Here is a 64,679-nt window from a genome sequence, read left to right as displayed (position 1 = left end):
TATATATATATATATATATATATATATATATATATATATATATATATATATTTATTTATTTTTTATTTTATTATTTTTTTTTTTATATATATATATTTTTTTTTTAATTCCTCCGCATTTTTTTTTCAACAGTTCTTTGCAGAGATTCAGCTTCTCTAAAATGACTTTTTTATACCCATTCCTCTCACTGACCTGTTGCCAGTTAACCTATTTATCTCCAAAATGCTCTTCTAGTCATTTCTTATTTGTACTATTTACTTTCACAGCCTTTAGTTGCCCCCATCCAAACTCTTTTGAGCTGTATTGCTTCCATCAAATTCAAAATTACCTTAGTTTAAACAATTTATATGTTTGCTGTCTCACTGTGAATAAAATATAGGTTTTAAGATTTGCAAATTATTGCATGATGTTTGTACTTCCATTTTACACATCTCTTTTCATGTGATAGACCTTGCACTTGCTGTGGCTCTTCCTTTAAAACGCTTTATGAAGATACTCATAGTCCCTAATGGAATTTATATAGAAGTCAATATCCTCACAATAAAACATCTCTCTCGGCCCTGCTCCACTCTTCAGCGTTTTGGACGGCCATGCGGTTCGAATCGATGAGAAAATAAATTACCAGTGGCACCTTTAATAGAGGGGTGAGGACAGAGGTTAAGTCACAGTTTAACAAATCTTCCCACGAAGCAGACTGAGGAAACAGTGCAGCCATGAGACAGTCTGCCAGACAGAAACAATGTGCCAAAGGTAGGATCTGCCACGAGTTTTGACTCTCTTCTATACAAGACTTTAGTGAGACAGCTTAAGTGTTGGTGATTGGCACCGGGCCCTCTTTGCCTCTTTGCTTCGATTGCACGCCTCTCTCTGAGTCAGCCGAGCGTTTAAAGACGCATCGGCCAAGCGCCTGCTGCCCTTTGCAGGTGCTCACTGTCAGTCCAGGAGGAGACAAAGCAAATAAAAGTCCATATGACGACAGAGCTCCGACCAGCTGCACTTAGCAGACTGAAGACTTCTTGTTCGTCCTTGGCTCCCCCGTGTGATGTTGCCGAACGTCATCGTCACATGTACGACACGATTAGAAAACAAAAACAGCAGGGAGTTTGTTGCAGCCGATTACATTTTTCATTAAATGCACGCCATGTCTACCTGTGGCATTTGATTTGCGGTCTTTGACAAAGTAAATTGATTTCCTTTAGTCGATAAAATATAATCAGCCTTGATTGAACCTTGTTTACTTGTTTGTTAATAAGATTGAAAGTTTAGCGGCACGCAGGGCTTCAATTACGATGCAACGAGAATACCCTAAAGTGAAAAAAAAAAAAAAAAAAAACATGAGGGATCACAGCAAATAAACAGAAAAACAACCAAAAAAATAATAATTTTGAAAAGTTAAAAAATGCATCAACATTTCATAAAACATGACTGAAGCTAAAAAGGCTCTTTTTTTTGGAGAACAACAACAAAACAGAGAAATCATTAAACTGACAACGAAATAAAATAAAGAAGAACCCTCCTAATTGAAGGCCCAGCATATTACCCACCGTCTTTCAGTTTTAAACCAAGATCATCTCATTGTGAAAAATGAAACGAGTTGTAGCCATTTTGGCCAAACCTTAAAATTAATATCATGTAAAATGTCACGCAATATTGTGAGATTTCACGCTCGGTGTGTGTTGTGAATGACTCTCAGCTACTATCACAGTTTTAGCTGAATATCAGCAAAACTGACTGAGTTGTAGCTATTTTTAAGTCAACTAAAGTCAATTAGCTGTGGAATCCATCTTCAATTGAGTTAACTGCAAAAGTTAATCAGATGGAAATCGATATATAATGGTAAGTTTCTGAATGTTTTATTAAAATCAAACAGTTTATGAGATACTTTGCTAACACATACACACACACAGGCAAAAACATTGTTTCAATAATAACTACAGAAATTGTATTTTTGTGAAATTGCAGAATTTTTGAGTTGTTAAAGCTGAGTGTAGCAAAACACCAGCTAAAAGCAGCGCATGGCTAGCTAAAAGCTAAATCTAGTAAATGGCTAGTTAAAAACTAAACCGAACAAAAGCTCAAAATAGCACAAGGATAGTTAAGAATGAAAATTAGCAAAAGACGAGCTAAAAAAAAAAGTACCATGAGACAGAAATGAGCAATTATAGATCACCCTTTTTTGGGGGTGGTTTGTGGCAGCAAGTCTTGTTTGCCAAATCTCACAGTGAGAAGCCGGTTAGGTGAAAGCTGAGCGAGGCCAAATAACTTCCGTTAAGTGGGGATTCCACTCAGAGCTCATTGTGATCAGTATTCATTTTTAATGAAGTCCCATGCAACTCCCCCCCTCAGTGCAAATTTGCTCTGGCAGTAAAGATGTGGATATCGTTGCCAAGATGAACCTTTAAACACTGTTAATGTCAACGCCTATTGGTCATTTTCCCCAGTCGCAGAGACATAAATACTTTTATCCACAGGTGAAGGCTGCAGGTTAAAACACAACCTTTCAAATAGATTTACCACCTGTTGCTAAAAGGCAGGGCTGGACGATAACGTTTTTACCCGTGTGATTAGGGGTGTGTGTGTGTGTAGAGCGCTTGCCTCATCCATGTCTGTGCCTCCCAGCATACAGATGAGAGAGCGTCTGGTCTGAGAGCCGCTCTGTGATTTCCTCTTAATGAGGTTGTGAAAAGCCCACAGTCCGAGCAGGTTAAGTTAGACTACCTTGACCTTTTTCCACCCCATAACAATCAATCACAAGAGCCTGATGGATTGCAGAGAGCCGACCAAAGTCAGGTCATGCTTTATTAATCGCTGTGAGGAGACTTCAAAGGGCTGATATCGAGTTAAGTCAGCTTCCGTTATCTTTTTAGCTATCGAACCCTTATTATATACTACACTGTGTGGGAACTTGTAAGGCAATTAGAAACTTTAAGAAAGTAATTGTGGGCTTAAAGGTGAAGTACGTCCCTATTTCCATTTTGTTGTGTAAAATGTAGATTAAAAACAGAATGCAATGATTTGCAAATCTCTTGAAGCTCTATTTCCAGGAACTGAGGAGAGGGGATGTTGTCCCATTCCTGTCTGATGTAGGATTCTCGCTGTTCAACATCCCTGGGACGGATCGTTGACAGATTTTTAGGTCATGATGCACCAAATGTTTTGACAGGTGAGAGGTCTGGACTGCAGGCAGACCAGGTCAGCACCTGAACATTTCTACTATGAAACCATTCTGTTGTAATATGCAGCTTAGCATTGTCTTGCTGAAATATGGAAGGCCTTCCCTGAAAAAGACTTCTTGAAATGAGAATGTTATTCTAAAACGTGTATATACTTTTTTTGTATTGACAGAGGCTTTCCAGATGAGTAAGCTGTCCTTGCCATTGACACTAATGCACCCCCATACCATCTTAGAGGCCAGCTTTTGAACTGTGCGCTGATAACAGACCAGATGGTCCCTCTCGTCTTTAGTAGAAGGACATGGCATCTGTGGTTTTCAAAAGATTTTTAAAATTTTGGTTTTTCTCACTACAAAACAGTTGTCTACTTTGCCTCATTGTTTGAAATGCGCTTCGGCCCAGGGAAGACAGCTGTGTTTCTGGATGGTGTTTACATGTGGCTTCTTCTCTGCATAATAAAGCTTTAACCCATATTTGTTGATAGCATGGTGAACTGTGTTCACAGACATGACTTGTGGAAGTGTTCCCGAGCCCATGCAGTGATGTCCAGAACAGAATCAGACTTGTTTTAATGCAATGATGCTCGATGCGCTGAAGATCACAAACATCCAATATTTGACTTTCAGCCTTGTCCCTTGTTCCTTCTATTGAGATTTCTACAAAATTATTTTGATAATATTATGACCTGCAGATGATGAGATCTCAAAGTCTTCCAAACTTTCTGTTTGGGAACATTATCTTACATTTTTTGCCAATATTTTTACAGGACATTTTCACAGACTGGTAAACCTCTGCTCATCTTTACTTCTGAGAGATTCAGCCTCTTTAAAATGTTCTTTTCATACCCAATCCCCAGACTGACCTGTTGCTAACTAACCTATTCTATTGCAAAAAGCTCTTCCAGCTCTTTTTTTATTTGCAACACTTACTTTTACAGCCTTTTGTTGCCCCATGCCCATTTTTTAAGATGTATTGTTGCCATCAAGTTGAAATTTATTTTATTTTTACCCTAAAATTGGTACAATTCCTTAGTTTAAACATGTGATAGGTTTACTCTGTTACATTGTGAATACCATATGGATTTCTGAGGTTTGAAAATAATTGCATTCTGTTTTTATTTTTTTTCATTTTTACACAACTTTTTTGGAATTGGGGTCACAATACGACTGGCACAAAGCAGATTTAAAAATAAATCGAAGGACTCCACGTGTCCCATTTTCACGTTGGCACAACGAGCGCACAATGTGGGAGGAGATGCACAAACAGATGGGGGGGTTCATTCAAAGGAGGCCCCGTACTTTTACTTTGGGATATTTTTAGTTGCAAGAAGTGTCAGTTGTCTGCCAATCTTGGGACGCTTTGAGCTAAAGCCAATCCGAAAGAAATCCATCTCAAGCAATAACATAATTCCTCTTGAATTATTAAAAATACATTTATCGGTTGCTCTTTGTGCAGCTTTTAGATCCTCGGTGTGGATAAAGCTGATGAACTAGGATGCAGTGAAATAATAACAAAGAGTGGTTATAGACGTGGTAACCTCAGGTATTTCACACAGTTTGAAAAGCTTGTGTTTCAGTTAATTACATTTAGCCCTGCCTCTGCGTTCAACAGACTCCAACAGTTAATGCCACGCTTTGAAGCGAAGATGTCACACAATATGTTCTGCTCCACATAAGAAATACGATCCCAGATGAAGAGTAGCTTTATTAGAAACCAAGATCTACTGCTTTGTATTTGTTGCACTTCTGTAGTTATGAAGACATTCCATTTTCAAAAGAAACAACAAACAGGTGAGAAAAAGGCTATTGACACTGTCTTACCCATCGTAGAACCCTCTAGGATGTTTGTTAGCTCATCCGTATTCTAGAAACAAAATTTTTTTCCCCACTATAATGCAGGTTATCGAATATCAAGACAAGTTTTCTGTAAAACTGCTTGCAGATAGAAAACTGATCAAATTGCGAAATCAAGCATGACATGTAAACATAACACTGTTCAGACCATTTCAAGGTCTGTTTATCAAAGTTGGTGACTTTGATTGCAATAAACTATATAAATATACTAAGATGAAATGATTCATTTCTTCTTTACACAGTTTCACAGTGAAAAACGGTATATGTTAGTCCAAAAATGTATTCATAAGCACATTTCAAATATAAGTGTTGACTAAAGAGCTATATGTGTAAAAAAAAAAAAGACAAGTGTAAAACCAATCAAATCCTGGAAAAAAGTAACAATGAGTTCAAAGTTCTTACCTCTGTAAGCTTGGTTTTGAAGTGTCTTTAACGTTACATAGCTGTTCCACTCCTCTGTTTCCTCATTGGTCAGACAGTGGTTCTGTAACAGTGACTTAATTGGGTTAATTGGCTACACCTGTGAAGGTGTGGCCAATCACATTTGGAACAAACATTCTAAGACGAATGAAAGAACGTCGCTGCAGGTTTAGACTTAATGGCCACCTTCTTTCACGTTACAGAAGACTTTTGCTACACGTATATATTTGTGGGCCACGCGTCTGAATGTTGCTTGGAAAATATGCCGTTGGAACATCACGTGCAGCTCGGATCAATAACAACCATCGTGATACGACAGCGCGGTCGGAGGTCACATTCTCTGCCGAACGCTCGATAAGTCATGACCTGCAGCAGGAGCATAGTGTCGCCCGAGGAGGAACACCAACACCGATTATTTCTGCTCGCTTGTCACGCATTGCTGTTTTATCAGAATCCAAGGTCTGAGTGGATACAGCGACAGAGAACTCCTTTGTCAGAGGATCAATGGCCACTTATAGCTCCTGCAGTGGTTTAAGCACCTCTCGGCACATGCTCCAGTCCTAGAGTCAGTATTGATGCTCGCCACGTTACAGACCATTAGATTATTGTAGTCAACGTATTGTCTCACCTTCATGTGAACCTGCAGGATGTCAAATGTGTTCTTGATTACAGGAAATTGTGATTTTTCTGTTGCATTTTTAGGACATAGGACACAGGAGATTTAGGCTATGCTATTAATATCTCTTGCCGCTGAATGAATAGCAGTGTGAAATCTACAAACTGTGTGAATCCTGACACTGTTGTTTCCCACCTTTAATTTTTCTATATGTTATTTGCAGTCTAAATACTTCTGCATACTTTGTTCTATTTTAGCCATTTAAATGTGAAAACCTTTAGCTCATTAAGGACATGGGTGCTATGACTTTTGGATTTTGTAACCTCTATACTTTTGAAAATGTTTACCGTATTTTCCACACAACAGGGCGCACTGGATTATAGGATGCACTCTCAATGAATGGTCCATTGTTGAACTTTTGTCATATATAAAGCGCATCGTACTATAAGGTGCATCATCTTGCACCTCCCAATTTTTGTAACTTCACACGGACCGTGCGCCGCGCTCATTCAAAGAGGACGATTTTGGTGCTCTAGCGAAGCTGGTTCGCCTGTATCAGCATTTATATGATCCCTTTATGAGAGATATAGATAATCAAACAGTTCAAAACTCACAGAAGGATACTGCACCAACGTAAGCGTCAAGTAAACGCCTACAACGCGCGCTGTGCACAGAGCCCTGAGCGACTATAACTGAGCCTTAATCCTGCAAGCGGTGCTGCTTCTAGTTTACCAAAGATGTACTAAAACATTACGACTTCTTACATATATAATCCGGATTATAAGGCACACAGTCGTTTTTTGAGAAAACTGAAGGCTTTTAAGAGCACTTTATAGTTCGGAAAATATGGTAACTTTATTGACCAAAAGATTTCCCCATAGAAACAGATTAGGATCTCTTCAATTCCTACAAAAACATTGCTCTCTTTGAAATACTTCCTCAATTTTCTCTTCTTATGCTACTTTTACCTTTTAGCTATCATTCTGCCACTTTTAGCTTCTAGCTAGCCTTCAGCTACTTTAGCTTTTAACCACCATCCTGCTATTTTTATCTTCTAACTAGCCTTTTGCTACTTTTAGCTGGCGTTTTTGCTACTTCTAGTTTTAGTTAGCATCTTGCGGCTTTTGGCTTTAACTAGCATTTTGCTCCTTTTAGGTTTTTTTTTTTTTAATCTTGCTAACTTTTAGAATCCTTTTAATTCAAGCTAGCCGTCACAGCAAAGTGATCACAGGAAACACAAAAGTGGCTATAACTAAGTCAATTTTACAGGTTTTGAGCTAAAGTTTGGTGTGGTAGTAGCTGAGATTGATCCTCAACGTATACTCTGAGAACTAGCCGATCAAGTGACACATGTGTTTAAAACTTTGCAACTAATTATTAGAGGTAACTCTGTTTGACAACAAAATACCCCATGAACCACTGAACAAAGTTTAATTTGTAAGGTGTAACCAAAACTTCTCTTACTATGAACTTCTCATTGTAAGAGGATCTAAACCTTTGGTGTGAAAGGTGGCGGGTGATATGCATTATCTTAAGGAATGCCAGATGCCAGGACTTTCATCTTTGAAAGGAAAAAAAAGAAACCACAACAAAGACTTCAAACGTGGCATTGTTCTGTCTCGCCCACCATAAACCTGTGATTCTTCAGGATAGCTTCATTATGCAACTTCTGCCATCTGATGCTCTCCGCGAGAAGAGTCAGCCATCTCACAGTGACAAAAAAGAAGCTTCTTCGTTCTAATCCAGCTTTATTTTCCTGCTTTCATGAGCATATTAAAAGATGTCAAGATAAAAATAAAAAAAAATCATTAGTCCTTACAGTCTGACATTTAAATACAGCCAATTCCCTGAGTCGTCTGAGGACGCCGTCTTCCTTTTGTAGAAATGTCAGACTAATAAGGCACAAAGAGCCACACTAATCCAATTCAGTGTTCATCTTCAAGCAAAGGATGCAATCAATGCATTCGTCCCTGCATTGTGCACGTTTATCCTCTAATGCCTCCAAGAGTTTTCTGATCACTCACAGGAGTCGCAGGAAGGGGGGGAAAAGGCTAAAAATAGACCTGCACATTTACAGAACTGACTAATACTGAGTTCAGGTTTGCCCAAAAGTTGTGCCGTTCTACACAATGTTAGTAGGAAAATTACAACATAACAACTCGGTGCTGCTCAGCTGACATGTTAGGGGAAGGAAAAGCTAAAACGGCACCGTTGATTTGCCGAAAAAAATACTCGATTCCTTTGAGGATCACAAGAAAGAAAATTAGCATCAAGTGTTTCGCGCTCATGGCAAGGGCACAGTGGGTCGGCTCAAAAATGGAACGGCAAAAAAGTCAGTCATTTTATGCAAAAAGGCAGCCTCTTGACAGAACTCTTCCAGCGGCAGAACTCAGACGACTTCCGCGGCAAACAAAGGGACGCAGCGGAGAAATGTGAGTAGGTGGGATCTGATGACAGATGAGATGTGGGCGGCGGAGCTGCTGGTGGCAGCTGTGGCCTTAATGGCAGTCTGTATGCGCCCTGTGTGAGCCGGTGTCGTACTCTGGAAGGGATCTTTACGGAGCTGCTGACTGCCCAGATTACAGGATTACCGCTGTCGTGGACTGTTTGACACCTTTAAATCGCGGGGAGCTCCAATCCCATTTCTGGCGACGGAGCTTTATAATGCTGAAATCCTCCCTGTGGCTAAGATATATATATAAGATTAGAAGATATATGTATAATCTCATGGATGTGACACAGGTGGAAATCCTTCTGATGCTTGTAGCTCCAGAGATGTAAATTAGTGCTGATGGCTTAAGATGCCTGCCAGGCAGAGCAGAGGGATTAGGTAACTCAAACGTTTGTTTTTTTTGTCACTTATTTATCTGGACAAATAGGAACAAAATCATAACCCAAGCAGTTCAAGTGTGTCTTAAAAGAGGTTTCGGTGCTATTCATTCTTACTCTCCTGCTTCTATGAACACAGTCTCTTCTGCCCTACGCTGTCACAAAAGTGCCCTCTAGTGACAAGGAGTGATAACAACAACAGAACAGAACACAAATGCATTTACAGTGTGTGTGAGCACTATATGAAAGACACTGGGCTTTATGCATTACTTCAGTAGTATATTATCATCTTTTAATACTCGCAGTCACAAGAAGGAAGTCATGTACGCTCATATAGGACTCCGAGGGGTCAAAGGTGAATGTGCAGCCTGCAGCTAACAATCCATATCTTATATATTCCCATCAGGAGCTGGATATCCATCCCATAAATGAGCTCATAAGCAAGTGACAGAAGGCCTTGGGGTATCGTAGCTGGAAAGCAAGCACATCCATCTGAGTCCTGTAAGATCCAACCTTCCCCTCAGCCGAGGGGAAACTCCGGTTTCGGGAACTAAAAGTATACCGACTCGGTGGAGTCTGAAAAAAAAAGCCAGAAAGGGTCGATCACGAGATGTCTGATCGCATTTAGCATTCCGAACGCTCCCGAGATCTCTGGCTTCAGCCTTGCAGCCGATTGCACCTCGCCTCAGCTGATTTGACACATCAGTAGTGACAAATCTGGCCTGAAGCGAGCCCTAATGACCCACAGAGACGGTGAGCGGCGAGCTCCTCCTGGTCCTGCCGCTGGCTTGCAGCGCCTAAAAGGAATTCAAGTTTTGATCAAGTGGATCTAATGGGATTCATTTGTATGAATATTGAAGGGGGGTGGGAGCAGAAAAAAATCCATTACCATCCCTCTTCAGCTCTTTGAGATGACACGAAATGCCGAGAACATACAAAAAAAAAAATAATAATTTTTTTAAAAAAGAAGAGGGGTAACAGATAACTCAATTCCAGCAGAAAATGATTGGGAGCAATTCCCTGACACGGATACAATTTCCTGACTCCATCTCTGACTTTTTTTTTTTTTTTTTAAAGCAATGAGAAAATGAAGATTTTTGGGTCATCACAGACCACAGATTCATCCGGCTAAAACAAAATTGTCATCACTCTGCTTTGCTGAGCTGGAGTTAAGAAGGAAGCCAGGAGGGGGAAATGGGTTAGCGAAAAAAAAAAGATGGAGAGAGCAGCTGTGTTGTGGTGCGCCGCTCCGTCCCTGATAGGCTGGGCTTATTGGATTGATGTCACTCCTGGAAATTTCAGTGGGCTGGGTTATTGTGTGCAGCTGTTTGTGTTTGTTAGAAACTGAAGACGTGTGGGCATGATGTAGCGGGAGGTTTGCTTGCGCGCGTGCGTGCGTGTGTGTCTGCAGGGCTTGGCGACCTTCCACAGACTCAAGGAAGCTTTCCAGCAGCCCCTCCAAAAGAAGATCAAATTTACCTCCAATTCAGTACACATTTGCGTTTGTGAAAATGTCAGTGTGCTTTTTTTTTTTTTTTTTGGGGTGGATGTGTGTACTTGTACGTGTGTGTGTGTGTGTGAGCAAAAATGCAAGTGTGTCTTTTCAGTCAGCCCCTCCTACATGCTTTTGAATACATGCTGAAAATAGCTCAAAGGGAAGAAGACCGAATCTCTGTTAGTCAGATTTTATTTATTTTTTATTCCCCCCCAAAAAAACCTTCATCACACAGGCTTGACAGTGTCTGAGCGAGACTGCTGATAAAGGGATAGTCTGGTGATTTTTGAAGCGATGTCCTGTCTAATAGTTGTCAGTAGTTAGTACCTTATAAGCCGTGACATCCGTCATAAAGCAGATCATGAAGAAAAGGGACGAAACCTATGAACAGGCTAGGCTAACGGCTCGTTAGCAAACATTAAACCTCGACGTTTTAGCAAGACACAGTTTAGTTTGTTGCCATTTATCAACAGAACAATGTTCGTCTCACTTAGGGTTGCCAACTGTCCCTTAAAATAAAGACACATCTCGTATTTAAAGCTAAAAAACACATTTTGTTCTTTATTTTAAAGAGCCAGTGCAAATCAATTCATAGGTAATAAATCAAACAGGTGAAACTGTGATTTTTGTCCAACCACAGCTAAAGAATCATGATGTTGAACAGAAATATACTTCGGTCATTTGAAGCTACTAAGTGTGTTGCTTAAGCTGCTTTTTGTCTAATAAATTTGACTTTTTAAGTATTTTATTCAAACCAAACTAGAAAAACTTTTTGGTTTCTTTGTGCGAATATTGAGCCCTGAAGTGAATTTTGCTGAAGAAGCCGAAACGGAGTTGAAAAAACCTGGCTATAGCCTATAAGGAACAGAACATAGGCTTAAAGATTAAAAAAAGCAATAACATAATGATAGCTGAAAGCTAAATGTACTAAAATGCCAGTTAAAAGTAGCAAAAGGCTAGCTAAAAGCTAAATGTAGGAAAAAGACAAACTAAAAGGAGCAAATCACAAGCTAAAGGTAGCAAAATGCTAACTAAATGCTAAAAGTAGCCAAACATAAGCTAAAGGTCACAAATCCGACACTGATTCCCATTTCCCCATTTCCCTTGTTGACATCACTCTTAGTAGAAATAAAGTCTCACAACTAAAAATTGGGACAAAAAGTCCTCCGTCCCCCTATCCAGTCAGCATTCAGATTATTTTATTTTTTCAGTTGAGAAAACAGCGACAAACTTAACAACTGGTGTCAAAGTGCAGAGGTCTGATATCAGCTAATGTGGCATTCGTTCACTGCGATATGTCGTTTCTGAGGGAAAAAGACTAAAAATTGCTACACAATGAGCTCTAGTTTGACTTTTGACTCTGTGCTCCATGACTGACTCCACGGCTCATGCCTTACTAACTACTGGTGACTATTTAAATGAACATCTCTTCAAAAAAATAAAAATCACCAGACTATCCCCTTAAAGCTTTGCGGCCACAGTTGAAGACAAAAAAAAGAAAAAATCAATGTGTCCAAAAAAGGAGAAAAAAAGCGGTACCTGGTCTTTGAGAAGGCCCTGCAAAGCTTTTGTGAAATTGCGCATTTAATCCAATTTACACCGAGCAGCGAATTAAAGTGCGAAGGGAGGCGCAACCAAAAAAACAAAAAAAAAAAAGAAAAATCGTCCTCAGATGAAACGGAGGCGCGACGGGATCTCTCTTTGACGACGGAGCCGGCTCTGACGTGGGGAGCATGAAAATGTCTCCTAAATGTGTCACATTCTAATCTGAAAAAGATCAAATACTCAAAGAGCAGAAAGCATAATTGTGTTCTGATCTCCCCACCACCACCCCTTCCCCTCCTCTCCTCTCTCGGATAGCAATTACATTTGAAAGTAAATCTTATGATGCCTCGTCTGTACAGTGCTCTGACTCGGCCGCAGCCATGTCAGGGTTTGGCAGAGTTTTATCGTCTGTCAGACACTACAGACACATTACAACCAAGTAATCGCTGGATGCACTTATTAAGTGATTAGGCCTAGTTCGAGATGGCTGCAGCTGACCTCAGACAGCACAAAATTGGCTATACCTCGGCCACTTTTTACAGAGAATGAGCTAAAACGTGGCGTGGGAGTAGCTGAGAGTCATCCTCAACTTATTATCTGAGCAGCAACACACTTTCACGAGATCCTGCAACGAAACAAATATGGTCTGAGGAGTCAAAATGATCAATTTTGATGCAAAGCTTTTATTCTATTTTATTTTTATCAGTGCGCAAGTCAATGAATGGGATCGTGTGTACTTTTTTTGTGAGGCTACTTGCTTATTGCAGGGCGATCTTTAAGCCTTGACGTAAAAAAAAAAAGATCTTTCTGGCGCAGCTTTGGCTTTAATAAGCGTTCATACGAAGAAGGGAACAGGAGTCGGTATAAATCTACGAGAGCTGCCATAAATCCTGGTAAAGTAATCCAAATTCAATCCAAATCCAATCCAAAATCCAAATCAGCACATCAGGTATCACGTTAAACTTTACTAAGATTTGTTTTTAATAGTCGACAGTTCTGTGATCTGCTGCCCCCTAGAGGTTAAGGAAATGTATGACGCTGTGCAAGTTTTCTACATTCATGGCGTCAGCTAATGTGACATCCTAATAAATATTTTAAAAAAAGATAAAGAAAAAGAAATCATAATATTAGCCAGCGTATTAAATGAGAGGGAGCTGCCTTCCAGCCCCTTCAGCCCCCAACCTAACATCCTTTACCATGTCTGTAGTTTTGCTCTCGCTCCCTCATCCCTTGTAAATACATTTATCAGCGTTCGCTCACGTTTTACAGCCCGGCTCAGTTGCGCGGCGCACAGCGGTGTGGGGTTATGCTTTATCTGTAACGTTCTTCAAACTGGACTCCCAAATGTTTGTTTTGTTTTGGGTTTTTTTTTTTTTTTTAGGTCCAGCCACAGGTGAGCTCCTCCGGGGACCATCAGGCTGTGGGGGCCCTTGGGTTGTCCGTCTTGTTTGTTTTCCTGCCTGTCCTCGTTAGATGCTGAGAGACTTGACGCGGCCATCGCCCCCCCTTTTTTTTCTCCTCAACTCAGATGAACCTCTGCGGCTGGGTGGGAGCAATAATGAATCACCATTAGCCCAGGTCAGATGGGCTGACAACCAATTTGTGAAGTGGGGGGGGCTATGGGGAGGCTGACATCCAGGTGAGTGTGAGAGCGCCCCTGCTTCATCTTCAGCTAACGCAGATGGGTTTTGGGTTTTTTTCTTCAAAGCTCACACTAGAGCTGGAGATCGTTTTCTCTCACCATTTATCCGCTCGCCTCAAACTGCTGGGAGTTCTTCTGCAGGAGTCCTGCCTCAGCCCTGCGGGGCGACAAGTGGGAACATCCTGACACCTAGTGGTCGAAAACAAGCACAAACAGCATAATAATTACAAAATTGAGCATTTGCTTAAAAGGCCAAGTTCCTGTCCAAGTCTAAAAAAAAAGGCAGCTGAAAATATCAAACGTTAAAGCAAAAGTAAATGCTGTGAATGACTCTCAACTACTACCACGCCGAGTTTCAGCTCAACATCTGTAAAATTAAACGAGTTGTAGCTATTTATGTGTTTTCTATAGTTGCTAAGCTGTGGCAGTCATCTTGACTTGGGTTAAATCCAAAAGTTAATCAGCTGTAGATGTGCACCTGATAATTACTTTCTGAGAATTTCATTAAAATCTGTCGAGTGGTTCATGAAATATTTTGCTAACAGACCAACAGGGTTGACTCCAACAGGTAATGGCCATGGTTTAAAGCAAACAGGTCCCATAATTTGTTGTGCTAAAAACACATGTTTGGAACAAGGTTCAGCTACAGCAAGACCAAAGTTTAGCTCAGTAACTGTAAAATTGGCTGTGCAATAGCCATTTTTGGGTTTTCTAAGATCACTTGGCTGTGGCGGCCATCTTGAATTGGGTTGGCCCCAAAAGTTAATCACTACTAGAGGCTCATTCATTGATTACTTTCTGAAAGTTTCATTAAAATCCATCCAGGGGTGCATGAGATATTTTGCTAACAGACAGACTCAGTTGATTGCAATACTTAATGGCAAAGTTTTAAACACAGACCTTGTGTGATCAGGTGATGCTCAGAGTACCCGTTGGGGATGACTCTCAGCTACTACCATGCCAAATTTGAGCTCAGAAACTAAAACTGACTGAGTTGCGAGCATTTCTTCGCTCTATAAGGTGGCTTTGCTGCGGCGTCCATTTTAACTCGAGTCAACGGAAAAAGTTAATCAGCTGTGGGTGGTCAACAAACGATCGCTTTCTGGAAGTTTCATTCATATCCATTCAGTGGTTTGTGAGATATTTTGCTAACAGACAGACAAACGCAGATGTGCGAAAATGGGCAATAACGTCATCGCTTCTCCTTTGACTTTAATCAGTAAAATGTAACCAAAACTGTATTCACTGCACTTGCCAAATGGCTCATAAATAGCCTATAAAAAGATAAAAAATAAAATGCAAAACAGTTCATTTTATAGCACGCACAGACCACAGTTCTTACTCAAATAGACACGTGGTCATGGAACCGGGCTTGTTGTAGTTTTGTGTGTTCGTTTAAATATCAATAAAGTTAAAAGTTTTAGTGGCCAGCTGAAGCAGAGCTCAATCTGTCAGAGAGAAAAACAGCTATATATGGAGGGAACATCTGCTGAAAAAACAAACTCTCCTTCATGATGACAAACAGGCCATCTGTGTGGCTTGTTTCATGTCCAAGAAGCACACATTTCCTGCTCCGACTGAGCCAAAAAATAAATAAAAATAAAAGTTTGTCGAACTTCTGAGAAGTGGACTTTATGAATTCAATTTATCTTGAGCATAAGAAACGATCCATCACAAGAGTCCTTTTAGGGGGGTAAAAAAAAGGCAGGTTTTTAGGTGTAAATCTGCACATCTGGGGCTGAAAATGAAAAAGATTCTGGGTGTTTAAAAAAAAACAACGCACCGCTTAGTAGTTGGTCTAAAATTAACTTAGCTGTTTTTCTGGCAGACAATTAGTCGCCACCTGGAGAGAACGCAAAAAATAAAAAATAAACCTTCTCAATTTGTTCATGTGTTTATGAATATTACTGATTATATTTGCATTCTAAGTTGTAAAACCATTTCATTAAGTATGTTTGTGGTTTTTACAGTAAAAAACTAAGAATTTTCCACTCAGATTTTGTTTTTTGTGTTATTTTAGGTCTGTTGTGTTAATACAGTAGGGTAAAAGTAAAAAAAAAACAAACTTGAAATTCACACTTGGGAGGTTGTGCTGAAAAAAAAATGACTCCAAACATGGCAGGTTAAACCACTTTTAGGGTGAACTATAAAGGAAATTTAAAATAGTCCAAAAACGTCCAGTTTCAGCCTAGACCCCAGAGGGTTAATCCTACATTTGTGTTTAGGGTAATGAAAAACGCCTTCTAAGGGTTGAAATTGGGACACGTTTGCATTTCAAAACGCAATTATTTTCGAGCTTCATCACGCAGGAAAAGAAAAATAAAGGGAGACAGTTTTGTGTACGCAGAAAAAGAAAATATAAAACCCATAGGTTTATTTTAAAAAGCATATTGCTGCTGTTGTTTCCTTTGACTGTGTTTAAGCCATCTCCGGGGGTCAAAGGGTTTAAAAATAACGTTTTGCTTCTTGACTCCGCCCCCTTTTTGTGACGCAGAAAACCCGGAAGCAGGAAGTGCTCGCAGCTCGGCTGTCAGTGGTTTGTTTACTCCGTCTCTGGAACCTAAAATAGCCTGTAAAAGCTTGGCGAGCTGGTGTCGTTTTCCCTGCAGGCGGTTAGCAGACAACAGCCAGTGTGTGTGTGTGTGTGTGTGTTTTCTTGTGTTTGACAAGCCTCTGCCCCCTGGTGCTCCCGCTTTCGCTTTCAGGAGACGAGCAGGAGCGCGGTGCTCGCCATGGCGGGCAGGCTCTCTCTGCCCGAGGAGGACCTCACCTGCCCCATCTGCTGCGCCATCTTCCGGGAGCCCGTGGTCCTCAAGTGCGCCCACAGCTTTTGCGGGCCCTGCCTGCAGCAGTACTGGGCCGGCAAGGGACGCGGACGCGACTGCCCCCTGTGCAGGACCCAGAGCGTGGACGACCCGGTGCCCAGCCTCACCCTGAGGAACCTGTGCGAGTCCTGCGTGCAGGAGGAGGAGGCGCAGGGGGAGGAGGCTGCGGCGGCGGAGCTGTACTGTGACCCGGGGGAGATTTGCCCCCTCCACGGGGAGAAGCTCAAGCTCTTCTGCTTGCCGGACAGGAAGCCGATCTGCGTCGTGTGCCACACCTCCAGGGCGCACAAGCAGCACGACTGTTGTCCCATAAGCGAGGCTCTGCTGGACGTGAAGGTAAACGACGGGATTTTCCAAGTCCTCCCATTTTTCCCAATAAGGAACATGGCTTTACAGACTGGTGGACCTCTGCCCATCCAGTCCCCTCCTGGTCCTCCTGCTGACCTGCTGCCAAATAACCTAATTAGCCACAAAATGGCTCCTCCAGCTGTTATTCGTGCCACTTCCTGGTCTTTATCTATACAAATCCCCTTATTTTTATCCATTTCTCAGTTGAAACATTTGATCTGTTGTTAATAAAGCGTGGGTTCATTGGTTTCGTTTTTCGGAACTGGGGTTGTGTAAGTTTTTTAAAGAAAGTGTTAAGGTAAAATGGATGCCTTCAGAAGTCTTTTTTTAACTGTCCACACAGGAGAAAATCAAGTCTGCTCTGGGCTCGCTGCGAGATAAGAAGGAGACGTTTGAACGAATGAGGAGGACCTACGAGGACACGGTGGAGCACATCCAGGTGACGTTTCCTCCTCTCCTCTCGGAGTCGCTCCAGGTCGCCGTTAAGACTGCGGCGTGCTTAAAGCGGCGGTTTTGTTTTTCTGTGTTGTTTTCAGGTCCAGGCTCAGTTCGTGGAGAGGCGGACCCGCGAGGAGTTCGAAAGGCTCCGCCACTTCCTCCGCGCCGAGGAGGACTCCAGGATGGAGGCGCTGAGGAGGGAGACGGAGCAGAAGACTCAGGAGATGAGGCGCAGGATGGAGGAGGTGGAGGCAAATCTGTCGTCCGTGTCTGAAACCATCGGCGCTTTGGAGGAGGAGATAGCGTCGGAGGACGTCTCCGTGCTCCGCGTATGTTCCATCGTGCTCAGAATGTGGAGAAATAATGTTGCTTTCCAGTTTTTTTTCTAATGATTTTCATCTATTTTGTTTCTTTTCCAGAAAAGCAGCAGTACGCTGGCGAGGTAGGACGATGCAGTTTTTTGTTTATAAGCTTTACTTTTTCTCCTCCTTGTAGCGTTTGGTTTAAAAAGCACCTGTTTCTCATTTCTGCAGAGCCAACAGTCCCATTGAAGATCCGGTCATGGCTTCTGGAGCCCTCATAGATGTGGCCAAATATGTTGGCTCCTTAACGTTCCAGGTGTGGGAGAAGATGCACAAAATTGCCAAATACAGTGAGTTCCTGTTGTTTTAAATCGTAAAAAAATAAGGCTTTAATTCCCCCGCTGAAGCTTCAGATTCACACCACCTTTGAATAAACTTCCTGGTGAAATCCGGCTGACATTTTATTTATTTTTCTGTCGCATCTCGTTCAGCTCCAGTCACCCTGGACCCCAACACGGCGGCCCCCTGGCTCATTCTGTCGGACGACCTGACCGGCGTGCGCGACAGCGACGACAAGCAGAGGCTTCCCGACAACCCGGAGCGGTTCGACCCCGACACGGCCGTCCTGGGCCGCGAGGCCCTGACTTCCGGCCGGCACGCCTGGGAGGTGAACGTGGGCGACAACACGGCCTGGGTCGTCGGCGTGGCCAAGGAGTCCGTCAAGAGGAAGAAGAAGGTCAACTCGGTGCTGAACAACGGCTACCTGTGCGTGTACTTCTACCGCAAGATGTACTTCGCCGGCACCTCGCCGCTGACGCGCCTCAGCCTGAAGCGCAACCCGCAGAGGGTCCGGGTGCTGCTGGATTGCGACAAGGGCAGGCTGTCGTTCTACGACCCGCGCGGCAACACGCACATCTACACCTTCAAGCACCCCGTCACGGAGCCCGTCTTCCCGTACCTCTGGGTGGGCTGTCAGACGTGTCCTTTGACGGTGGAGCCGGTGGAAGTTTCCTTGAAAGTTGCCGAGTTTTCTTAGGAGTCCAGCTTATTCTAACAGCGCAGCTTCCACGTCTGCTGTGGTTCAGTCTAATATCCCCTAAAACACATTCATCAGAACAGCGTTTGAAGCTGTCTGGGTCTGAAATTGTCTTATTTCGGGGGTGGTGCCGGTGCACTTTTATATGGAAAATGAAGCCTAATCATCCGTGCGCTGACTGATTGAAGATGCTACTTGTATTTTACTAACAAATCATGGATTGTGGGTTGACGGTATGAGTGTTTTTATGCAATTCATGTTCGGACGAGAGATCTTTTATTGTATGTGAAAAAAAGAGTACAGCGACACAAACGCTCAGAAGTGGCCTTAGACGCCTGCATTCCCAGAAACAATCACTGCACAGGCTCTCCTGTGTGGAGTTTGCATGCCTTTTTCCGGGGGAACTCTGGCTTTGTCTGCACATTTTATTCGACTTCGTGTGAGCGTGCATGATTTTCGATGAAGTGACCGGGTTAATAAATGTGTTTCGTATATTAGACTCATAGCCTCTTTTAATCAAAGTGCCTTTACTTTTAAGCTGTCTGTGGGATGCTCTTTTTTTGCACGTATTTGTATTCTCTCAGCCACTTAAAAAAAATCCAAATGTCAGTTTTGTCTATGACGAAGAAGTCACGCTGCTTCCCAGTTTCTGAATTATCTAATAAAACAGCCAATAAAGCTCTTTCTCGACAGCGTAGTTCAGTTTTTATGTCATTTGTCTGATCTATAATAACTGATTCCAGCACAAAACAAGTTTTTTTTTTTAACAGGAGGTTCTACTTTCTGTCAGAATCTGCTGGTAAACTCTGAATAAACTGGATAATTTGACGTTTTTTCCCTCTTGTGTGTCATCTTCTTGAGTGGAGAAAAAAAAATCAACAAAACACCTGCATCTCCTCAAAAAAGCCTCCTAGATTCATGTGATCAGTAACTATACGAGCGTATTTTACTTGTTTGTTTTTTTTAGAAAATGTCAGTATATGGTGTGTTTGTAGACATTATGTCATTACAGTCTGTCTTTTTTTATTTTACATGAGACAATTTTAAACCTCTATATATAACTTAACTTCTGAAGAAATAGGGCAAACACTGTTTTCCCATCTAAACACTAAAATGTTAGTTAAATCCAGAAACAAAAAGGTCAAACTGAGATTAAATATATATATATATATTATGCAACAAAACTCTTAAGAATGAATTAAATTTACAAGAATACTAACAGATGCAGGTTACTGTATGTTTTTTAAGAGATATTTTATAGGAGATATAACGTAATTTAAGCCTAATTTAAGGACAAATAGGCTGATTTTCAAGAAGAATCTTAAATAAACTCAACAAATAAAGCTTTGCTGTTTCACTAATGTGTCAATTTCTGCAACACTCTTATGTAAATACGAAATAAAACACTACATTTGGCCTCTTCTTTTTGCTAATTTATATTATTTTTTTATTTATTTCAAGTATCGCCACACCCACAGAGTACATCGGCTCGTTAACTTTTTTGTTCCTTCTCTCCGTCCATCTCTAACCTTTCTTTAGGCGACACGTTAAACATTGTCTTCGTTATTTTATATTATTATTATTTTAACTTTAAAACGAAAAAAGAAGGTGCCGACGGTAAGATTATCTAATTATTAGAACATGTTAATAAAGTGAATTATTTTATAAGCCAGTCGTAGCAGCTAAGCTAATGTAGCTACAAACTGTTAGCTTAACTTCGTCTAATAATTTAAATTTTGTTGTTAGGAGCTCAAAAAAGTACATTCATAGCAATTATTTCCAGACACAAGGCGTCAATGTATATTTTATGCTTTAAAGTGTGAAACAAGAATTAAATTAGCTTAATTTCCTCTTAAAAAAGATGGTTTTATTTCACAGTTGTTAAATTCTGATGTTGCTTCAAATAGGAAGTGAAATATCTAATTGAATCCCTTCAGCTTGGGCTATTTTTTTACTTGTTTGATTAAATTCTGATGCTTAAAAGGCTTTTACACTGGATGTTCAAGATGGCTGGCATTCTGAGCGGCAAGGGAACAAAAAGGAAGTTTGCCACCCAGCCTGTGGCCCCGGAGCTCGAGTCCAGGCCCTCCAGAGTCACCATGCTGAGCTCGTCCCTCCTGCGGTTCGAAATCCCCGCTGACATCAACACCAGCCTCCCGGTGTGGGACGCCGTCAGGTCCCAGAAGGTTGTGGTCGCCTGGACAGTCGACCCCTACAGCATCAGCGTCCACTTGACGCCCGAGGCCCCGAGGCAGAGGAACGCCGCAGCCGCCCGCAAGGGGAAAAGCACACCGGGTGTGGCGCAGACCTCTCGAGCGACTGTCACTCAGCAACATGGCTCCTCGCAGAGCGCCCCCTGTGTACTGCTTACCTTCTCCCAAAGCCCATTTGCTGTCTCCTCCGCTGCTGTGCCGCTGCCTCTCATCATCACTTATCCTCAGCGAGTCCTTCCAGACGTGGCGCCGCCGTCCGCCACCCAGCTGTCAGCGAGTGCGCCCGGCGAGCTGCAGGCCGAGGCGGAGGCGGCCGAGCCTTTGCCGTTCCACACCAGGAGCTCCCCAGACGTCTACATCTGCGACGACTTCCTGCTGGGCGCGTGCGGCGCAGGCGCAGCGTGCGAGCTGCACCACACTCCCTATCCCTTTCACTGGCAGCTGTGGTCCACGAGCGCCCACCGCTGGGAGGACCTGCCGCCTCGCGCCCAGGCGCTGCTGGAGAGGATTTACTGCGACGCGGATCAGGAGAACGTCTACCTCAAGGACGGGTGAGTGAGCGAGCGGCAGCCCGAGGCCGGAAGAAAGCCGGCGACGTGATTTGGCTCCTTGAAAGCAATGAACGCTTTCCGTTCGTCATTTGCTCCAGGCAGGTCTGCTACACTCTCAGCTTCGATTCCATGGAGTTGGACGATCTCTCGAAGTACGACGGGGTGAGACGATTAACCAACTCCGACAGCGCCATCAGGAACCCTCACTTTCCAAGCCAACTGAAACTCTACTGGTGGAACGACAACAACTTTCAAGAGTACAAAACGGTAAATCTTTTTTTTGTCATTCGTTTGCCGCCGATCAAAGCTCTTTTAGGTTGAGCCGAATTGTAAGCGTCCTCTCTTGGAATGTTCACGTTGCAGGATCTGTCCGACTTGCTCCTGCGAAAGATGAGCGAGAAGGAGACGGCGTGCTCCTTCCACATCAACCAACGGGAGTACAGAGTGGACTTCACCACCATGATGCAGACCAATGCCCTCACAGGCTTCCAGAGGGAGGTTCGCTGCAGACCCGCCTACCGCTCCCCGCGGTCCATGCAGCCTCACCTCAAGTTAGTGTTCTGGATTGTTCTTTTTCTTCTTATTCCCATTGTTGTTTTGCTTACAAACGCCAGTTAAAAATGATAAGCTCTCAGAGCTGCGGTGCTTTAGTCGAGTCGGAAATTAGTACGAGGAAAGGGATAGCAGGATCCGATCTGAAAGAAAATATAGGAACCAAGCAGTTTGTTAGGAAGACACAACCCCTATAGTTTTTTGGATGTATGTAGCTTGTATTTTGGATATTTAAAACCCTTTTTTTAACAAATTAAGATGCTTAAACTGAAGAAATATGGTCTCTACGTCCATTTCCTATCAGCGTTTCCACAAAAGCATTTCAAATCAGCTGGAGGCTTTTCAGAGGTTTACTCCAAACTCCATCCTAGAGGGGGGAAAAAAGATAGTTGGACTAGTTTTTCTGCGTCAATAAGTTATTTAGAGGAAAGCAATCTGGCAATCCCTTTCAGGACCGGGATCCAGGTTGGCGTCTCCCAGCCGGACAGCGGTCCTCCAGGGTCCGCCTTCAGCGTCAATCCTCTGGAGGAGTTCACCTCCTGGTACCCTCCCGTCTGGCTCCGGCCCGCAGGGGAGGACTACAGCCTTGTGGACGTCCCGATCGGAACGCGGGCCCATCGGACGGTCGAGGACCTCTTCCACGAGAGCCTGTCCGAGACCAGCATGGAGATCGTCAGCATCCAGCAGGTCCAGAACCTGTTCCACTGGGACAAGTACCAAAGGTTGTGCCGATCAGCTCTTAAATACAAGCTCCCTGGCCCGTTTTTTACTCTGCATATTAATACCTGTATCTGTGTTGGCGTGACAGGCAAAAGGCACACATGCAAAAGCAGCACTCCAAGTCTAAGGAGCCGTTGGAGAAACATCTTTTCCACGGGACGACCAAGGACGCCTCGGAGAGCATCTGCCGCAACAACTTCGACCCCAGAGTAGCCGGGCTCAATGGCACTTCCCTGGGCTACGGTACCTACTTTGCCACCACCGCACGGCAGTCCAACGCCTACACGGGCACGTGGGGGTTGGGCGGGGTGCACCACATGTTCCTGGCCAAGGTGCTGGTGGGAAGGACGTGCCCGGGGAAGCAGCACTACCGCCGCCCGCCGCCGCTCAACTCCAGGACTCAGCAGCACGTGCTTTACAACGCCTGCGTCGACAGCAAGGACCACCCCAGCATGTTTGTGGTCTTCGACAGCTGCCAGACGTACCCGTACTTCCTGATTAAATACAAAGAGTTCTCCCGAGAGGTCAACGTTCGCGACTGAACCCGGGCGCTGGCGGCACGGGAGGAAGTCAACCGTTCGTTCGAGAGTGTTCGTGATGGCGCGATTATGAGCACAAGTTGAGCGTTCATTCAAGGTCGCAGCGAATGTTCAGTTAAAGAAAATTATGTGCAAGTTCCACTTGAGAGTCGGGAAATTAATCAGGCGGCAAAGACGTGTTCCAAACATGGGATTTGTTTTTACTAAAAACAACTTTTATTTTTTGGTTATTTAAAAGAAATGACATCCAACGAAAAATATGTTGTTTCGGCTTTTCTTCTTCTTCCTTCTGCGATGTTCTAAATCAAAACTGGGAAAAAGGTTTCTGAAAAATAATGTTCCCACCGAGTCTATTCATCTTCCATCGGAATAAAATACCAAACAAGCCGGATCATTTGTTCTGCTTTTTATTTGTCGATTTACAGCCGAGCAGCTGACTGCGTGTCTCGAAAAGTTACGACTGGAATATGTTTCACAAAAGCTTTTCACAGTAAAAGGAATATATATATATATATATATTTAAAAATAGTTCTTTCTATAAACCTTCATTCTTCAAAATTAAAATTGCACAACTCGTCAATTTAGCAGAGTACAAAATGACCATTTGGGGGTTTAATAAGCTTTAAACAGCTATTCTTTAATTTATTTAGAACAATATGATGGGAGGTTTACTTTTTAATTGTATAAGATGAAAATGAATTTTAGCTTGTCTGTAGATTTAAAAAAAAAAATTTAGTCCTGATTGATTGTTCTGTCTGTGCTTTAAAAAAACGAAAATGGTTAAAAAAAAAACCTTTAGTGTTTTAATTCTTAACTCAAACATAGACATATTCAAAAATGCCTTGTTTATGGAACGACACTTAACTATTCCAATGAATTTGACAAACAGGAAGTCATTATGTTGTAGTTTAAATGCAATATGTGCATTTGTTGTCTTAAAATGTGCAATTCTGCATGTTTTTTTTGTAATTATAAAACTTCCACAAAACAAAAACGACAAAAAGAAAGAAAGACGTCACAACCACAAACACACACAAACATAACCTCTGTTTAAAAAAAAAAAAAAATGCCTTTGACACAAGGATACATGAGAGAGGACGGCAAAAAAACCTGAAAAGTAGATGTTTAAATTTGATTTAGAGTACAGCCACGTTTAAAGACGTAAACGAGAATAAAACAGACTTCAGTCGTGTCCAATGAAAGGTCAAAGGCTGCTCCTTTCTCTGTTCCTTGTGTCAGGAGAAATGTCTAAACTTTGGCCTGCAGGTGGCGCCAGACAGAAGGCTTTGTTATAGTTACAGCTATAATAAAGTGAGAGAGAAAGAATTAAAAAAAAAAACACTGATTAAAAAGGAAAATATGAAGGCATTACAGGCAACATAAAATCCAAGAATAATTCCACGTGTCACAAACAACATTTTGCACGTGGCGTCTCATTTCTCCGTCGCTGGTGAGGTTTCCCTTTTGACCTGTACGCTCGTGCACAATTACAGATGTACTGCACGCAAGCGGGTAAACTGATCCCCTGCAAAACTGCTTTAGAAAAAAAGAAAAGAACCAAAAAACAAAAAAAAGTAGAGAGATGAGGTTTGCACACAGTGCACCATCTTCTACTCACAGGCCAGCTTGCTATCGAAGCTGGACAGGCCGATGGCGAAGGCTTGGAGAGCGCACATGGGGTAGTTGTAGTCCAGCGTGAAGATATCTTCAGCGATGCGGCCAAACTGCATGACGATGTAGTCGGCTGGGGTTGGGAGGGGAGAAAAGTGTCAGTCCACTGTAAACTCAGCAGTAGTTTTAGAATAAAAACTGGAAAACAAAAAGTAATCGACGGTAAAAGAAAAATGTCCGTACGGTCATTGTCGTGGACTATCTGGAAGTTTTTCACCGAAGCCTGCGTGACGCGGCCGTGGAAGTTCAGCACGTAGGACTGGGTGTCGTCGTTCCACACGGGGGACTTGTTGTGCAGCTCGATCAGGTTGTCCATGGTGCCGCTCTGCCACCGGTTCACCAGGCTCTCCTGCTCCTGCTCGCCACAAACGGACCCCGGGTTCAGAGTTCACCGCGAATTTGGTCACAGGTAAGCAGCCTGAGACGACGTCTTAAAGATTTTAGCGGAGTGGCAAAAAACAGCACGTGCTTTTGACGATACCCGGGGTGCTCGAGGTTCTGTGCGACCCTTCCCGTGACAAACTCACGTTCTGAGGCCTGACGGGAATCCTCTCGTAGCTCATGTTCATGCCGGGGATGATGACGGTCATTTTACGCGGCCCTTTAAATCCCAGCACGTTGGTTTCCTGTACAAAGGTACCAAAAAAAAACAACAAAACAAAACAAATGTGACAACTTCACCTTGAAGAAAAAACAAAAACAAAAGACGACCTAAAAGCCCTGCCGGCTTTCGTCATCCACTCACGTAGCAGATGGCAGCCAGCTCCTGCCGCATGGCGCTTTCTTGCAACAGAGTCCCGGCGTTTTTGCTGGGGTTGCTGCCGTTGTCGTAGACTGTGAATTTGGTCCCCATGAGGTTGGAGCTGATGTTAAAATGAACACACACACACACATTCGATAAAAACCAACCTACAGAAGCTTTATCGTACAGATGCAGGACACCTGAAAGCCCCGTGGAGCGTTAAAAGACCAAAATTAAACAGGATGTCAAAAGCTGCTGCCAGGGGGCTCGTTAGGATCGCCGCGGTAACCACACACCTGTGTTTGCCAGGTTAACAAGAGGCCATCCGTACACGTACCGGGAAGAGTTATGGGAGGAATATCTGTAGAACAATTCAAACTTAAAAGTTTGAATTGACGTAAAGTCCAGCTGTCTGTGACCCATTTACACTTTGGATGATGAAAACACTCCACGGTCCAAAGAGGGCTGAGTTTTCTCATCTGTCATTCATCTCCGTTCATCGTGTGGCTACTAAAAGTGGCAGCACGCTGTTCCTGGTCGAGCTGCACATATTTAAGGACTTTTAGTTCTGCTTTAATCGCAGAGATCATAGCTACTCTCGTCTTTTATTGTGTAATTTAAAGTCAAAGAGTCTTTTAGGGTTAATGTCAGGAATGCCATCAACAAATGGCAGTTTAACAGTGTGTCTGAGGAGTTGGCAGGCGAGTTTACCGGAGTTTGCCGATGAAGCTCTCTCCCCCCCGCGACAGGTCGGTGGCGTCGACTGAAATAAGGTAGTTGGACGTTTTGCTCTTCTTCCTCTTTCTGCCCGCCAGCAAGAATACCTGCGAAGGGAGATGTTGCGACATTAAATGCCTTTAAAGATCGAACAAAGTGTCATACAGGCGTCAACTTTCTTTGCCTTTGCAAACTGACCACATGTGCTACATTACGTGCGATTAATTGCAAAAGCAACTCCTGCTTATGAATTTAAGGCTCGCCTTTTTGTTATCGTCTTGCTCCATGTGCATGAAGTAGGTCGGGTAGAGGCCGCGGTCCATACCCTTCTTGTCCCGGCTGATTCTGCATTTCACCGTGACGCTGCGAGGGGCGGGGCGCAAGACAAACTCCTCCAGGTTGGCTACGTCTGCTAGCAGGCTTTCTGTCGCGGGGGATCCAGGGATGGCAGCCTCCTGGGTAGAATGAACACTGGGGTTTACTCCTTTTTTTTTGTTTGTTTTGGTCGAATCTAGGAAAGCTCGGCGGCTTCCGAATGAACTCACGGGGACGTTCTTGCCGCTGGCGGCCGAGGCGGGCCTGGTCGCATCCGTTTGAGAGGACGGGGCGCGCGTCCGCTCCTCCTCGGCGTTGTCCTCGTGCTCGCTGGCTTCGTCGAAGTTCATGCTCCCGCACAGGCCTGGCAGGAAGAGGCGGGGTGGTGAGAGCATTCTTAATCAAACGGGAAAGCCGTTTTCAACCATTTCATCCTGCCGGCAAGCTTACACACTCAGGACAGAAGAAGGAGAAAGGAAGGGGGGAAAAAAAAGCCCAGAGATCCTAATATTTACAGGGAGGTCTTTAGTTTTGGCACAAAGAAAGAAAAGAAAAAAGTCAACTCGGGTAGATTTTGCTATATCTTTTGGCTCGTGCCACAAACGTTCATAAGACGTGACGCAAATGCAAAAACAAAAGCAGAACAACAGCAAGTTGAATCCTCATCGCTAGCCTACACAATGCCCCCCCCCACCCAAAAACAAGGAAACAGCCTGTGCAGGTTTTCCTACAGCTGATTTCTCCACGCAGATGTTAAAACCATCACAGCAGACTGGAGCCGTCCCGGACTGCTCGACATCTGCCTCTTCGTCGATAATTGGATTCCTCGACTGAGGCTAAAAAAAAAATTAAAAAAAAAAAGTGTAGCTCTTGCTGACAGGAGACGGGAGCGTTCCACGGGGATTAAATCCTCTCAAAAAGTGACAGGTGCGCAGCGCTTTCAGAGGCATTTAAAACAGCAAGTTCTAAACTCACCGCCTTACCAGAATAACCCATATTTACGATGTCGTACTCTTCAACTGAACTGAATTAGCAATGCGTTTTTATTCAAAACTTGGGGTCAGCCGAACGTGCCATTTATACCGGAGCATGTAGAAAAGCTTGATTCAAAGAGTGAGCAGGAACAATCAAGTGTTAGCAACCCTCTGGCAGCGACTCTGGAGCTTCAATTAGATGTTATATGAGCAGTGGATTACAGAGTCAACCGTCTGGACATGAATATCACCAAAAGGTCTATTTAAAGTCAGACACAAATGTAAATTTACTGTAAGTCTTAACTGACGAACAATCCAAATCTAACTGCATTTGCTTAATTGGTGACTGTGACATCATATGAAAAGTTAAAGCCTAAAATAACAGCTGGAAGTCCTGTCGGCGGAATGCTCACCTTGTTTCTGCAGCATCTCTTGGATATCGATCTTGGGCTCGAGCAGGGTGTCCGTGTCTCCGTCTCGCTCCGTCTCGTCAGCAGCCGGGGACTGAGGCTGAGGCTGAGCCTGGGGCTGAGGCTGGGGCTGACGGTGCGCCTGGGGGGACTGGGTCTGGGACTGGCTTACTGACAGAATCTGGATTTTCGTTCCCAGGTCGGGGGCTTCTGAGCCTAGGAAAGCCGCCGGACCGTCGATACCTGCAGGAAAGATTTCTAAGCTTGTCTTTCTTTTACAAACCTCTCGGTCATTTGTAAAATAGTTTTCTGGGTTTATTATTACTTCTTATCTTAATGTACATTTGAAATGTCAACACGATGGTGACCACTACTGAAGTTTCATTACGGATTTGGCTATTTTTGTTATCATTTTTTGCCAACTTTTGCATCATCTTGCATCCACTGCAGCCATTTTCTTGCTTTAACTTCATCAGTGCATCTTTTTTCCTTTTGTCAGCTCCAGCTAAATTAGCAGGCTTACTTTAAAAAAAAAACTGCAGACATAAACATAAACAAGCAACCAGACCTATGAAAATAAGCCTTCTGCCCACTGAGTCACCACTTTTCCCATGACAACAGAAAGGTCAAATTCTCCTTACCGTCTATGATGACATCGTTGGTGCCGCCGAGCTGAGAGTCGACCAGCGGGGCCTGCTCCTCGCCCCGCCGTACCCTGGGCCGGCGGGGCCGAGCCTCCGTGTTGGGCTGGACCATAAGGGGTTCCTGACGTTTCCGCCGCTGCTTCTGCTCCAGCAGCGCCCTCTGTAAGACACACAAGCGTCACGGCACATCAAACTGTGCGCGGCCAGGAAAAAAAACAACAAAAAAAACGATTAAAGATGAAAATATTCCACATAACCGAAGGTGGGAAGCATCACCAAGCTGTGAGTGATTACGCTAGCATGTATGATGAGATGTAACCCGCGCCTTTCGGTAAGTGCTGCAAACAGCTTGCATGGTTCAAAAAAATAAAAATAAAATAAAAACACACAAATTGCACCTGGTATTTGAGTTTGATTAAAACATAGATCAGCTCCGCATGACTTCACGCATTATGCTCCGAAAAAAAAAAAACATAATTCACAGCGTTGAGGTTGGAGCGGCAGATGGATTCTGCAAACACGTTAATTAGGGCGCCAAACGCACAACAACAAGTAGCGTTAGCGAGGCCGTGTAGTGAACTGGAAGAGACCGGGAGGCTCCGTCTCAAATGTGCCAGAAAACGCTCCGAACTCATCGGCCCCGGTGCTAACGGTGGGAAAACCGAAGACATCTGCTTCACAGTTTGTTTGTTTTTTTTTACTCTTAATACGACAGCAACATCTGCTGCTCTGCCTGCGACTGTGTGAAAAACTGGATTCATGTAAGACTTTTGGTACAATGCCACAACTATGCATGCTTTGACAACAATTAGGGGATAGTCACCCAGCTCTAGAACTAACCTGAGCAACTTAGCGCAAACGGATGAGGCAGCACTATCATAACTGCAATACGACAAACTGCAAAAGTCGCTAAAAGGTGTAGCAGTGCGTTTTATCAGCACTGAGCAAAATCGCAGGAGTTTATTTGATCCTCGGGCAGGCTATTTTGATCCGGCCCATTGTAAAGCTCGCTCCTTTTGTTAGGACCGAGAGCGTGGCATTTACAGATCAGGATGTGACTGCATTAAGGCGTTTCACGCTTCTTCCTGTTTAAGCCGAAACGGCAAAAAAACAAAGCATGTGATGCAAAGCAAATATTGGACTTGATTCGTTTTTTGTTTTTTTTAATTCTATATGCAAGTTCTTGTCAAGAACTCCGCTGTGTTGTATGCAAAAAGAAAAAAAGGTGCCACAGGACCTACAGGTTTTCTGTCCCATCACTGGAAGAAACGCCACCAGTCGAAGGAATAACTGCCTCTCGCCTTTATCGTTTCAATATATATGAGAAAAAGAAAATTAAAAAGTACAAACCCGTTCCATTGGGAGCACAAAAACGCTGCTCCTTTAGGGTGAAAAAGTCCTAAATTCCATGTTCATGGAGTGAAACGAGGAACAAACAGACACTCTGAAGATTAGTTTAAAACACTAAAACCCAACTGCCTCCTCTGCATTATGTGGTCCTCTGACAGGACAAGAAAAGAAAAAAATCTCTAAGCCAAAGACCAAGCACCAAAGTGAGTGTGTTTCTGTGTTGCTAACTGAACGAGCGGCGATCGACGCTCGAGCGAGAGGGAGGAAGGGAGATGGGAGGGACGTAACCCCAGAGCTCCTCTCGAATCTTCCGTCGGAAAGGGCATTTGGAACTCTAAAATCTGAGAGAACACAACCAAATCAACCAGTCTAACGTGCGCGGGTTCGTACATTCACGTTGCTTCGAAGCCTGCATCTGGTCCTGTTTGAGCACAAGCGCTCGTGTGTATTTGTTAGATAAGAGCAGGGATAATGAGGTATTTGGGGCTCGGCTGAAATGTGCGGCGCAAAAAGAGAAAGCCACAGTGGGACTGTGGGACTCACTGTATTCTCCTTTCATTTAAGCTCTACCCCCACCTGCTTTCTTCTTGCCTGAAGTGAGCTATCAGAGGACAGATTTCAGCTCGGATCAAAGCTCTGCACCGCAGCTCTGTGGCAAAGTTTGGGATGAAGAGCTGTGCAATGACTCGGAACAAAAAGGTTTAAAAAAAGGCAACTCGTGTGTGACAGAAGAGGTGCGTATTCCTGGCAATTTAATTCCCCCAAAAACATACAATGTTAAAGCGAGTGACGTGGAAACCTTAATTACGCTGATTCTTCAGACGTACATAGAGAGACAAGAATTGCTTCTGTTTCCCACCTGTTTTTCCAGTTTCTGTTGCATAAAATTGACACCATCGCTTTCAAGGCAACTGCGGAAGAAAAGAAAACATAAAACAAGATTTCACTCAGTGTAATTTCATTGTTACGCCAGCAGAGGGCAGCTGTCGCTCTACTACAAGTCAATAAATAACTACAAAAATAAGTATTAGTTTCACTCCAATTGTCGACACTATAGAGTAAGGCATGCAACTATATTCTGGCAAAACTACTTCTACAATTCCCTGACGGAATATTTAATAAATAGGAAACAAAAACGAACATGGTTCCCAAACAATCCAAGAAGCCTCTGTCTTTTTCCGTTCGCCGCCTATCTGAAGGGACTGAGCCCTCGTTGCTAAGCTACAGTGATGAGAGAGAACAACAAGAGTCCGAGTCACTACTGTCGTGTCGGATTCGGAGGCCTTCAGTCGCTCGGCTCCCAAACACACACACGAGTGAGTCACAACTGGCGGGGCATGCGGCGACGTCCAGGTCACCGGCTCTCGTTTCTCTTTTTATCTTTTCCTGTCGGGCAAATCTTGAAACGTCACGCGTTTTGCTGCGCTGACATGACTTTATCCCGTGGAGACGGGTGAGACGAGGCGAGCTCGGCAGGTATCGGACTTTGCTCATCCTCCCTCCTCCAGCCGCTGTCATGAACAGGTGCAGACTGCGGATGATGACGCAGGATATTAAAAGACTCCGAAGGACAAGTTCCTTACCCCAGCAAAAAGCTTTGATGGGCCTCGCTGCTTGTGTAGGAGTACAGCTACAGAGCCATGACTCATTATTGTGCTACCCTTAGTCAAAAAATTTGTCATTTCGCACCAGAGTGTCGTATAATGACTAATAAATCCTTCACTAAGTGCCCCGAACGGTTCCCAAGCAGACGGGTCCCCTGGGAAGCCATTACAGCGCCTGAGAACAGGCGGTGGTGACAGAGAGGACAGCAGGAGGGCGCAGAGCAGCTCTTAATTACATGTGCCAGAATGTCATTTGGGCTGGCTTCAGCTGGGGGGAAGAGATCTGCGAGCGAACCGAGCGGTGAGATTGGCCACTCGCGAAACCGTTTCAACTCCGTCACCTTCCCGTTAATCACTTCTTGGTCGTGAAAGCTGTGGTCTGTGACGGTGTGTGTGTGTGCGCTGTCATGTACCTTGATGCCGAGTTTGAGGAGAAGCTGGCAGAGCTGGATGGTCTTCGGGGCGGGGGCCAGAAGAGCAGGGTGCATGGAAAGATAAAAGCGACAAAATCCGATCAGCAACACGGCAACAAGAAGGAACATTGCAGTGTGTGAGGGACACTTTATCTGCTGTTACAGCTGGAATGATTCACAAAGTGCTGTACAGTGCATGAGGAGAATTATATCAGGAGAAATCCTGTTACTGCAAGTAAAAACACAAACACACAAGCTCCAAAGACGCACAAAAACAGTTACAGAGATGTGAGGGATCAATGTTTCATTAGTTCGTCACAGCTTAGGTGACAAGAGAAGGACACGCCACTTGTCCCTTTCTTTATGTGTTAAACCAAGGTAACCATGGAGATGGTGTCTATGTCAACAGCGCACCTCCGCCATCGTTGATTAAAAATCACGAGTCGCACGTCCCGGGACTCTGCGGTATTTTGAGGCCCCTAGCACTTCGCTGCAAAGATTCCCAGACGGACAGAGAAGACGGCCCGCCAAGACGCGGGGATGTGTTAGAGCGGCTTTTCCAGAATCTGAAAAGGTTTCCTCAGGTCAGCCTCTGCTCAGAGGTCTGACACCAAAAAAAAAAGAAAAAAAGAAAAACAAATGGTTGCAGGAGACTCGTGACTACCTGACAAAAGCACAAAGCTGTTAAAAACTGCTCGCGAACGACAAGATATGGCACTATCAGACCGCCGTCCGCTCTGTCGCACGCCTGTTTTAATTAAAAGCTTTCCACTTTGCCACTTGAAAATGGAATTTATAAGTGGAACGAGAGCAACCTAATTCTAATCTCCCGCTTGGAGGAGAGTTCAGACCTGAACGACGGCTGCTTAGATGCTTAATTCCCCGTGTGTCCACACATGGAAACAACACAAAGAGGAAATCACACTTTTATACGTCCGTCCTCAAACGCTGACCCTTCAGTTCTCTAATATTAATCATGAACCACTCTGTTGCAGCTACATAAAGCAGGTTACGACTACAGAAAGGTGCAGTAACCTAACTCTGAGTGTGCCTCTGGAATGCTCATGGAAAAGGGCATTTTTCTGTGAATTCGGTGCCACGGCATCATCCATCACGACCACACCGAGGTGCTGCTCCGAGAGAGCAAACGTCTCGCCCCATCTTTATCATATGTTAAATAAATCAGCAGCCTGAGAGAGAACACTCTGAAGGAGCAAAAAGGCAACAGAAACACTCCCAACACTCATTGGTGATCAATGAAAACAATCGAGATGCAGCCGGATGTTGTTCATTTCAACGTTTAATATCTTGTCTTTGCACTAGATTCTACAAAACGTCTGCATTTCCAAGGCACTTTTGGGAAACAACCTATAGTAAGTTTTTAATTAATTAAAACAAATACAATGTGTGGTGTATTCTGAAAGCTTTTATTCCGCAGCGAACCAGAGCTACATGAACTCCGATCGGACTTTACAGCTAAGTCGGACTGTCCCTGGGTGTCAGCCGCCGAAAGGAAAAGGCTAAACGCCGCCGAGCACGGACAGAGAAACTACGAAGAGAAAACACTTTCAAAGTCGCAGTCGCCTCAGCTGTGTCGGTCGGCATCCAGTTGGACGAATTCGCTCAGCGTGCTGTTAGTTACATGGATGTTCAACACACACACACAATCACCAACTCTGGTTACAACACACACAGTCACAGCCCGATGCTCTGAATAAGTAACGACATGTTTGGTAGAAACATGAGCAAGACGCACGATTTGACTGCAGGTCAGTTTGTCCACTAGCCACTTGAAGGACTAGGAAAATGCTGGAGGAATATAATAATAATCATGATTTTAGGTACAATTAAAAGAAGAAGAACATGGAAAACCTGGTACTATAACTTCTGCATACATATAAAAAAGACAAAATCAACGTATTTTTCTCAGGGAGGTGTAAAAAAAAGGAAAGAACTAAAGAAAAGAGAGATTTGAAGCCGGTTTGTGCAGCTACCTGTATGACCAGCGGCTGTAGGCAGGCTGGGACCCCTCAGTCTTTACAGTGTCCATGGACGCAAATGCGGGGGGAATGTTAATCCTCGGAACAGTACGCACCCCCGCCCCAAACTCTTCGTTCGCCTTGATGCTTGATGCTTCGGTCCCGCGCAGCCCGACGGACAGAGACCTGCGGGCTCCCGGCTCTCTTGGAAGCGTTAACTGAGGAAGACTAGCGTTACTACGCCCCGCCCACGGGAGTGACAGCAACCCAGCGCCGAGGTAGGTTGAGGTCGGGAGGCTTGTGCCGTTGCCATGACTTCACGCTTCAGACTACGCACAAGAATCCAGCCAGGGGTAGGTGTGGAAGTGTCAGCTGGTGTGTAAAAGATACTAGTCCAAGGAAAAAAAAAATAAATAAAGCTAGGATGGACGATAAATGTCCTCTTGAATCAGGACTGACGTGACTACAGAGGTGAGCCGTCTTGGCCTGCTTTGGTTTTAAATGAGGTCATTCTTCTCCGGTGGCTGGAAATAAGTCTTAAATTATAGCTGCCATCATTGGGGTCCTCCCATTTAACTGCCCATCTACTTCCCAGGAACTTCATGATCAAGTCTAGTCAGGTGTGGCTCCTTTCCTTCAACTCATAAGTGAGCACAGCTTATATCAACCCACACACACACAGCCATGCGACAGTGGAAGGTCAGTGAGCTTCAGAAACAATGTCCGCATCAAGGGATAGCCCCCGAAGTTTTTTTTTTTTTTTCTTTCTTTCCAGATTGTAGACTTTATTTCAAAATATTTCACAAACATAGATGAACAAATACAGTTGGCTAGCAGAGATTAAGTTCCATCGTTATAGTATACATACATTTTTGCCAAAAACCCAACCCAACCCTCCCACCCAGGTATCACTATTAAAATATGCAGCTTACAATGTAGTTACAGGAATAAAGTAATAGTAAAGTAATTAGCTAACAAGCATACATATATGATAAAAATTAAAATTATAGGTAAACAAAGGAAAGTGATAATAAATAAATACAAATAAAATAAATACATACAAAAAACATAATAATAATAAAAATAATAATAATAATAAAATAAATTAGTCGTGTTCAGCATTACTCACGTCAAGAGGTATTTGTAGTTCTTTAAAATAATTCAAAAAAGGGTTCCAGGTCTCTAAGAATTGTTGTGTAGTTTTTTTTAAGGTAAATCTTATCTTTTCAAGTTTCAGAAAGTACACTGTCTCTCTAATCCATCTACTGAAGCTAGGCGGAGATTGCCGTTTCCAAGTAAGCAAGATGCTTCTCCTTGCGATAAGGGTAGTGAAAGCAATAACATCACGTGCATTATTCGATAGAGGGCAGTCGGAGGGAATAATTCCAAATAAAGCACTCATGGGATTAGGACACATTTTTTCCCCAAAGATTTTTGTATATACATCAAAAATGTTTGACCATAAAGTAGAAAGTGCAGGGCACGACCAGAACATATGTATATGATCTGCTGGTTGACCTTTACAGCGTGGGCAGGAAGGGTCTGAGTTGGGATACATGCTTGCCAGTTTTGCATTAGTGAAATGAGCTCTCAAAACCACCTTTAACTGTATCAGACCGTGACGTGCACAGATTGAGGACCCAGGTATACGTCTAAGAGTGGCCTCCCAAGTTTCATCATTAATTGCCAGACCCAAGTCAGTTTCCCACCCCTTTCTGATTTCTTCAAGAGAGGCGGGACGAGCTTCGTTTATTAGTCTGTATAGAGTCGAAATTAATCTCTTCTTTGCAGGTGACAAAGAGAGAATATCGTCTAAGGTATTATTATTTGGTATATTTGGAAAAGAAGTGAAGTTTTTTTGGACAAAACTCCTAATTTGCAAATATCTGAAGAAGTCCGACTTTGGAAGATCAAATGTCTCACTTAGGTCGGTGAATGACAAGAACTGACCCTCTGAGAACAGGTTGAAAATATATTTTAAGCCTTTTGTGTGCCATAAATGATAAGATGCATCCATGGAAGCAGGTGGAAAATTATGGTTACCCCAGATGGGGGCATTTACAGATGTGTTTTTTAGCCCAAAGTGCCTCCTAAACTGTATCCATATCTTAAGAGTTTGAATGACAATTAAGTTTGATTGGACGGTCGAGGGAGCTAATGCAGCACATACCAGTGAACCCAGATGCATATGACTGGTGGTGTGCTCTATGGAAGCCCACGAATCGCATCGATCTTTGTCGAAGTGAACCCAATGAAGAATTTTTTGTATATTGCAAGACCAATAGTAATAAATAAAGTTTGGGAGCGCTAGTCCGGCTTTATTTTTTGGTCTCTGAAGTGCGGATCTTTTTATTCTGTGTGATCCTCCTTTCCAAATAAAGGTGCCTATAAGTTTATCAAGCGAGTTGAAGAAAGACTTTTTAATGAAAATGGGGATGTTTTGAAAAAGATAAGTAAATTTTGGTAGTACAACCATTTTAATTATATTGACCCTTCCAGTAACTGATAACGGAAGATCTTTCCATCGGTCAAAATCTTGTCTACATTTCTCCATAAGAACTGTAAAATTTTTGGTGAAAAGCGCCGACAGATTATGTGTCACTTCTATTCCAAGATATGTAAAAGAGGTTCTGGCAATTTTAAATGGAAATATGTCAAGAGAACATGTAGCGTCTAGATACAGTGGGAATATCAAACTTTTGCTCAAATTAATTTTATAGCCAGAGAGTTCCCCAAATCGGTTAAGCAAGTTGATGATGAAAGGAAGAGAAAATTTGGGATCAGATACATAAAGAAGCAAATCGTCTGCGTACAGAGACAATTTGTGATGTGATCCACCCCGCTCTATGCCTCGGAAGTTGTCTGCTTGCCTGAGGGCAATAGCCAATGGCTCTATTACTAACGCAAAGAGGAGCGGGGACAGCGGACATCCTTGGCGTGTACCTCTACCGAGAGTAAAGAATTGAGATTGCTGTCCATTGGTTATAACTGTTGCAACTGGGTTCAAGTAGAGTAACTTTATCCATGAAATGAAACCATTTCCAAAGCCAAATTTCTTAAGCGTAACAAATAAGAATTCCCAGTCCACCCGGTCAAAAGCTTTTTCTGCATCAAGAGATAAAATAACTTCATTGCATTGACCGGGTGGAGTGTGTACTATGTTGAGTAATCTTCTTACATTGGCAGTGGAACTTCTTCCTTTAATAAAGCCTGTCTGGTCAGATGAGACTATCTGTGGCAGAACTTTCTCCAATCTACCGGCCAAAATTTTTGCTAAAATTTTGTAGTCCACATTGAGCAGCGAGATTGGACGATATGAACTACACTGCAGTGGATTTTTATCTTTTTTCAGCAAGACAGTAATTGCAGCCTGACATAATGTTGGAGGGAGAGCGCCAGCTGATAGTGATTCATTAAAAACTGCCTGTAAAAGTGGAGAAAGCTTATCTATAAATTTTTTATAAAATTCTGAACAATATCCATCTGGGCCAGGTGTTTTGTTTGTCCTCAATGATTTAATTGCATTTTTAATTTCTATTACCGATATCTCAGCATCTAGTGCGGGTAAAATTTCGGGGGGAATGGTGGGGAAAGCTAATTTTTCAAGAAAGCAATTTTTTTGGGACAGATCACATTGGCTCTCGGACGTGTACAACTTTGTGTAGAATTGTTTAAAGATGTCATTAATTCCTTCGTGATTTATTACTGTTTGTCCTGCACTGTCTTGTATTTTAGTAATTAAACGAGAAGCCGAGTTCTGCCGAATTTGATGGGCTAGGAGTTTACTCGCTTTATCCCCATATTCATAGATGTTGTGACGTGCCTTTAATATTAACTGTGTGGCATTATCTGTAGACAGTAAGTCAAATTCTGCCTGCAGTCGCAGCTTTTCTTTAAACAAGGACGGCACAGGAGAAGTTGAATATTGCTTGTCAATCTCTGCAATTGAGCGTGATAGATCTTTAAGGATCGTACTTTTAGCTTTATTTGTTCTTGAGCAATGAGCAATTATTTGTCCACGTAGATATGCCTTGAGAGTTTCCCATAGAAGTGAATGACTAATCTCCGGGGAGCTATTAGTTTCAAGAAAGAAATCTATTTCAGAGGCCAAATTTTTATTAAAATCCTCATCTGCCAGGAGAAGAGTGTTAAATCTCCAGTTGCGCCTGGGTCTGGGGCAGTCGGGTAGCTCCAAAATAAAAGAGATAGCAGCATGGTCTGACACGGTTATACTGTGATATGTACATGAGTGAGTGGTTTCAAGTAATTTGTTATCTATTAAAAAGTAATCAATGCGTGTATATGTGTGGTGGACATTGGAGAAAAATGAAAACACTTTCTTTTTTAGGGAATGAAACCTCCATATGTCAGATAGACCAGCCCGGTTCATAAAGTTATTAATAACTTTAGCACTTTTGGACAGGGTCTGAGGTTTAATGGAAGATCTGTCAAGACGAGGATCAAGAACACAGTTGAAGTCACCTCCTACAATTATGTTGTAATTGTTATGACTGGGCAAGATAGAAAAAAGCTTTATAAAAAAGTCCTTATTGTCCCAGTTTGGAGCATATACTGATACTAAAATGACAGGGGTAAAGAACATGTGACCTCGAACTATTACGTAGCGCCCTGCTGAATCGGAGATTATTTCTTCTGATTGAAAGGATACATTTTTGTGCACCATGATTGCAGCCCCTCTGGCTCTCGCATTAAAATTGGAATGAAAAACCTGGCCGACCCAATTTCTTTTCAGTAGTTTTATCTGACCTTGCTTTAGATGAGTTTCCTGAAGAAAAGCAACATCTGCTTTTAATTGTCGAAGATAATTGTCTATTTTTTGCCTTTTTATTGTATTATTGACACCTTTAGCATTTAAAGAGACAAAAGTAATGCTGTGATTTTTTCTTTGTCTGCTTAAATCTGCCATGTTGGAATGATGAATGCAAATCTTACATACAGGCCTGGAACCATATTAGTATTGCTAAACATGTGTGGAGGAATGAATATTGCAGGAGTTGTAACACTGACAGGAATGAGAAGGAAAAGGAAAAAAGAGAAAAAGAGAGAAATAAATAAATAAATAAAATCTTGCATCTTATGTTTACAAGTAATCTGGTTTTGTGAGCTCTTGTGGACCATAGTGAAACCTACTAAACCCTAAACTTCTTAAACTCTGCTATGAACATAAATAAACAAATTAAAGTCAGATATACAAAAAAAAATAAGAATAACGCCTTGTCCCAAACATCCCAATATTTGGTGGGGACAGTTATCCTATAACATTTTCGTTTTGTGAATTTGTTCTGCTTAACTATGTAGAAACTAATAGTAATACAGAAAGAGATGAACTTTTCATCACAAAATGCTCTTACTACAGCAAAATATTCTGTCCGCTATCATAACATGCATACCGTGGAGTTTGGATGCAGTTCTGGGGAGGCTGCGACCGAGACGGGGCGGAGCCAAGTACGCATCACACCGGTGAAGGACTCACCGTGCCACGGTCTGCAATGGCGACAGTGGAGGGGTTCAAGGCTCTTCTTCAACGCCTGCGAGGAACAGCTTCACATCTTCCGGGGTGGAAAAAGTTGTTTTCAGTCCGTGATTGTCCGTGACTTGAAGCTTGGCTGGGAAGAACATCCTGTACGCATATCCCGCGGATCTTAGCTGAGACTTGACCTCGGAGAAAGCCGCTCTCTTTTGGGACACCTCCGGGCTGTAATCCGGAAAAATATGGACCTCTGTTCTGCGATAGACGAGTCGACCCTTTTCCCGTGCCAGTTTAAGAAGGAGCTCCTTGTTCTGGTAGTGATGAACCCTAGCAATGAACGGGCGGGGGGCATTCTGGTTTCTTCTGCGGACATTGATACGGTGCGCCCGGTCCACAGCCAGCGGAGTTGGAAACGCGTCAGGGCCGAAGATTTCTTTCAGACACTCGGTGAGAAAAGTAGCTGGACGTGGACCCTCGGATTTTTCCGGTAAGTTGACTATGCGAATATTATTGCGTCTCGAGCGGTTCTCCAGGTCGTCGGTCTTAAGCTTGAGTGTCTCATTTTCTTTCTTGAGCAAGGTGCATGTGCTCTCCAGCTCCATTAATCGGGTTTGCATATCGTTCATTGATGTTTCAATCTCCTGAATAGTCTTGTCATGACTGTCAATCCGTGCTCGATCTGCAGAAAACTGTGCCGCTAAAGTTGAGATTATCCGTTCTTCGGATTTGAGAAGCATCGCCTCCATGTCGGCTCGGGTTAATGGCGGCTCTTCGTGGCTAGTAGCACATGTTGTCTTTAGGCTAGTAGAGGGATTTTCTTCCTCCCCCGGTTCTTCTGGGGGTTGAGGCAGTTTCTTTGTGGGCTTACCCATCTTTGCAAATATTTTGGACAAGGCGACGCTGTGCTTGCGAAGTATGTAAAGGCTATTTCTGAAGGATTTGAGCAGAGCTCTCCCGGTTTGCTGCCTACTCCGCCATTACTCAGACCGGAAGTCCCCCCGAAGTTTTTAATGTGCAAACAGTGCTCTAGTCTGTCGCGGTAAATGTGAAAAAAAAGGGTCTGTTTCATAAAAGGTAACCTATAGATTGCCCTCTTCTAAAAACAGACCCTTATCTAGTTGCTAGGAGACCAGAAGCTCCCTTTTTTTTTTCCTCCCCCTGCACCTATTTGCAAGCGTGACAGAAAGAACAACAACAATAACAAAAACATAAAGAAAATTAGAATTCTATCGTGCATGTTTGTTCCGAAACATTACAGGAAAAACGGCAAATAAGTCAACTCGTGATAAGCGAGGGAATCGTTCACCGGAGGGAGTAATTATTGAGCTCCAAACAAATGATGGAAATAAGCAGTAAGAGTGGATAATAATACCACGTCCCGCAGGGGACCCTAAGAGACACTCTGTGGTTGTGTCTGCAATAATGACGCTGTGCTATGTTTGGGGGGGCGGGGGACTGAAGCAGCTATCTGCTGGCAAAGCTTATTGAGAACTCACTCCTGGAACAACGGTTCACTGTGGAAAGTTTGGCTCAAGTAAATAATTCTCTCTACCAGTCAACCCGATGAATCCTTAACAAACACCAAAAGCTTTGCCTCACATTTCTTCTAACAGGGAGCCATATGTGTTCAATAAACAAACCGTTCAACCACAAGTCATAGTTTGAGCTGCTGAGGTACGCCGCTGTCCACGCAGAGACATTTTCATTGTGCGGCATAGCGTCCAACTAAGACAGCCTGCGCTTTCATACGGGGGTAAACAAAGATAAATGTATTTTTTTTTAAAGAAAAGGCAGCTCCGGTATTTGCATCAGAAAGCCTCTGTGTAGCCCTGATAGGATTCCGCTCTGCTGTACGTCCATTTCTTTTTTTCCTCCAGTCCAGACGCTGACACAGTACAAACCTACATGAGTTTCTACAGCTGACTCATGGAAGCAGCCCTCGCGAAACCCTGACGCTGTTATGAAAACTGTCACTCCTCAAACGTTTCGTCCCGGAATGGGCCGCGCAGTCTGGGGTCCGTAGCTGCATTGAGCCGCCAAGTGACTCAGGGAAGAAAAAAAATAAAATAAAAAAATAAAAAGGGAAGCGACTACGCAAGAATTACTGTCAAATATGTATTCAGGAACTGTAGAGCACTGTTTACGAGATTGATAGTAAATTTAATGCATTTCAGGCATGTTCGGACACGTCAGGGCTTTCTCCCCTCCCCCTATTTGTTGCCACTTTTTGCTTTCAATTCCAAAGTAGTTTGAGCTTTGAAGCCACAGATGCATCGAAACCCGCTAAACGGCGCCTATAAAAACACCCTTTTGTTGCTAGCATAAATCGGTCATTGTTGTAGTTCTTCATCAGATTGTCCTCCAGGATTCCCCTTATGTTTTGCAAGCATTTATTTTACCGTCTAGCTTTACAAGCCTTCCAGGGCCGGCTGTCGAGAAGCATCCCCATAGCATGATGCTGCCGCCGCCGTGCCTTACAGTGTCGGGGGTGGCGTGGGGTGGCAAGTTTGTGATGATGTGCAGACAAGACGGTGTCTTGTCCGATAGGCCAGAAAGCTCCAATACGGAATTTTCTTCCACTTGACCACGGAGTCTTCCACGTGCTGTTTGGCAAACTCTAAGGGGAGATTTAACGAGCGTCTCTCTCTCTCTCCCATAGAGCTCAGACTGGTGGCTCAGTCTCTCCCATCTCACCTGCTGTAGCTCGGACCTCCTTCAGGGTGTTACGGGTGTCTTGGTGGTCTCTCTCTCTCTATTGTCCTTCTTCAGAGTCACTCAGTTTGTGAGGACGGCCTGCTCCTGGTAGATTTACACATGCTCCATATACTCCTTCCATGTCTTGATGATGGATCTAACAGAACTCCTGGGGATGTTCAGGACCTTGGAAATCCTTCTGTATCCATCCTCTGACTTGTACTTTTCTACAATCTTTTCTAGTTACAGTCACTATACAGGTGGTGAATATTTATACAGTCACTTATTTTGCAATACAAATATTTATTCACTTAGAATTACCTTGTAGGCATCAGTTTTCACTTTGTGGTGATTGGTTTATGACATCAATAAAAGCATCAACCACCCAAAGGGGTGAATATTGTTTACAGTCACTGTAAAGTCTTTTACCCTGCTGGACATAGTAACATCAGAACACAAATTCGTTAAAGCAAAGTCAAAAATAGCATGTTTCTGTTCAGCTGTTCACCATCGGAGCTAAACGCTGCAGTTATTATTTTCTCCATGTTTTCTTTTTTTTTCGTCTCTCTTTATCTTTTCGACTCGATGTAACGATTTCATTTTACGACTTTTTTTTTCACCCACTCGGTAAGGCTCACTGCTCACTTGGTGACACTGACCGTCAAAATAAGCCAAAGCCAAATTATTAGCTTTCAGTCTTTTTTTTTTCTGCGAAACGCTGGAGCTCGACAGCCGCTACAAGCTAAATGCTAGCGGTCTCAGCCCAGTCTCCGCTGAGGGCGATGCTGCCTTCAGAAAAGTTGTGTGGGGGGGGGGGCACGGTTAAGTTTCCCCTCGCACAAAATGATGGTGACCACACCGGGTCGGCTTCTTATCACACAACGAAAACAACACGTCGGAGCGCCGCGAACGAACGACGTTAGGAGTTTTTTTTCTCACCTTATGCTGTAGTAACTCATGTTTATCCACGGTTGCTAAGGGAGAAAAAAAAGACCTCTCTCCCCGAGGTACAGCACTTTTTTATTTCCTGTGGACGCTTTTCACAGCAGCTCTGATACTCTGCCCTTGGTTACCAAACGCACCAAGAATGAGGGCTGTGATTGGTCAGCCGTGCCTTTTAGGTCGAATTTGATTTGACGATATTCTGGCGAAAGGCGGAGTCTTGCAGCCTGATTGATATTCGTTTTTTTATTGAGAAACGTTTGATATATAAAAATTAAAAATGCGTCACGAGCTTAAAAAAAAGAACGGTGTCTATTCGCACAGCTACAGTTTTAGACAAATAAAACGTGTTTTTGCACTTGTATATTTATTTTATAGCTGAACTGCAGAAGCTGACAAAATATTTGAGCTACAAGGTCCATTCATAAAAAGGTTCTTGAAACATAACCCTTTGTTGTTTGAAAGCTACTAAATGCATAATATACTTTCTAACACCACAAAATATTTATAATTGATTTAAACATTGTTGTCAGTTCATGTTTTCTTTATTGCAGTGATAAGCACCGGTAATGTCTAGAGTAAGTTGATAAGAAATTTCATATTCATTCATTCATTCATTCTGAGGTTTAGAGCAGCAACAATACATCAACAAAAAATAAATAAACAAGCAACTGTTTTGATAGTGGGGGGGGGAAAAAAGACATCAGTTTTGAATTAGTGCATCTGACTCAGAAAGGTGACCCCTCTCTTTTAACACCAACATGAAATTCTTTCTCCTCCTCCATGTCACCTTCACTCCATAATCCCTCTCTGGCGTGTCGTTCACCAGAACATCAGGCCTGTCACACGGCGGCGTGCACGGCTGGGCCAGGAGAAAATGTACAGAGGGAGAGGAGGGGCAGCTGCCTCCTCCCTGCATTATTTCTGGAGTGTCCACATCAGGTGGTGGGTTGACAGTGCCGGCACCAGTGGTGTTAAACTCAACGGAGCCAGGTGTCGAGGCTCCCTCTGCTGGAGTTCTGTGTCCGTCTGTCGACTGAATTCCGGCTCGATCCGAGCACTTGACGTGAGCTGCATTACGTTCGGGAATCGTTTCGCCAAACTGTCTCTTCGGAGCACCCGAGCAATGTCCACTGAAGTCTGTTCTTTTGCTCTGGCACGACCCCAAGGGTTGATTTCCGGCTCTAGGTGACCCGGTGCACTCTTTCCATCTCTTTGTGCTTGTGCTCCTCAGCTTATGAGATCTGTCTCTCGCCCCCGCTTGGAATGAAAGCGTGGGGAACTTGCAGACATTGTTCTTTCTGGTTAGCTGAGTGCATCTGTCGAGGACGCTTGTGGCGGACTGGCATTTTCTCCTCCCTCGTCTCACCGGGGGCGCAGCCGCAAGCGAGCAGTCAAACTGCGGCTGTACCTGAAACATTGGGAGCACAACACTTGAATTAAAGCAGTTTATTGCATCAACGCAGGCCTTGTAGGTGCACTGCAAGAACCTTTGACTTATGTATAACTTCATTGTCCTCACTTGTAAGATGTGCGCTTATTGCTCACCCCACTATCATGTTTCCTTTCTTGCCTCATCAGTTTGGCCCCAGACCAATTCAGTCCTCATTTTGTAAACTCTAATGTCTGTCTCCTCTTTACACTGGACCACACAAGCTCCAACATAACACAGTCCTTTGAAACTCATAAGATTAGGCTTGACTGCACCAAAACAGAGACCTGTATCATAATTTTTTTTTTTTTCTCCCATCACAAAAGGGGTACCATACTCCATCCTTAAACGTCTTCTGAAGAAACAATCAACTCACCCAGGAGTTAAGAGTTGAGCCGTGGTGTATTTGCGTCTCTGTGAAAAACTCTTTGGGATTGAGCGCAGCTCGGACGTCAGGCACATTTTGAAGTTTGGCTCCACGCACAGGACGCTCCACGAATAGCAGGGCAGGCTTCTCTGTCTTTGCGACTTTGCGGGGCATTAATTTCGGTAATTCCCGAGCGTCTGGTGGAAAAGAAACAGCGAGAAATCAGTTAACGTGTTTTTCTAAAAGGGAGTATCAAGCTTCCAATCGGACCGAACCAAGCAGTCTACGTTAGAATGTTTTTTTTTCCTCCAAGCAATTAGCCCGAAATCATACTTACAGTATTGATATTCTTTGAGTCATGCATTCCCATCATTCCACACAATTAATAAATGAGCACAGGTGAATTGTTCCATTCACACAGCCTACACATTAACTTTTGTTTGTTCCCGGTTTTCTTCTTCCTCTTCTTCTTTTGCTTTCGTTCAGGCGCATTACCGCCACCTAAAGGACCTCGCGTCTTCCGTCCTCGAGCTGCCATTGGACCGTTTTTACCACGTGACTAAAGTGACAAGACGCAGCCACCGCAGCGCCAAAATTCAAAAACGGTTTCCGTGTCGGCCAGATGACATGTAAATAACACTTAATAAAAGATTTGTAGGCGCCCCCAGGTTTTGATAATAGCTTTCTAACATGGGCCGATTGGTTCAACATCAAGTCGGAGTCCAGCAAAGCAGAGCCGCCTGAAACATTGCAGAAAGATGAAGGTCTGACTTCATTTCACAGCTTTGCTGTTCGGTAATGTAACGTTAGCTAGCTAGCTAGCTGTGGTGACGACTAGCGGTTTATTATAGGTTCCAAAATGTTTTTTTCTAAGTCAAGTGATAAACTATAATTTCCTCAAGCTTAACAGAGTAAATTATCTATTTGTGTGTGCGTTGAAACCTTGCGCTAAGAGCTCAATTTAAGGTGAAACCTGTCATTATTGTCCAAAAAGTGATTATTGTTTGGAACTGCGGCGACACCGGAAGTTGTCTAATAAATTATAATTCCGTTTCTACGTGTTGCAGCTGATTTATGTGATGACTTTTTGACAAACGTTACAAAAATCAACGTCGGGTGTGAGACTGGCTGACGCATGTTCCAGAATTTATAGATTGCCAGGGAACAACACTTGATCGGATAATTAATACTGAACCCTTGGATTTCATCTGGACATCGTCCTGGTCCGTCTAAGGAGAGTGGTTTGATTTGGTTATTGATTTTAAGTAGTTTTCTTCTTCGTGTGGCATCAGTAGATTATCGGGAAAAGATTTTATCCAGCCCCCCGCTTCGCATTTCTTCCTTTTCTTTTATTCGCCGTCAGGAGCTAAACGTTAATTTACCAGTTATTATAGTTATAACGGGTGGCTGCAATGATACACGCAAGGTAAAACGAAAAGTATAGTTTGTTTCCTAAAACTGTCAAGCAATGCTTGTTCAGATTCATTTATTTGTCATTGTTTGTGTCACTTTTTTTCTTCTTTTTTTGGCGCAGCATACCAGTAAACTTAAATGGGCATCTCAGTGATCTGACCATGAGACGGAGTCCAAGGAGACCCCTGATCCTGAAAAGAAGAAAACTTCCTTTTCCGCCAAATGAGCCGGCGCCAGCTTCGTCCGGTGGCTCCAAAGAGCCCTCGAAGCCAGCTGCCAGTCAGGGCTTCCCCGACGGCGTCCGCATCATGGATCACCCTTCCATTTCCGGCACGCAGGTGGTTGTCGTCCCCAAGGAGGCAGATCTGCAAAGCGTCATCGGTGCCCTCACTGCTAAAGGCAAAGAGTGCGGCGTCCACGGCCCAAACAAGTTCATCCTCCTGAGCGGGAGCCAGGACAATGGATCTTTTTCTCAGGCGTCTGTGAAAGAAGAATCGGTTCCTCCGAGCAGCACAGCTGGACAACCAGCGGATGCAGAAAGCAAACTCAGCTCCCCTGATGCCAAACCTGTCTCTGGAAATAAATCTAGTATGGCATATTTATCTTCATTAATATCTGCAATTTGTATTCCACCTTTAGTTTGACATTTAAGCATTGTTGTTGATTTTGTTTTTGTTTGTTTTTTTCCTTTCCCAGTGAATAAAGATGCCAGTTGCAGGCCTTTAGATGACAGCCTCACCAACATCCAGTGGCTGGGCAGAATGAGCTCATGTGCCTTAGAGCAGGACACTGTAAAGCAGGACCAGGAGAACCAGATTAAAACATCCCAGAATAAACAGGTCAGTCTTGTTTCCTCTGTCTGATTTTGTTTATTTATTTTTCCCACCATACACAATATTTGTGCGATTAAAAGTTTTGATCTTAAACATGTCCCCGAAAGCTGACGATGGAATTCACAATATTAGGTTTTGTAATCAGATTGAATTTTTTGTTGTTAGACTGGAAATTAAGCAATGCATGGAGGGTTTGGTTAATTGATAGGACTGATTTTATTTGAACTCCACGAAGAGAGTACAAATGTCCACAAGGAGATAATTTCTCATGCTTGATAATACAGCATATTAGGATGTGTGCAACTTTTGCTTGTATAGACTTTCTATAAATAGTTGTCACAACTCTGTGTGTGTGTGTGTGTTTATAGGAATCTGCTAAGTACACTAACGCAGAAGTTGCCCGGCACCCCATGGCAGAGAGGCCTCCATACTCCTACATGGCCATGATCCAGTTCGCCATCAACAGCAGCAAGAGCAGGAGGATGACGCTGAAAGAAATTTACACATGGATCGAGGACCATTTTCCCTACTATCGGCAGGTGGCCAAACCAGGATGGAAGGTGATCTCAAACCGACGCAGCACGGTAGATCTTGAACACGTTGGTGCAGGCAGCAGATGACGGAATAGAGTCTCTACTTTGCTCGTTTGCAGAACTCCATACGCCACAACCTGTCTCTGCACGACATGTTCCTTCGCGAGACATCGCCTGACAGTAAAATCTCATTCTGGACCATCCGACCCGAGGTCAATCGATGCCTCACTTATGATCAGGTGTACAAGGTGAGCGTGTAAACCCGTGAAAGATGTTTTTCAATACTTTTTCTTGTCAATAAAGCTTTTTCCCTTCCATAGTTCTCATCACTTTGTAAAGATATCTGTAGGGACCATCTTCCCTGCCATTATTTGCACGCTTATCATGACCACCTTTTGCCATTTGACTGCTATAATTAATCCTCTTTCATAATTTCCCACTCTACGTCCTTTTCTGTAGCCTTTTTGTGATCCGGTGAGTGCCGCCGCTCGTGCGCCAATGCTTTCATGTCCCCACCAAGTAGGGCTGATTTGCCTTTTGTTTCAGTTTGCAGCCGGGCAGCGGGAAGCAGAAAAGGCAAAGCACGTCAGTTTCACACACATGTTCAATAACTTCTTTTGGAACCTGGAGATCTGAGAGCTTTTTGTTGCAGGAGGAGGCGATACGTGGCTGAGCTCAAAGACTGGTGTGCTTTAAGAGCACACGTCTTGTCTCGCAGTGGATGGATCTACCTGTTAAATAGATCTAATGTTCATTAATGTGCTAGCAAAGTGTTGACAGAAATGTGAGCAAAGTGAGGCTAGATTCTAAAGATATCTTTTTTTTTTCTTTCACGTCAACAAAAGAGGATGACTCCAATTGCAAGTAAAATGCCCACAGGCTCCGGTGAGTTAAGACCTAAAGTTAGGAAACAGACTTTTAGGTGCGTTGAACTATTAGAAACCTAGTTTGCGTGGCCGCCGGTCACACCCTGTGTCCGTGTTTCTTCTGCGTGCAGAGAGAAAAATGAAACCTCTTCTTCCTCGGACCGAATCCTACTTGGTTCCCATCCAGCTCCCCGTCGCCCCCTCCGTGTATCTGCCATCCTCGTCTGCCTCCATTGGCCCCAAGCGGAAGCAGAGCTCTTTTCGAACAGCCAAGAGAGTCCGCATAGCCCCGAAGGTAAAAGCGCCACTCTGCGGAACTGTCGCTTCCCGTTTGAGGAGCCGAGTGTCGAATCGTTAACAAAAACAAGCTTCTGTTTGCAGAGTTGAGTTTGATGCTGGTGAGTTTTTTAAAGGTAGTTGTTGTCTGTCTGACAGGTGGCGCAAAGTGACCTCCCGGCTGTGGTTAGATCTCACCTGAGGAACAACAGCCTAAACGTGGAGATGAAGCAGGAACCGATAGACGTTTCGGTCAAAAGTGAGACTCCCAAAGCCCCTCCAAAGAAACAAGCCAGCAGGTCTCGTCGCAAACAGCGCCTCAACTCCCTGCACGAGGAGCCCATTCTCCTGTGTCCTGATAATACCTTCTTTGACTCGGGCATAGCTTTTGATGCCTCGACGTTCCAGGACGCCCGAGATGCCGAGCTCAATCAGCCCCACCAGGGACAGGACAGCCCCGACCGGGAGTTCTCCTTTAAGACCCCCATAAAAAGCAGCGGCCTCTTGACCTCTTCCACCCCAAGCAAGCCCACTCCGAGTGTTGTGACCGAGCCGTGGAAAGTGACGCCTGTGGGCAAGCGGAGCCAAAACGTCCTGGACTTCAGCCCCATCCGCACACCGGGCGGTCCTACAGTCACGCCTCAGAACGACTACACCACCTTCAGCTTCAGCAGCACCCCGTTCAAAGACCTCCCCCTGTTCAGCTCCCCCAGGGAGCTGCTGGCGAACGCTCCCCCCAGGGCCCCCCGAGCCAGAGAGCCGTCCATCGAACACATGCGGAGCGGCTGCTCCAGGGGGCTGCTGCAGGCGGGGGGCGCCTCGCCGCCGCCGAACCGCTCGGTCACGGAGGGCCTCGTCCTGGACACCATGAACGACAGCCTGAGCAAGATTCTGGTGGACATCAGCTTCACGGGCCTGGACGGCGAGGACCTCGGCACAGCCAACATCAGTTGGTCCGAGTTCATCGGTCAGTTTTGAGCCGCGCGGCGCCGTTGGGCCTCGGATTTTTAGAAAGCACTACACAAGAGAAGCTGCATGCACTCTGAATCAGCAAAGCAGATGCTGATCTATTTATGCACTGTTTCCTGAAAATGAAAACTATCCACATTGAAGATACTCGTCGGGAGCAGATAGCTGCGTTCAGAAGGATCACTAAACAAGACGGCGTAAAGTTAGTTTTTTCATCATTCTATTTGATAAAGCACAACAACCTGAAAGAGTTACAACTCTCTAAATGCTTAGACTTTGTTTTTTATAATTTTCTCTTTAGTACATATTAGATATTAAATAATATGCATATTCTGAATTCATAAAAGTCTAATATGAGATTTAAATTGCAAAACAGGAAAAACAGCCACGTTTCGCTGTTTAGCTTAAGAATTTGATTTTAATGCAGGAGAATCTACATCTTTGACACGTTATACAAAACTCATTTAGGCTTGGATTTAGTTTAGCATCTGCTTTGCCTTCTGTTAATCGTTTCTGGTCGCCAAGCGCAGTGAAATTGTTTTGATAAATAAGAGGGGGAGAGGCTGTTCACCTGTGATTGGACGTTTCCTCGCATTTACACCCACCTCCTTTTCTGTACATTTGGACTGGAGGAAATTCCTTTCACGCGGAAAAACTTTGTGTTCGTCCTCGTGGCATACCTGTCGCTCACAGGAACCGCATGAGAAGAGAAATATTTAAAATGTATGCATAAGTTGATTTGCACATATTAATATATAATTTACATTTTCCATCCGAAAACCGGGAAAGCAGCTTTCGGATTATATAGCAAAGAGGCGTCTGCGAACCGGCGTAGGCTAGCAATAGCGAAGTACTTCCAGTAGCACTAACAGCAATAGGACTGTGTCTGTTAAATGTAGAACTGTCGCCCGTTTGTGTGTTTATAAATGTTCCCAGAGTGTCACCTCCGTTGCAAGGGACTTTACGTCAGCTGCTCGTTTTTAAAACCTCAGAGAAGAAAACGCGGAACGTTTTTGTGGTTTTCGCGGCATCGTTTTTCCGAAGGCAAACTGAAACCGCGCACGGGCCCCGCGCAATAAGTTCTGTTTCTGATCGGCGCCTAACATGGTGGGGGGAGGGAAAGCGGCGGTTCCGAGGTGTCCTTTTTCTGAGTTCAGTGTTTCTAAAACGACAATAAATGTCTCCGTTTCCTCGTAAAACATCATGACTTCACTAAGTCCTTTCACTGATGTAAATAGTGAGGTGTGATGTATCTGGCGAACACTTGTTTAAATAAAGAAGATAATTTATAGACGGTTTGGGATTTTCAACGTCTTTATTAGTTCTTGTAGAGCAATGAAAGTTATAATACTTTTGAAAAAAATACTGTATATTCATGGATTTAAGAAAAACAGCAACTTTTTACACAGTAAGACTTTTAGTTTGGTTTTAAAAATACTTCTTGTTAACACATACATACAAAGTTGCAAAATTCAAGAAATATTCGAAGTAGAAATCTTTCTATAGGAATTCATGGGATTAAACCTGGAACTGAACATACTGAAGGTTGGCCCTGAACAGGCATTTTAAATTTAGTTGGGGGGGAAATCTATTTTAGCATAATTTTGACTAAAACAGTTCAGACATCACAAGCTTTTTAATTGCAAATCACACATTATTCTAGTTTCCCGATGGCAGACAGATTTCTTTGATGATACACTGACATTTATGTACGTTTTCTTATATAAAGGTGGATGAAAACATCAGAAAAGGGAAAAAAGTGCAGAATCAGTGATGGTTTTGTTGGAATGTGTGTTTCAGATAAACTGAGAGGTTTACAATTTGGACTGTTTTCAAAATTCCTCTTTACAACCACAGCTGAAACTATAGTTGGAGTTTATTCTAAAAAATATGTTTAGTATAAAAATATAATGCTTCCAACTAGTTCACTTTATAAGTTTCCCAGAACCGATTCAAGATGGTGTCCATGAAGTCTTCAGTATGTCTGGACTTCCTGTTGCGCCACTTCTAGAAGGATCTGCAGCTGCTTGCTACAGTAGTCTGGGGAAACAAAATCAGTATTCTTCATTAATTAAGGTGTTTTTATTTAACTTTCTCAAAGCCAATCAAACTCAAACACCCAACCTCAGAGTTGAAGTTAATTAAAACAAAATTAGCTTCAGTTTAAGCTTCACTCTTGGTCAGTTTTACCCCACTTACCGATTATATTTAGTCCAATTCAAGACTTCTAAACAAACAGCAGGTGTCGCACTTTCTCCCATGTTAGGGTTGTTATGGTTTTATCCCTAAATGAGCCCGAGTCTTTTCAGTTGAAACACATGCAAAGCAACATTTCCCATCCCCTGGAAAACACAGAATGACTTATGGCGCAACTTACTGAAGACGTGTCTGAACCTGCGGGGCAGCCGAAAGCGGTAGATGGTCACGTAGTACACTGGCAGCCCGGTCAGAGTGAGGGCGCAGCTCTGCCCTGTGTTCCAGGGGTCCGAGTACAGAGAGAGGCCCACGATGAAGAAGCAAACCACCGTGAAGGTGACCGCGATAGCCAGGGGCACCTTTGGGTGAAATCAGATTAGTCTGCAGAGGGGAAATCTGCTGCGCAGCTCAAGAGAGACAAAACAGAGGGAATGTGTTCACCTTGAAAGGCCTAGGGTGATGGGGGAAACGGTATCGATGGACGAGCATGCCCAAGGTTGCCAAGGCGATGAAGAACCAGCGAGAGAAGGAGGCAAAGTTGATGAGCTGGTAGATTTCGCCAGAGATTAACATCAGCACCACCAAGGGGTACTGGGAACAGACAATACAGCTTCAGTTACTGCGCTGGGCTCTCGCTCCAGTTTAAAGGGGTTAGTCTTTAGGAAAATGAGGCAAGGGCTTCAAACGTCCGAGCCGACAAGGAGCACAAAGGTGATAAATCGAGCCGAGGATGCAACACTCAGTGGCGAGGAAGGGCTTTCGGGTTTGTGATGAAGCGCAGAGCTCGGTAACAGGCCGTATCCAAGGCTTCTCCATGTTGCGAAGAAGCAGGCGTATAAACAGCACGGACATAAATGTGGCAGCAGTGTGCCCCTTTTGGGCATAACAAAGGACAACTGTTTTCTTTAAAAAAAAAAGAATAGAAAAATAAATTTAAACTTCTTAAACTTTACATGTTACGGGATGTAAGGCTCGTGAATATTACTATTATTTTTGTCTAACAACATTTTAAATCAAATGTTGGTTGATTTCCGTACATTTTTCCATTAACTTGTCTAGATGACAGGTCTATAATCTTCAGGAAGGTAAGTACCAGGTTGTATTATGTATTTCTACCGTAAGTTCTTCCCAAAGATTAAAAACCTGTACTGGTTACGAACCTGATACCAGGGACGTGCGGTCAGGGGAGGCATCATGACAAGAAAAAAAAAAGATATATTAATATTTGTTCACTGATCTTTATGTGTGACTAATTTTCGAACATTTTTATAGTTAAAATCGCATTTTTATAGTCAAAATCGCTGAAATTGCATATTTCCTGTTAAAAAACAAGGGTGAAGCGCGAGGTGCGGCAGCAACGAGCCTCACCTCACCTCTGATTACGCAATCCATCACAAACTGGGTTGATACATGCATTGGCCCGTGCCTGTTGCCATATCGCTGCAAGTCGCCAATATAATGGTTTATATTCCTGATTTTCCACAGTCTGGCTAAAGTCTTTAACCATTTACGTTTAATGTTTGTTAGTGACATAAAACTGCTGTGAAAAGGCACAGGGTGAGTCACGTGCACTGCCACAAGCCATTAACTTTTGTGTTTTGCTCCATCGAACTGACAAAATGTTAATTGTAACGTTTTTTCTTATCTTATCTTTAATACGTATGAGAGACAGAGTGTGTGTGTGTGTGTGAAGAACGCTGATGAGATATGAAATAACCAGTAGCCAATTGAATAAGCTTCCCTTTTTATATATTTGTAAATCTGACTCTAAAGGAGTCAGTGCCTCGCCAGCCATGAACCTCACCGCACGTCACTGACCGTGCTGTATTATGAAGCGACTCGCTACCCTGTACTTACAGGCTATGTTCCTGGTACGGTACTTACCAGATAAGTACCAGTACCAGGTTAGTATCGGGTACAGAACGTGCTGAGCTGTATTATGTGTTGCCTCTGGACTTACCATGAAAAGAACAGCAGGTAAAGGTGTCTGTCTGCGGATATGAATCATGGAAAAAATTGGTGGCCAGTGGCCCTCCCTGGCACCCACAAACAGCATCCTGACATTAAAAAGAAAAGAAAAACGAGACTCGAGTCAATCACACGCTGATAAGAATGACAATAACAACCGTTCTCTTTGGAAACTACCTGGGGGAGCCGAAGAAGCCGCCGTTCAGGGCTCCGAGGCAAGATAAGGCGACGAGAACGGGGATCACGGGGGCCACGCCCTGGAGAGCTCGGCTGGCAAACGTCTGCAGGCAAAACGAACAGATCAGTCGTGTTTTTCCCTTCTTGTTTTTCTTTCTTAGTAGACAGTCATCCGCTGAAGAACTGACCACAGCCACCGCGTCAGACAGCAACAGCTCAGCAGGCGTCATTATGGCGTAGTAAGCCACATTAATGAGCACGTAAAGGACCGTCACTGTCACCATGGAGAAGATGATCGCCAGCGGGATCGTTCTGATCAGAAATGCACATGAGGAGACAACCTTTTGAGAGGCAACTTGGTTTTCCACATTCGACTGATTTGGGGCAAATGTCGCGTGAAGAAAATACCTGTTTGGGTTTATGACCTCCTCTGTGACAAAGTTCAGATAAAACCTGAAAGGAAAAGGGAAAAAAAAATGTAGACGCAAGTAGATTTTACAATAAGATCTGTGCTGTGCTCGCTTACCATCCGCCATAAGCGTACAGGCCGTTGTAGAAGGCCAGCGGCAACCGATCCAGCGTTATGGAGCCCACCTCAAAGCCATTCTGGAAATTCTCCGTTTTCCCTACAAAGGACACAAACACGACAGAGGAAAGTGGATACGGCGCAGTGCATTTATTCCGAAGCAGATCTTCCTACCTTTGGCCAACGCGATGACGCCTGGGATGATTATGAGGATCAACGCAAACATCTTGACAAAGGTTAAGGTGACCTGAGTACGAGAGGCCATTCTGACGCTCCAGCAGTTGACTGCAACCACGAATGCTACGGAGAGACCAAAATGAGCGCTCAGAGAGAGAGACCCGCCGAGGACTCTTGGCGACTGCATGTCTTGTGGCGGAATGCGTCAAACCACTCACTCACTCCGAGGACACTGACGAGTTTGACTAGGGCCGTGGGAGCAGCGCAGGGTGCGAAGAAGGGCTCCACGACGTAACGTCCGAAAGCCAGGGAAACGTAAGAAGAAGCAGCTGGTCTGAAATTGGAGAAACAGCCTTTAGGGTTTCTAATTGACATAGGTTCACACCTGTAGAGTCGCTCAATAAGGTCTACCTTATGAATAAAAACTCCACCCAGAGTCTGAGGAAAGCAGGGACGGGCCCCAGTGTCTCCAGCAGGTAAGTGTAGTGACCCCCAGACTTTGTAAAACTGGTGCCCAGTTCAGCATAGCAGAGGGCCCCTAAGAGGGGAATATATTTGACTCAACAAAGCCCTTAGATGTATTCAAAAATTCCTGAAAGCCTAAAAAAAAATCAAATATGCCGTCCTACCGAACAAGGAGAGGACGCCAGACATCGCCCACACCAGCAGAGACAGCCCCACGCTGCCGCTGTTCAATAGGACTCCCTTCGGGGCGATGAAGATCCCGCTGCCCACCACTGTTCCGATGATGAAGGACACAGCAGGCAGCAGCCCGATCTCCCGCCGAAGGTGCACCACCTCCCCATCCGTCTTCCTGTTATCTTGCCCGTCCTTCATCCGTGCCCTCTTCATTTCTTCTGGTGGCTCCAAGTCCGACAGAAAGAGTGTAGCTCAAAACTTAGTTCTAGGTAAGCAGCACAGGTTCCAGCTTGCACCCCCCCACACACACACACACACACACACACTGTTCCGCCTTTTTCTGACTCGTATTTTTCTTTCTCATCCGCCCAGCTTGCGCAGACCCAAGCCAGCCCCCTTCCAAGCTTCGGCTCCAAATTAAAGCAGTTTAACGAATCAAAAACATCCGGGACTGCACTGTTTGTTCCAGGGCGTGTGTGTACAGCTTGATGGAGGGCCTTTGGGCTCAGAGGACAAAAGGGTCAGGGTGTAGCAGAAGCAGCTGAGCACAGCAGGGCGGCCACTTCTGACAACATTCACACAGTCTGACTTTGTTTTTTTTACCCTCTTCCCATCGAAGAGACCATCTTGTAGTTTAAGCATTTTGAAGCTGGAATCACTCTTTTCTTTCTCACACCTCGGAACGAGACTCGCGTTGCCACTTCACGCTCGAGTGACGGCTGTATGGATGTCCGCTTCACTCCATCGGCAGAATTTCTGCTTGTTAACATTCCTGCACAGTTACACGCTGGGAGATCTGGGACAAGCTGAATCCCCGTGAAGATGTTTGGAGGTTAAAGTATCATAAGACCAAAAAAAAAAACAAAAAGCGTTAGTGCTCAGTGACGCTTGTGAAGAAACGCTTATCTTGACAGCAATAAAAATGAGAGCCTGCAAGGTAAATCTTACAGGTGAAACTTGGCAGACAGACGTTTCCTCCTTAAAACAAGTGCAGTGCCAAGTGCTTCATGATGTTTCGGTTTGTACTGTTATGTACAACATTTCTGAAATAATTGACAGTGAATAAAGTAAGAAATTGCAATGTTTTTTTGTTTTTTATGGGGTGGGGGAAGTAATTTTGAATTTGATGGAAGCAAAACATCTAAAAAAAAAGCTGGAACAAGGGCGGCCAAAGGCTTTAAAAGTAAATGGTGCAAATAAAAGACATCTGGAAGGGCATTTCGCAAAGGAAATAGCAACAAACCCAGGTCAGATGAAGGACTGGATTTAAAAAAAAAAGCATTTAAGACAGTCCTGATCTCTCAGAAGTAAAGATAGGCAGAGGTTCACCAACCCGTGAATAACTGTGTCTGAAACGATTAAAACAATGTCAGAATAATGTTCCTCATTGGAAAATTGGGAACACTTTTTCTCTACAGTTCATACATCTAGGTTAAAGCTCTGTAGAACTGTTCTGTGGTCAGACAAATCAAAAACGGAAATTCTTTATGGAAATTACAGACGCCGCGTCCTCCGTACTGAAAAAGGAGAGGGACCACCCAGCCTATTATCAGCGCAGTTTAAAAGCTGGCCTCTCTGATAGTATGGGGGTGCATTAGCTGCCTATGGCGTGGGCAGCTTACACATCTGGAAATGCACCATCAATGCAAAAAAAAAAAAAAATGTTTACAAATCATTACACTTTGTTTACATTTTACACAATATAGGAACTACCTAAACCACCTTACTCCCTCAGCACTCTTCTTCTTTTATGGCTTTGAAGATCCTTTCACTATAATACACGTGCTTTATAAACGAGAAGCAACAGAGAAATTACAGATTTCTCTGTTTGGTCAGAAGATGGCGCTCAAGTCTTGTTTTCAAAACGACTCCTCTTTCAGAACAGGTGCACTTTATTTTTTTTCCCCCAAAATATGGTGATCTTGTCTCAGACAGGCTGATTCAAAGACTCCAAGGTTATTTTTTAAGGTTTTCCAACTTTACGGTGTAAAAAGCCACTGCTTGATCTCTACACGAACTGAAAATATATGCTATTACACTAACAGATGCTAGTTTTAGTTCTTTTTTTTTTTTTTTTGTAAAGCAGGGGTCTCCAATCCTGGTCCTTGAGGGCCACTATCCTGCATGTGTTACTCGTCCCCTTGCTCCAACACACCTGATTTAGTGGTTAAATTACCTCTTCATGTTCTACAGAAGCCTGTTATTTCCCCATTGATTCAAATCAGGTTTGTTGGAGCATAGTGGCCCTCGAGGACCAGGATTGGAGACCACCGGTGTAAAGCAACAGTTAGTCAGTAAAGGTTATAATTCTGTCCCTGAAGAAGCTTTGGGACATCTTGGGCTTGACGGTGTGAAATCCCAGAGCAGATGTAAATTTAACGAACCTGTAGGCATGCAGCAAAGGAGCTAACAGCCCATCTCCATTGTTGTTTTCCACCTGATCTCCAAAGATCCCAGCTCAGTCCCAAACAGTTTTCCCACAAGCATCAAACTGTGTACTTCCCACAAGCCATTCACACAGGTTTGAGAGTGTAAAACTTAAACAGTTTAAGTAAAATGCACTGGATGTTGTCCTCGCTTCACATCCCAATCAGGAATTGCTGATCAGAAACAGAAAGTCTTGCAGTCAGAAAGCTGGAATAAAATGGAACCTTTGGGGAATCTCCAATAAGCAAAAAACGCGCTCTTCTTCAAGTTTCTGGCTCTCAAGGTGAACAGGGAGAAAAAAAAAAGAGAAAAAAAAAGTCAGACTCCACCTTGCTGTCGTGGAAACATCGCCCTTGGCAACCGGCTGAGGTCTCTGCATGCAGCCTGCACGTTCCGGCACCTTGAATCCCCCAATCCCAAAACCCTGTTGTTCTGAAAGAGATGTTTATGTGCGCCTCCGTCCTGGGAATTAATTAACCTTCACACGCAGATGCTCGTTTATACCATAACACATAAGGGCTCGGGCGTACACAAACACATACAGCACCCTGCAAAACGGACGAATAAGCGAGCCTAATTACCTTTCATTTTCCTGCACCGTGGAAAAATATGCAGCCAGGTGATATGCATTCCTTCAAGGTCTTAAATCCTCAGATACTGGGAGGACCTGGAAATGCCGAAGGAGGCTTTGAGATCATTTCCCCCTACATTCCTGTGAATGGACGCCTCCCTCTGAGGGACAGGAGAGTAATATGAGACTGCAACACAGTGAGACACTTAATCAAACAGCATGCTCAGGCGCTCGGCTGTAACCTGTCGATTGGTTTTATCCGTGTAGCTTCAGCCAATCCCATCCATCACGTGCAGTGCCCTATATGCATCTAATGTAATGATCCTGTTCAACGCACGCGGCCAGAATCATATTTGAAACGCTCTGCAGGCTGGAGCGTGTCTGTGTGTGTATTTAAGGTATGTCAGCAGGGAGATATATGCACATTTTTATACATATATTTAATGTCAGCTGCGATCTGAATGCAAAAAAGAATTCCCGTTGCTGTGAAACCTGTTGATGTTCGTCTACATTCTGCTTTGTGTTAAATTTGTGACAAATAAATAATAAATGAAACATCTGTTTTACTTCCGAGCGTTTTGCATTTTTATTTGCAGGCTCTGTAAATCAGTCTTCCTTGGATCTCAGCCTCAGTTTTGTATTAAAAGGCCCAGCATTCCTTGCAGGAGCGCAAGATCGCCTTATGTTAAAAACGTTGTAGGTCTCTCATGCAGTACTGCCAGATGCCATGTATGGAGTATGTGTTGTGAAGGAGTCTCAAATATAACTGTACCAAATTTCAGGACAGCAGGTTTTAAAACTGATTTTTTTTTTTTTTTTTTGCCATTTTTGTGTTTTTATAAGGTCAGTTGGATGTAGGGGCCATTTTGAATTCTGTTAGCTCCAAAAGCCAAACAGTAATACGTGCCTATCCAGTGATTATGTCCTAAAGGTTTCATTAAAATCCATCAAGTGGTTCATGAGATACTTTGGTAACAGACAGACAGAGTTGACCCCGGTAACTTATTGGCAAAATTTTCAACAAAGTTTGTGTACAATTTTTTCTTGCTCAGAACATGTGTTGGGGTTTAGTGTCAGCTACTACCACGCCAGATGTTAAGTCAATATCTGTAAAGTTGGCTGAGCTATAGCTAATTTCGTGTTTTTTAAGATCAGTTAGCTGTGGTGGCCATCTTGAATTGGTTCAACTCTAAAAGTAAATCGGTAGTAGAGGTGTATTCGTTGATTACAATCTCAAAGTTTCATTATAATTTGCCCAGTGGTTCAGGAGATATCTTGATAACAGACAGACATGCAAGGACACACAAACACAGGCAAAAGCATAAGTGCCTTTTCGCGGCAGGCAGTAATTATGCCAGACCTTACATTCTAGGCCTGTAGCTTATTAGCTTGCTTTGCGTGTAGCATCTTATTAATAGTTCTGTTATTTTGTTATTTTGTCTCTGGACGGCCCCATGTGTCTCACGGTGCAATGAATCTCCTGCTTGTGGGCTTCATTGGTGCTTTTATGCCCAAATCACCTTTGATTATGTGACTGTGATTGCGCCTGCTATGGATTAATCACGCAGCGACAATATGAACAGCACTTTGTCTCAATTTTCTTGCAGGGCTACGTTCTTAAATTACTACCCAACCAACAATCTCCATGAAAATGCAATTAAAGTGCACCGCAATCAGTGCGCGTCAGAAATAATGAATACAAACAGCAAATCATCGCCTTCTCAAAGTGACAACCTCGTGCAATCACGGAGCGCGCGCCACCTAATTAAGTATGTAATTGTCTCCGTGTTTGGTTTGTTTTAAAGCAATATCATCAGTCATTACGGGGCTCGGAGTTTCGAATGATGCTAAAATCTGTTCATGCTTGTGTCGTGTTGAGTCTTACAGGACAGTCGTGGCAACCTTACAGTAGCCACGCCACTGTAACATGTCTTCTTACAGCGTTAACAAGCATGGAAGGCATCCTGTTGTTTGCACCGTCACTGTGATTCTAATAGAAATGCTGATATTTCAAACGTTCTTGTACTTTAAAAACAAAATTCAACATTAGCGGTTTAGTTCTCCCTCCAGCCCTCATCTTGATTCGTATCCATGGCCCTTGGGCCAGTTTGCATCACCTGGAATTGGCCTGTCCTATAAGCACCCAACCTTAATGGCTCTTCCTTGGCGGCTCGGTCCCGCCGAGCCCCAGGAACCAAGGCTCGACCACCAGGTGCTCACCGGCGAGCTCCCCCACCCCGTTTTCCCTTTTCCAGGCAAGGTTGCCTAATTTGTGTGGTCTTCCTCCATCATCAAAGTCTCCTAACCGCTTTTAGTCTGACCCTTCCCCTGAAGCCAGTTTGACCCCAACAGGAGCTATAGCCTCAGACAACACAGCCCCCAGGATCATGGGGCTACTTAACCTTCGGGTCAAATTAACCCGAAGTTACAAGGGCTTCTCTACCTCTCGCTATCTCTCTCTCTCTTTTGAGGGGCTTCAGGAGGTGTAAACCCAAGCACCTCGTTGCGGTGTTCAAGTGTCTGGGAGTCTTAATCACGAGTGACGGCAGGAGGAAGCAAAGCCGGATCGAGGGAATGAGGCCTCGTCCTCAGTGATGAGGGCGCTGCTCCGGTCCGTTGTGGCGAAGGCAGACCTGAGCCAGGAAGGAAAGCTCTGGATTCTCTACTCCGTCTGCGTTCCGACCCTCACGTGCGGTCATGAGAAACGGAGCGTGACCGAAAGAACAAGACCGTGGTTACAAGTGGCTAGAACAGGGCTTTCTATGTAGGGGGGCTCAGCCTTGGAGATAAGGCGAGGAGCTCTGTCATCTGGGCGGGATGGCCCAGAACTCGCCTACTCCACAGTCACCTCAGTCAGCTTGGTTTCTACTTCACCTGCTTCTAATAACTTATTCAGTACCCCTGCCTTAAAATTAGTCATTTGCGCCCTCAGTGTATATACAGCAAGCTCCTATAGTCAGAGTTAGGGTCTGTTTGTTCGCTAGTTGTGCTCAACCAAGTCAGGTTTGGCTCTTGATTTGCTCCCTGGTTATTTTTATTTAATTATTAAGTAAAACTAGTTGTCTTTGGCGGAGGTTTCGCTCTCTGAGTGCTTCGAGTTGCATTTGCACCTAATGCACATGCCAAGCTTGACGCTGTCCTTGGTTAAGAATATGAATAAATGTAAACAGGAATAATCTAAATGATTAAATATCTTGCAGTGGTTTTCAGAAGGTCAAACGGTTATTCACCCTCTCTGTGAACAAACAGCTTATCAGAGTGCTTTCAATTTTTATTACAATGTTTTAGTGTTGCAGGGCTCTACGGCTCATTACAATGTCAGTAATATGTTATAATCACTGCCTCCTTGGACCAAATCAATATTGTTTGAATGCGAATTAGCTTTGATGAGCCATTCATCGTGTTGCAATGAAGCCGACACTTTGGCTTCATGGCTGCCTTTTAATGCTTTTGTGAAATAACGGAGTATTGACTGCTGCTGTGTTCAACTTGTTCGCTAAATTTGACTATGTATTAGCGGCAACAGGGGGCCTTCAGTATGCATCAAAAAGTGCCAAATGTTTTGATTGTGTAACTGGTCTGAACTGAAGGTAGTTTAATTTTGTTGTAATGTGAGAAAAAGGCAGTTTGGTCTTCATATGCTGAAATAAGTAAGCCCAAATTGGCTGAATTATAGCCATTTTTTGTGCTTCCTCGGGTTAGATGGCTGCCATCTTGAATTCGGTGAGATCTCGTGTAAAGGAATGACAGAACTGTGTACCGCTCTGAGAGGAAGTTTAAAAAACTGGACACAGAATGGGTTGGCAGTCAAAAAGTTTGGATATTGGGGACTAGTTTTTTGATTCCGACGGCTAAGCGGAGCCACAGGACAGTAGGTTTCACCGTGCATTTTGGGAATCCTGTCAGAAAAGAATGGCAGGATACAATCCAAGAGATAACTATGATCTGTAGCAGGGGTTAGACGCCCATTTTTATATGATTATCGAAAAAAGAGCAATGTTTTTGTCCCTGTCTGTGCGTAGCAAAACATCTCCCAGTTTGAAAGCGTGTTTAGAAACTTCAAATCCAATCAGATCACGCTCTGTTTTCTGCTCATTCCATACGCCGAAATGACTCAAGCAACGTGACAGAACGGGCCGTTTATCACTTATCGCCCCGCTACAGCTGCTGCACGTCCAGTCCATCGCTTTGCAATAAATGCAGGAGACTTTGGAGAATCCACGCGCCGTATATATGTCACAGCAGTCTGTGGGTCGTATGGCCACCGTCCAGAGGACATGATAGAACGCGCTGCAAGGAGCCGTAAAATACACTGTATCACTCGAACCACATAAATACTCCAGGCAACGCAGTTGAGACTAGCACATCAAAGCCAGGATCAGAATAGAGTTGTTTACACGAAATCTAACATTTGGTACATTGTGTCCGGCTGGTGTTGATATATTTTAAGACTAAAGCAGCGTGCCTGCCATATAGGAGATGAAGCATTTCTCGTTACTTTAATGCACACCACAAAAAATTAACTACCAAATGCAAATGTGCTTTCAAGAAGAAGTTTTGCTCTTGTCAGACTAATGTCTCATTTTTGAAATGTTGGCTTGGGAGAGGTTAATTCAACATACTGACATTTTGTTTTGTTTTTTGGTGGATTCAACGTTCACGCTATTTTTTTTTTCTGCTCATTTTTCTTCATTGCAGTCTAACTCCTACTTTGTGCTATTTTAGCCACTCGTGTATATCGAAACGTTCAGCTCATTCAAGAAACGGGTGCTCCAGCGTTTGGTTTTGGTGGCTTTTTTTTTTTTTTTCAAACATTTCATTATAGAAATAGGCAAAAATCTCTTCAAATCCTCCACACATGTTGTTCTTTTTCAAATCTGCTTCAGCGTACTTCCTTTATTTTTGTCTTCCTTTGCTACGCTTAGTCTTTAGCTACTATTCAGCCGCTTTTAGCGAGTTCTGCTGCCAGCTTTCAGCTAACCTAAACTGAACATCCTATATTGGCAACACCAGCAGTCAAGCATTTTTTTTTTTGCCAAGGTTGCTTTGTGAAGCTCTGCATCCTGTGATCTTCTAAAAGATCAATTTTACCAGTCTTCCATCCTCTCAACCTCCCCCCCGAGGCTTTGTATTCCTCTCACTTCTCATAGGCTCCCTTATCACCAGACAGCTTGTTGAGAAAGCGTCCTGATAGGCCGAGGAATGGCGGGGGATACAGCTGTGATGGGAGTCTGATGGGTGATTGACTGTGGCACTTTATTACCGAAAGGGCCATGCTCCGCTCATCACAGTATGCTCAGTCGATGTAAATCTGTCCAGCCTGGGGGGGGGGGAAATTTATGTCCCACATGATGAAGTGCTTTGCTTTGCCGCGCTGCAATTATTTGTCGGGGGCTGCGACGAAGCCAACGACGGCGTTCTTCGCTCAACGCCGTAAATGGCAAGCAAGCGACAAGTCACCCAGAAACGCCGTTTGCCCGGCCTTTCGGCAGCTGTCTGAGGTGCTCCTGTTGCCAAATTGTAATCTGATTACCCAGCCCTCCATTCACATATCCACACACACACACACACGAGGTTGAGTTTCGCTCCATTTTGATGTCAATTCACCAGACCCACCGGCATGCTGTGCCAGTGCACTCTGCTCCAAAAAATGCTGGCTAACCAAGAGTCGGCTGCAAAAGAGCCTGTTGCTAGGAGACAGCTCCTCCCTGCACACTGGATGTCTGGGCTGTCCATTGTAAAAAATGTGTGTATGACACACTTGGTTTATTTCTATGAACAACAAAAAAAAAAAAAATCCTGAAAAAATTAAAGACCTTGCATTCCTTTGAAAGAATGCATCTGACCCGCCACCTTTCGTGCCAGATATTTTTTTATGCTGAGAAATAGAGTTGGTCAAACCTTGAAGCTGTTATGTGCAATCTCCAGTAAATATTTGTTGCCTATGACTCTGAGCTACAACAGCATCAAATTTGAGCCCAATATCCACAAAACTGATTAAGTTATAGTCATTTTTACGCTCGCTGAATTCGATCGGCTGCAGCAGCCATCTTGAATCCAGTTGACTCCAAAAGTAAATCAGTTGTAGATATCCACCCACTGATTACTTTTTGAGAGTTTCAATAAAAATCTGTCTAGTGCTTTATGAAATATTTTGCTAACAGACAGACTGCGTTAACTAGAACAGTTATTTAACTAGAACAGTGTGCCTCAGCTGTCGAGGCACACGTCGGGGACGACTCTCTGCTACTACAACCCCAAATATT

At 43.7% G+C, this 64,679-nt stretch overlaps 6 protein-coding genes across 11 annotated transcripts; 3 read left to right on the top strand and 3 right to left on the bottom strand.

The window, feature by feature from the left end:
- Positions 1-16,051: 16,051 nt before the first annotated feature.
- On the top strand, positions 16,052-19,355 carry LOC108233194 (tripartite motif-containing protein 35). The gene is made up of 6 exons (XM_017411486.3): positions 16,052-16,734; positions 17,090-17,185; positions 17,283-17,513; positions 17,604-17,626; positions 17,718-17,836; positions 17,978-19,355. Exons 1-6 carry the CDS (start codon positions 16,306-16,308, stop codon positions 18,520-18,522), a joined length of 1,443 nt encoding a protein of 480 aa, XP_017266975.1. The 5' UTR covers positions 16,052-16,305; the 3' UTR covers positions 18,523-19,355.
- A 669-nt stretch (positions 19,356-20,024) lies between these two features.
- LOC112450374 (protein mono-ADP-ribosyltransferase TIPARP) lies at positions 20,025-23,419 on the top strand. The gene is made up of 6 exons (XM_025004985.2): positions 20,025-20,139; positions 20,507-21,286; positions 21,385-21,553; positions 21,650-21,837; positions 22,291-22,560; positions 22,647-23,419. The coding sequence occupies exons 2-6, from the start codon at positions 20,520-20,522 to the stop codon at positions 23,098-23,100; spliced, it is 1,848 nt and encodes a 615-aa protein (XP_024860753.1). The 5' UTR covers positions 20,025-20,139; positions 20,507-20,519; the 3' UTR covers positions 23,101-23,419.
- A 76-nt stretch (positions 23,420-23,495) lies between these two features.
- zmp:0000000711 (tubby-related protein 3) lies at positions 23,496-43,190 on the bottom strand. 3 transcript variants are annotated; one of them, XM_017411476.3, is made up of 12 exons: positions 43,041-43,190; positions 31,938-31,979; positions 30,780-30,831; positions 28,568-28,730; positions 27,930-28,169; positions 26,773-26,906; positions 26,491-26,682; positions 26,222-26,334; positions 25,514-25,631; positions 25,296-25,394; positions 24,952-25,123; positions 23,496-24,841 (listed from the first exon to the last, which is right to left on the bottom strand). In XM_017411476.3, exons 1-12 carry the CDS (start codon positions 43,058-43,060, stop codon positions 24,708-24,710), a joined length of 1,479 nt encoding a protein of 492 aa, XP_017266965.1. In that variant the 5' UTR covers positions 43,061-43,190; the 3' UTR covers positions 23,496-24,707. The 3 variants fall into 3 exon arrangements, with proteins under 3 accessions (XP_017266965.1, XP_017266964.1, XP_024860755.1); XM_017411475.3 differs by lacking the exon at positions 43,041-43,190 and adding an exon at positions 33,932-34,701; XM_025004987.2 differs by lacking the exons at positions 30,780-30,831; positions 31,938-31,979; positions 43,041-43,190 and adding an exon at positions 29,921-30,740.
- A 131-nt stretch (positions 43,191-43,321) lies between these two features.
- Positions 43,322-45,335, bottom strand: rhno1 (RAD9-HUS1-RAD1 interacting nuclear orphan 1). Its single transcript, XM_017411527.3, has 3 exons — positions 45,180-45,335; positions 44,852-45,039; positions 43,322-44,454 (listed from the first exon to the last, which is right to left on the bottom strand). The coding sequence occupies exons 2-3, from the start codon at positions 45,014-45,016 to the stop codon at positions 43,747-43,749; spliced, it is 873 nt and encodes a 290-aa protein (XP_017267016.1). The 5' UTR covers positions 45,017-45,039; positions 45,180-45,335; the 3' UTR covers positions 43,322-43,746.
- Positions 45,336-45,431: 96 nt separating this feature from the next.
- On the top strand, positions 45,432-51,023 carry foxm1 (forkhead box M1). Of its 2 annotated transcripts, none has more exons than XM_017411690.3 (8): positions 45,432-45,606; positions 46,377-46,843; positions 46,952-47,094; positions 47,457-47,648; positions 47,741-47,869; positions 48,467-48,506; positions 48,619-48,782; positions 48,923-51,023. In XM_017411690.3, exons 2-8 carry the CDS (start codon positions 46,417-46,419, stop codon positions 49,739-49,741), a joined length of 1,914 nt encoding a protein of 637 aa, XP_017267179.1. In that variant the 5' UTR covers positions 45,432-45,606; positions 46,377-46,416; the 3' UTR covers positions 49,742-51,023. The 2 variants fall into 2 exon arrangements, with proteins under 2 accessions (XP_017267179.1, XP_037837261.1); XM_037981333.1 differs by lacking the exon at positions 45,432-45,606 and adding an exon at positions 45,671-46,268.
- Positions 51,024-51,028: 5 nt separating this feature from the next.
- si:ch73-352p4.8 (cystine/glutamate transporter) lies at positions 51,029-58,689 on the bottom strand. 3 transcript variants are annotated; one of them, XM_017411692.3, is made up of 12 exons: positions 58,424-58,689; positions 55,406-55,640; positions 55,188-55,314; positions 54,995-55,110; positions 54,774-54,899; positions 54,600-54,699; positions 54,262-54,526; positions 54,074-54,177; positions 53,889-53,985; positions 52,370-52,519; positions 52,110-52,287; positions 51,029-51,772 (listed from the first exon to the last, which is right to left on the bottom strand). In XM_017411692.3, the coding sequence occupies exons 2-12, from the start codon at positions 55,626-55,628 to the stop codon at positions 51,708-51,710; spliced, it is 1,551 nt and encodes a 516-aa protein (XP_017267181.1). In that variant the 5' UTR covers positions 55,629-55,640; positions 58,424-58,689; the 3' UTR covers positions 51,029-51,707. The 3 variants fall into 3 exon arrangements, with proteins under 3 accessions (XP_017267181.1, XP_037837262.1, XP_017267183.1); XM_037981334.1 differs by lacking the exon at positions 58,424-58,689 and adding an exon at positions 57,800-58,386 and having other exon boundaries at positions 55,406-56,221; XM_017411694.3 differs by lacking the exon at positions 58,424-58,689 and having other exon boundaries at positions 54,262-54,385; positions 54,482-54,526; positions 55,406-56,994.
- Positions 58,690-64,679: the final 5,990 nt, after the last annotated feature.

The sequence above is a fragment of the Kryptolebias marmoratus genome, linkage group LG18 (assembly GCF_001649575.2).
Source record: "Kryptolebias marmoratus isolate JLee-2015 linkage group LG18, ASM164957v2, whole genome shotgun sequence".
Taxonomy (NCBI): Eukaryota; Metazoa; Chordata; class Actinopteri; order Cyprinodontiformes; family Rivulidae; genus Kryptolebias; species Kryptolebias marmoratus.
Note: the sequence above shows the minus strand (reverse complement) of the source record. Positions and strands in the feature narration are given on the sequence as shown.

Bases quoted from the DNA above. Each gene is read 5' to 3' on its own strand.
- LOC108233194 (XM_017411486.3), top strand. From the start codon at position 16,306: ATGGCGGGCAGGCTCTCTCTGCCCGAGGAGGACCTCACCTGCCCCATC. The intron at 16,735-17,089 runs GTAAACGACGGG...CTGTCCACACAG, and splicing joins AGGCTCTGCTGGACGTGAAG to GAGAAAATCAAGTCTGCTCT. The intron at 17,627-17,717 runs GTAGGACGATGC...TCATTTCTGCAG, and splicing joins AGCAGCAGTACGCTGGCGAG to AGCCAACAGTCCCATTGAAG.
- zmp:0000000711 (XM_017411475.3), bottom strand. From the start codon at position 33,987: ATGGACACTGTAAAGACTGAGGGGTCCCAGCCTGCCTACAGCCGCTGG. The intron at 26,907-27,929 runs GTGAGCATTCCG...TCTTCCTGCCAG, and splicing joins AGAGATGCTGCAGAAACAAG to GCCTGTGCGGGAGCATGAAC. The intron at 25,124-25,295 runs GTGAGTTTGTCA...TGTGGCGAGCAG, and splicing joins TTCCCGTCAGGCCTCAGAAC to GAGCAGGAGAGCCTGGTGAA.
- foxm1 (XM_037981333.1), top strand. The intron at 46,844-46,951 runs GTATGGCATATT...TTCCTTTCCCAG, and splicing joins TGTCTCTGGAAATAAATCTA to TGAATAAAGATGCCAGTTGC. The intron at 47,095-47,456 runs GTCAGTCTTGTT...GTGTGTTTATAG, and splicing joins AAACATCCCAGAATAAACAG to GAATCTGCTAAGTACACTAA.
- si:ch73-352p4.8 (XM_017411692.3), bottom strand. From the start codon at position 55,628: ATGAAGAGGGCACGGATGAAGGACGGGCAAGATAACAGGAAGACGGAT. The intron at 55,315-55,405 runs GTAGGACGGCAT...TTCCCCTCTTAG, and splicing joins TGGCGTCCTCTCCTTGTTCG to GGGCCCTCTGCTATGCTGAA. The intron at 54,178-54,261 runs GTCAGTTCTTCA...TTTTGCCTGCAG, and splicing joins TGTCTGACGCGGTGGCTGTG to ACGTTTGCCAGCCGAGCTCT.
- LOC112450374 (XM_025004985.2), top strand. From the start codon at position 20,520: ATGTTCAAGATGGCTGGCATTCTGAGCGGCAAGGGAACAAAAAGGAAG. The intron at 21,287-21,384 runs GTGAGTGAGCGA...CATTTGCTCCAG, and splicing joins AACGTCTACCTCAAGGACGG to GCAGGTCTGCTACACTCTCA. The intron at 21,838-22,290 runs GTTAGTGTTCTG...AATCCCTTTCAG, and splicing joins TCCATGCAGCCTCACCTCAA to GACCGGGATCCAGGTTGGCG.
- rhno1 (XM_017411527.3), bottom strand. From the start codon at position 45,016: ATGCCCCGCAAAGTCGCAAAGACAGAGAAGCCTGCCCTGCTATTCGTG. The intron at 44,455-44,851 runs GTGAGTTGATTG...CCAATGTTTCAG, and splicing joins GCTCAACTCTTAACTCCTGG to GTACAGCCGCAGTTTGACTG.